The following is a 72089-nucleotide window of genomic DNA, read 5'->3' on the forward strand; positions in this document are numbered from 1 at the left end:
AAAAGAATTCGGTCTTGGAGTTTTAATTTAAGGAAGCAAGCTCTGGTGTTGTGAAAAAAAAACCTAGCTTCTAAATGAAAAGAAAAGTGAAAAGAAGCCAAAGAGCTCAAACGTTTTGAATAGTAAGAGAAAGAGGCTAGGGAATGCGAAAGAAAGTGAAAAAGAGCTAATGAAAGTGTAGACTCCAAGACCTGAGCATGAGAAAAGAAAATGAGTCCCCTAGTTAGGCGATAACGAGAGTAAAAAGAGAGGTTCTTGAGAGTGTGAACATGTGAGGAAACTTTGAATTGAGTGTGGGGTGGGATGAGTCTTTGCCTTTGTATGCATAGGTTGCTTTTTACCTTTAGCATTCTGCCGAAGTTTGATCATTCATAGAGAGATCCCATTTCTGTATTAAACCCTCTTGAACACTGATGAGATCATTTTAATCTCATAGCATCTCCCTAGCCAAGCCAGCTTGTTTAAACATTGCATCATTCGATTCACCTGATAAAAGCTTAATAAATGTGAAAGAGTTGAGAGAGAGGAGAACTTGTGGAAATTCCTTGTTGAGTTGATATATATCTGAGTATGGATTTGCATTGCATAATTGAGCATGAACTTGAATTCTCATTGTGATCACTTCTCTTTAAAAAGGAATTATGAAATCCAAATGCATTCAACCTCTCTCTCTCATTTGTTCTTTTTGCTTGAGGACAAGCAAAGGATAAGTGTGGGGGAGTTGATATATTCATAAATTTCATCATTTAGTGTACATAATCTCGTCCAAATCATATCTCATTTGCATACATTTTAGGTCTTTAGGCGTTGTTTTAGGACTTAGGAGATTGCATTAGGTCCAAGAGAGTTTTGCATGTTTTGGAGTGTTATTCAGGTGCTTTTGGAGCTTATTTGGAGTGGAGAATGTGATTCAGATGAAGAAATGGAGTTTAAATCATCAAAAATGGTGTATAGGAGGTTCTCGGCAAAATGCTGTACTGATGGTCGAAAATTCTCGGATAAATTCCTTCCTGCGGATAGATCTCTCGGCCAAAAACACGTACCGGCGGTTAAGTTTCTCGGCCAAAAATCTCGAGTGCAGATACATCTCAGAAATCACGTTACCGGAAGGTCTTGCCGTCCGAGTCAGTTGTCGGGGTCTTCATGAAAGTTGGAGATAATTGAGTCAAGAACCCAGAAAAGTTCTAATCATTGAATTTGGAGTACTAGGCAGAATGATATGGCCACCGGAAGACGAACATATCTCGCACTCATTCCGGAGAGACCCGATACGTCTCAAAGACGTCGTTACTGGCAAGCCTTCCCTTCCGATCTGGCTTACAGGGTATTCATAGAAATTTTAGATAAATGAATCTAGTTTCCATAACGCTTAGAATCATTGGATTTGAAGTAGTGAGAAGAGAGTTAAGCTCACCGGAAGACACACCTGTCTCGTTGGTATTTTTAGACCGACCCAATGAGCTCCAAAGATTGCGAGGGACGATGCACTTACAGACTGATTCAGTTTACAAGGCCTTCATCACGATTCAGTATATTTGAGTCTTCTTTCTATAACGTTTAATATCATTGAATGTGGAGCTATGAGCAGGAAGATAACGTTTCTGGAATGAACACATGTCTAGAAGCCTCTTTCTGATCGTGTCAATGCACCGCAAAGATGAGCCCTCCGGGGAACCTTCCACTTCCCAAGCGCCGATAGTTTCTTTACCAAATTTTGATCTGGATGAGTGATATTTCTCATGAAAATTGTTTCAGATCATTTGGAGTTACGAGCTGAAAGTTACACTGAACGGAAGAGAAGCTGGTCAATTCGGATTTTTAGAGATGCGACTGAAAGCTAAGTGTTGTGCCCTACCTGGGAGTGAATACCTCGGTTTGTTAAGACGAGGAGGCATGTTTACGAAGCTTTTAGATTATACCTCGAGCTAGCACCTCGGTCTTTCAACACCAAGGCTCCCTTGACCACCAAAATGATCCCAAAACGACTAAGTGTTGAAGCTGACCTTGGTGTGAACCCCTCGGCTTTACATGTCGGACTCCTATGTAACACAAAACTCGACTACCAAGCCCCTCGGCGTGTTATGCTGAGGTCCTCATCTCTCCAACCCAGATCACAAACAAATCCACTTCACGTTTCAAAGCTTTAACCGGATCAAAGGCCAAGTCTCATGCATGTTCTTCAAGTGTTCATCAAAGTTTCAACCCAGCACATGACCCCCTGGTGTATGACCCTCGGTGTGAAACTTCTTCAGACGTCGAGGGGTGGCTCCAGCAACCCAGAAAGGCCGGGTCAGTACCCAGTACCCATGCGTTCCCTATAAATAGTTTTTAGAAAGAAAACCCTAATTATCTAATCTTATCTTGTCTTATCTTTATGTTAGCTTATCTTTTATCTTATTTTATCTTATTTTTAGTGTAAACCGAGTTTGATTAAGAGATATCTAAGGGATTTGATCATTCCAAAGATGTTTCTTGTCATCTCATCATCTCATTTCTGCTTCTAATCATGATTAACATCATCTCTTGCAAAAGATTAGATGTGTTCTTCATGATTAGTGAGTAGTCATCTTTTAAGTTTTCAGGTGTGTAGATTACGGTGCTTAGGTGTTTGATTTATGATGTTTAGGTTCTAGATTCTCATTTCCTTTCCTTAGTTAGCTGCTCTTAATGCTAGATCTTTGCACATCACTCTGATCTAGACCTTAAGCATTTCTCTACCCACAAGGTGTTTGATGAAATGTCTGAAAGAGCTAACTTAAGGGTTCAAGCGTTTTTTCATCATGGGAATGATTGTTAGATGCATGAATGACATTAGAACTGTTTCTTAATGCTCAGTGATTCATATTTCACAAATGATGATTTGGTTTGAAAATTGATTAGTGTAGAGGTTAATGCCTTCATGAGAGGATTAATCTAGTTTAGAGTTCTAAGTTAATTGGTTTTGAGATCATGTGAATACTTGTTGCTTCTTTCTGTGTAAGATTCAGTCCTCTCTTTAGTAGAAACCGTTTGGTCATAATTAGACTTGATACTCTATGCTTGTTGATTGCTTGATCTTGCTTAAGGTGAATTAATCTTGATTAAGTGGTTTACAAAAGGATTATTGTCATGGGAATGAATTAATCTATCTTTGAAGTCTAGACTAAAGAGTAACAAGCATTGTATTTTGTTCTTAGCATCATGAATCAATATCTAAAGCACCCTAATCAATGATCACATCTAGAAGTTTAGCTTTCATCATCTTTATTATCATCATCATCTTGTTTAGCTTGCTTTGTTTACTTCTTTATCATTGTTTGTTTGTTTCTTGTTTATGCTTTCATTAGTTACTTGTCACCAAGCCTTTCTTGTCTCACTTGACTTAAGAACTTATCTTATAAACTAGTGCCTAACTACCACACATATGGATTGACACCCTTTATACTACTTTGACAAGGGGATTGATAACCCTTTCTAAGAGCCTTAAAACTCTTAGCTATCAATTGGTTCAAATGTTTTGCGGTAAGCTAATTAAAATTATGCATTATATTATTACTTTTTATCTTTTAAAATAATTACTAACTCTTTTTTTGTAGCAAAACTGGAATTGGGAAACTTCCGCACACGAAAGTGTGAAGACGGCCTTCAGAGAGAAGGTCAAGTTCCTGCTCAACAACACTGTTTCCGACCGGAAGCAGAAGTGGGAGGTCGACGGTGACAACGCAAAGCCGGCTCCAATGGCCGATCACGTCCGGGAGGGTCTGGTGCGCCATTGGTCGACCCCACACAACCAGACCTAGTTTGTTTAATTTGTATTCTACATCCAAGTTTGTTTAATTTGTAAATTAAATTAATATGTGTCTATAATATAATAATTTGAAGTACAAAACTAATAAATTCTTCAATTTCAGGAATGCTGTAGACGATGCGGAAAATCCAAAGAACGTCCCGCAAACTTCCGGCCAGGTTCCTTTCGCCGAGAGACGTCTTATGATGGTAAGTTTTAAATAACAAGTTTTGTTTTTCAGTTAATCTGTAATTTGTTTTATTAATAATTTTGAATTGATTTTGTAGGTCGAAGAAAATGGGGGAGAACTTCCTCCGATGACAAAGGTCTTCGCCGAGACCCACAAGAAGAAGAACGGCGAATTCACGGATCCTCGGGCGGAGGCGATCTACAACGCAGCTTGTGATAGGATCAATGAGCGGCAGATGCAGCTCACGCAGCAGGCACCTCCGACGTCTCCCGGAGGTAGCTCGGTCCAATCTACACCGACCTTGACGCTGGCAGAGATGGACAGATCTTCGAAGATGTAGGCTAATTACTTTATTTTTTCCTACTTAGTTTTTAACTATATAGGTTTTACTTATGTTTTCAATATTTTTCCAGGTTGCTCCTCGGAAGAAGGGCAGAGTTTTTAGAGATGGGATCCATCCGTGATACCCCGATTGCTACGGCAACTGGTCATGTCCGGGCAAAGGATCCAGTCGTTATCCGCCAAGAACTCCACCAGATGCGGACACAATACGAGACGAAGATCGACCAGTTGTACGGTCTCTTCGACATTATCCACAACCCGTTGCTCCAGGCACAGTTGGACAGGTTGCGGGCAATTGGAGTGGTCGGCGCATCTTCTTCATTCTCTAGGAGGCAACCACCGGAGCAGACGGACAAGGAGATGTTCCAGTCTCTCGGGGTTGATCCTCCTAGAGCTGGGGATCAGGCGCCGGAAATCTCCAACCGAAGAGCCGGCAAGGAACATGTCCAAGACGGGAATCCGGAGCAGCACGATGCGAGGATAGACGACATTAGTGTAGATTTAGTTCTTTGATAGGTTTTTTTTTGTAAATAATATAATTTTATTATTTTGAATTTTAATTAAAATTTCAATATTAATTTTTTTTCAATTAAATTTTTAATTCGTATTAAATTTTTTTAAAAAAAAAATTTTCATTTTAACAAATCAACGTATAATCGGCATAATATATTTATTATTTATTTAATAAGTCGTCGTAAATTCGTCGTAAAACAATACAACCCATTTCAAAGATATATATATATATATTCGTTCGTATATTATACGACGAAGATACATCAGTTTTTACGACGGTTTTACGTCGAAAAGAATGAAAAAAAATACGACTGAATTACAACGATATTTTCATCGTATATTCATCGTATATTATACGACGAACCTACGTCGGTTATTTACGAAGATTTTACGACGTTTACGCTGAAAGCCAAAACAAGGCAAATCGATGTAAAGTCGTCGTAATTGTTATGATGCCTTTACGACGTCTTTCTTACGACGATTTTACGACAATTTTAAACCGTCCTAGATTTTATGATGATTTTATGATGAAATATCTTTTACGACAATGCATTTACAACGGTTTAGAAACCGTCGCAAGTTCGTCGTAATAGCGGTTTTACAACGAACTTACGACGGTTTCGGCAGTTGTAAAAAGGTGTTTTTTTGTAGTGTATGAATTATTTGATTAAATTTATATACCCAAAAATATTAAATATATTATGGAATTTCAGGTATCACGGGTATAATTTTATAGTTCTAAAAAGGATTTTGAGTAAATATTATTGGTATATTTTCTTTATTTTTTTCAGTTGTAAGATATATTTTTGGATTTTGGATATATTTTTGACATTTCAAGTATAATTTAAGCATTTTGGGTATTTGGTTAAAATAAATACCAGTCTTGAGGATACTATTTGGGATCCGGTATTCAATCCGGAATCCGCTGCAATTCGATCCAAAACAAGATATCCAAGTAGTTCGGATACACATCCAGATAGTAAAATAATGTATCTGATGGAGCCGAATACAGATTCAGATAATAGTAAAATAATGTATCCGGGATCCGGTATCTGATAACACCATATTTATACATATTTTCACCATGGATTTCAAATACTTAAAGATTTTAATCAGTTTTAGGAAATTTTATTATGATTTCTATGTATTTGTGGTTTCAAGGCTTTTTTCAGGAAACTTAAGAAAAATGATGGCAAAATGGAAGAAATCCACATTTTTAGCTCAGAGTCAGACCGTCAGAATTTCAGCCTCAAATGAAGACTTTCTCACCGTCTGATCCAGCTCAAATTTGGAGAAAATCAAGAGGAGAGAACCAGCTTTCCATAACATTTTATATAACAAAGATCCAACGGTGCAATCAAAAGATACATGGAGAACAAGTTGACCCAGTTTACTGGTCCCGGGAGACTCTCACCCGCGGCAAAAGCATGTTTTAACTGCCCTGGAAAACTCTCACCCCCGGTGGACCTTAGGACAAGCCACAAGGCCCAACATCAAAGCCCACTTCGCCATTCCTCTTCAGAGAAACCCTAAATGAGACCTAGAAAACCTTAAGACCTATAAATACATTGTTTAGCAGTCCTAAACGGGTGTGTGCTCTTGTAATGAGATTTTGAGCCACCAAATCTGTTTTTCTAGGGTTAGGCAATGGAGATGGGGATTCTTCCCCAAATCCATTGTTCTTTGTCCTTTATATTCTACTAACTTTTCTGTTTCATTCTTTTTGCATTTTTCTATGTCTTGTATCATTTCTTGCATCATGTAGATCTGTCCTAGAGAGTCAAGTTGTTTTAAGAGTCATAGATGAGCATATATATTGATTAGGATTTCTAAGTTTCTAGACCATATTCTGGATCTCATCTCTTCTAAGTTATTCATAATGCATGAGAGTAGATTCATGACCTATTATTTGAGCCTAGGATCAATCAGAGCCACGAAAGTGTTGTATCAGATCATCCATACCTAGCTTCAGAAGAACATAGCCGCTATAGGAGTCGAAAGATACCTATAGAGAATATGTGAGCAGACGAATTCAATGTCTAATGCATGATCTTATTTCTGGCATGAGAGCGAGAGTTAATTGTCAGATCTAAGTGATTAGTTGATTAGGATGACGAGAGTTGGTTAATCATACATATGTCTATTCTAGTTCCATGCAGATTCCCAGAAACATATGAAGATAAATCGCCTGGAAGCTAATTGGAAATGCCACCATACATCGATTAGAGTAAACCGGAGAATTCTAAATCGCCACCTATGAGTTTTAGATCTATAGTTTGAGTCGATATGCTTGAGATATTCTTTTAACAATTCATCCTGCATTGCATTTTATTTCTTGTGAATATTAGATTTGGTTTAGTTTAGGATTCTTAACCAAAAACCCCAAAACTTTTATTGGTTTATGACTTTCCTTACTTCCCAGTTTGTTGTTTCTTGCAGATTAGACATCTTTCCTGTGGATCGACACCCTAAGTTCTACAATGTACATCTGTGCACTTTCAGATTTTAGTGTTTTATAAATTTAAAACTTTCTTTATGGACCAATGGGCTTGTATGAAAAACAACCCTAGGCCTGTAGCACATCAAAGTTTTTGGCGCCGTTGCCGGTGAGGTTCTTAGTCGCTGGAGGTCTAAACCTAGGAGGTTGAAGCCGCAGAAGACTATATATATGTCAAGTTTCTTCCAAAACATCATAGGAAGTAACCTAAACTCATAAACACCCTAACTTTTTATTTTTCTGCTTATTATTTCTTCTGTTTGCCCTAGTTTCAGAAATCTTTGAAGCATGGATCATCCAAGAAGAAACCCTACCCCTGAGCGAAGGTTTTGCAACCTGTGTGAAGCTCCCTGTGCATGTGAATCACCTTCCAGGCGTGATTCCAATCATCTAGTTTGGCCAGATCATCCGAACCACAACCATGGAGACTCGCGACCTCCACACCATCGAGATGAGCCTTATTCGCCTCACTTGGCGAACCGTCGACCATCTCATCCTCTTCCTCATCAGATTCAGCACCAGGAAACTGAAGCTGATCTATTTAGGCTCCAACTAGATGGATTAGACACTACACTGAATGATTTTCTTGATCTACAAGTCATTGCTGAATCTAACATTTGTTTGAAACTGGAATCGATGTCCTCTGATTTTAACAGGAAGCTCGAGTCTCTCTCTAATCGTTTGGAGACTCTGGAGGAACAAAAGCTCAAGGATAATGTAATTATATAGCAGAGACTTAAAGATGTTTAAGAAGGAGAGGCAAAGAGTGCAATTGCTCTCCATCGTGCACTTAAGGAACGAAGAGGCTGCAATGTCTTGATCAAAGACTTGGAGGGAGATTTCAAAGACAGCAAGTGGTACTCTGGTGGAGACAAGATAGAGATGAGTGAAGAGATGGAAAAGATCACAAACAAGACAGAAGAGCTTGATGCTACTTTAGACAAAGTTGTCTATGCTTTAGATAAAGTAGAAGATAAAGTTGAAAAACTTTCTAAAGATCATAAGGAGTATGATCTGAACTCTGGAATCAATGACTTGGATACCCAAGACGTGCCTGGCAACCACTGGAAGCAAAAAAACAAAAATGGAGAAGAAGAGATTGAAGAAGCAAGCATGGAGAGCCGGAGGAAGCTGACCGCGGCTGCGAGCACTTCACCCGCGGCCAGAGTCACTTCCACCACAGTGGAGCATGATTTCTAAGATTAGGAGAACTTCTAACCTCTTTCTGAAGCTTGTTCATCAGAAATCCGACCACTTGTGACGAGACCTAGGTTGTTTGATCAAGCTGTCTTCTCAATCAGTGCACAAGCATCAAAAGAAAAGGAGGAATCCAACACTTATGCATCTTGCAACATGGTTTACACTTGTGACAATGAGCTTCAAGAGCAATTCTCAGAAGATGAAGAGTATGGTTTGTTTATTGAAGATCCAAACCCAAGGGACAATTCATCTGATGACAACTCAGAACCAATAACCAAGAGCATATCCAGAGAGAGACTGATTGAATTCAACAATTTTGTGAAGTCCATTCCTCTCTACCATGGGTTCGATGACATCTGGAAGCAAGGCTGCCTTCAAGTTTTCTTCAGATACAACAAGGAGACTAAGGAGAACATCTACACTTATTTCAGAAGAGCCAGGTATCTATATTTTCCTAGATCATCACCTGATGCAACTGTTTACAGGATCCATCTCAAAGATCCCCAAGAAGCTAGTGACTACACAACCAATATCAGCAAAGAAGCACTTGAAGAGTTCAATCAAGTAGTTCAGAGCCTGCCAGAAACAATTTCATTTGCCAAAGCATGTAGAGATTACATGATCGGCCACTTCTTTTGTGACAGCAAAGAGTCTATCCAAGAGATGAAAGACTTGTTCACACACGCCCAATAAGGTAGACCAGTTCGAATTCTGCACAAAGTTCAAGACAAAGGTCAATTTCTTATCTCTTGTGACATTAGAGGTGAAAGATTCCTCAATATTCTTTGTGATTCTTGAGCTTGCATAAACATGATGCCCAAAGCTACTGCTTTGAGACTTGGCATTGAGCACAATTCAAGTACCAGGAAAAAGATTAGCTTAGCAGATGACTCAAGTGCAACACCAAGAGGGATAGCCCGAGACATTCCTCTAAGGATTTGAGATTGCATAACACATGTTGATTTATACATAGTGAAGACCAAAGATGACTCATATCCAGTTATCCTTGGATGACCTTTCTTAGCAACTGCTGGAGCCATCATGGATTGGCCCAACATGAGAGTTTCTTTTGCCAATATTGACAAGGACATCTTCTATGAAGCTACACCACTAAAGAGCAAAGGAGGAGAGCATAAAGCCCATGCATTTGAACCAGAAGAACTCTGGAGTGATGAAGAACTTGCAAGACAGACCATGAGGATTTCGAAAGGACTTGTCTTAGGAAAAGATCTTATTTGAACTAAGCCTTTTCTTTGCAAAGTCTAGCTAAGGACTATAAACCAAAGCGTTTGATAGGAGGCAACCTATCTAGGTATGTACTTATTTGTTTCTGTTAAATTTTCTTTTTTATTAAAGTTTTGTGTTTTCTTATTTTAGATAGGCCTTAGTATACCATAAAAAAAAAAGAAGAAAGAAGAAAGAGCTGACCGCGGCCAAAGGAGGTTCAGCCGCGGCCACAAAGCTTTGAACCGCGACCAGCACATGTCCTACCAAGGCCAGGACGTCTTGATCTGCGGCCAGCACCATTCGGCCACCCTTGGCCACTTCCACCTCTACCTTGATTCAAATCAATCCAAGTTTGATCAAGAACCACCTCACAATCTATCACCAACACCAGGTAAGTTTTCTTTTCCTTAATCTATTTAAATTCTTCACATACTCTATTTCTCATCATTGCCTAATTTATTTCACACTGGGGGCGCAGTGTGATTTAAGTCTGGGGGAGGATTTTATCCCTTTCTAACCACCTTTTCTTGCATGAGCTTTTGCATTCTGCATTTTTCTTTAAATTTTTTTCAATTTTTTTTTAGGTTTTTCTTAAAACTTTTCACAAGTCTTTTGAGTTTGAAAAAGTGTTTTCAAAATTCAAATAAAATTTGAGGGAATAATGACAAAATCAATGATGATAACCAACATTTTTGTTTTTACACCAATCATTCATAAAAAGCTCTTTCAAGGTTTAGTATTCCCTCCGTTTTTTATTAATTGTCGTTTTAGAGAAATTTTGTTTGTTTTAAATTAGTTGTCGTTTTCAGTTTTCAATGCAACATTTATTAGGATTTTATTTTTTAAGATTATTTTTACTATGCAATTTGTTTTATTATTGGTTGAATTGTGTTTAAATAGATAATTAATAATGTTTTTATATTGAAAAACTAATACAATTAATATTTTCTTAATCTGTGTGCATAACCTTAAAACGACAACTAAAAATAAATCCGGAGGGAGTACTAGACTAGGCGGTAGCTAGAGTACTTACACTACGAAATCCCACCAGAGGACTTCTATTCATGAAGATCTTTTCTGACAGGAAATACTAGCTCATTTTACTTGGACTTAATCTTGACATCTAATTTTCTCATCAATGGTTTTAAAAGGCATCATGATATACATCTAGGACATCTTTACACTATTGTTACCACTCTTTGTTGTCCTAGATGGCCAGTTCATCTTTAGCTGGTACCACACCCTTAACCCAGACCCTCATGTTCTAACCTCCTGCATTCTTTTAAATCTAATTTGACAGATATGTGAAAAAATGTCGGTGAGCGAGGAACAACATAGTTTTCAGTCACTCAAGAGAAAGACTGAAAGAGACCAGAAGGGAGCGTGCCAGAAATCTTATGATGCCTCAGAAAAGCTCATTCTTATAGGTAAATTTCATGCGCCCTAAGACTCTAAGTCAAAAGGCGGTTTCTTCTTTTCGAAAAAAAACAAAAAAAGGGAAAAAGAAAGAAAGGAAAGGAAACAAAGAGCCTAAAGAGTCTTAGAAGCCGAAATCATTTGAGCCAAGGCAATAGGTATTCACCTAAGGAATTATGGATTCACAACCTGGACAAAAATCCAAGTCTGGAAGAGTTATAAGGAAAACCTGAAGAAAGGAGATCAGAAATCTTAAATCAAGGAGAATGTGACTGAAAACTGTGGAGGCATTTACAGTTCCATCCTCTCTTACTGTTTTGCATAATGTCCTGTCTCTCCAGAAAAAGGTAATCCTAAACACATCAAGCCTTACCATTAAAAAGCCTTTTGATACCTGACCTTGAATGCCTTTTTTAATATCCTTTTGATGAGAATCACTGAAACCTTTAATGAATGTTAAGAGCTAGTTGACTGGAAGTTAGTTCTAAGTGTGTGGATTTTCGCATGACGGATTAACGGACAAGTTATGTTTGTATTTTGGTGAGAATTTTCTAGACTTGATCTGATTGATCCATTGCCCATATTAAGTTCTAGAAGTATGGTTGCTGATATTTTTGAATTCCCTCTCATTTTTGTTGAATGATATTTTTCTAGATTTGATCTTGTTTTGTTTGAGGACAAACAAAGTCTTAAGTCTGGGGGAGTTGATAACACCGTATTTGTACCCATTTTCACCATTGATTTCAAATACTTTTTCAAAGGTTTTAATCAGTTTTAGGAACTTTTATTATGATTTCTATGTATTTGTGGTTTTAAGGCTCTTTTCAGGAAACTTAGGAAAAATGATGGCAAAATGGAAGAAATCCACATTTTTAGCTCAGAGTCAGACCGTCAGAAGTTACGCCTCAAATGAAGACTTTTTTCACACTCCGATCCAGCTCAAATTTGGAGACAATCAAGAGGAGACAACCAGGTTTCCATATCACTTTACATCACAAAGATCCAACGGTCCAATCAAAAGATACATAAAGAACAATTTGACACAGTTTACCGGTCCCGGAAGACTCTCACCTGCGGCAAAAACATGTTTTACCTGTCCTGGTAGACTCTCACCCCCGGTGGACCTTAGGACGAGCCACAAGGCCCAACATCAAAGCCCACTTTGCCATTCCTCTTCAGAGAAGCCCTAAATGAGACCTGGAAGACCTTAGGACCTATAAATACATTGTTTAGCAGTCCTAAACGAGTGTGTGCTCCTGTAATGAGATTTTGAGCCACCAAACTCTGTTTTTCTAGGGTTAGGCGATGGAGATGGGGATTCTTTCCCAGATCCATTGTTCTTTCTCCTTTCTATTCTACTAACTTTTCTGTTTTATTCTTTTTGCATTTTTCTATGTTTTTTATTATTCCTTGCATCATGTAGATCTGTCCCATAGAGTCAAGTTGTTTTAACAGTCATCGATGAGCATATATATTGATTAGGATTTCTAAGTTTCTAGACCATATTCTGGATCTCATCTCTTCTAAGTTATTCATAATGCATGAGTGTAGATTCATGACCTATTCTCTGAGCCTAGGATCGATCAGAGCCACAAGAGTGTTGTATCAGATCATCCATACCTAGCTTCAGAATAGCATAGTTGCTATAGGAGTCGATAGCTACCTATAGAAAGATGTGAGCAGACGAATTCAATGTGTAATGCATGATCTTATTTCTGGCATGAGAGCGAGAGTTAATTGTCAGATCTAAGTGATTAGTTGATTAAGATGACGAGAGTTGGTTAATCATACATATGTCTATTCTAGTTGCATGCAGATTCCCAGAAACATATGAAGATAAATCGCCCGGAAGCTAATTGGAAATGCCACCATACATCGATTAGAGTAAACCGGAGAAGTCTAAATCACCACCTATGAGTTTAGATCTATAGTTTGAGTCGATATGCTTGAGATGTTTTTTTAACAATTCATCCTGCATTGCATTTTATTTCCTGTGAATATTAGATTAGGTTTAGTTTAGGATTCTTAACCAAAAAACCCCAAAACGTTTATTGGTTTATGACTTTGCTTACTTCCCAGTTTGTTGTTTCTTGCAGATTAGACATCTTCCCTGTGGATTGACACCCTAAGTTCTACAATGTACATCTGTGCACTTTCAGATTTTAGTGTTTTATAAATTTAAAACTTTCTTTATGGACCATTGGGCTTGTATGAAAAACAACCCTAGACCCGTACCCATCAGTATTCGATTCGTAATCCGCTCTGATTCGATCCAAAAATGGATATCCAAGTGGTTTGGATACACATCCGGATAATGAAATAATGTATTCGATGGATTCGGATAAATAAAAATTTTAAAAACGGATATTGGATATCCGTTTGTGAAATTAAATATCTAATATAGGCCATGTTGGATAATAAATAAGCTCATGATTAATTGTTAAAATTAATAATGTTTTGAAAAAAAAACATAGCCCATCACTATCACTTCATCTCTCCTTCCGATAAGCTTATCGACGAGATGGCTATAACCGAATCTAGCTCCACTAGTCACTATAATCCTCAATCTTTGCCATCCGATACTGACGGGCACCCGACCGGTTTTACCTTCGCCAAAATTAAAAGAAATCTGGAAGGCGAAAAATTGTCCACGACATTTGTGGAAACAAATCAGGTGATGAGAGAGTTAGATTCGGCAACACCTAAACGGGAGAGAGAAGGCTGGAGGATGAAGAAAGTGGATCCGATCAAGAGAGAGCTTTATTGCCATTAAAATAAGATCTCAGAATTGCCAGGAGAAGGTTTGGATCTGGACATTCAACCGTTTGAAAAGAAGAAGAAGAAGAAGAAGAAAAAGAAGATAATGAGAAAATAAGAGCGATGAATTCGTGATTTTTTTCATTTTTAGTTAAATATGCCGGATTGGATTTGGATATCCGTGAATATTTAAGTTTTTTAATGGATATTAGAACCTAGACAGCCAGAACCGAACTGCATATCCGAATGCCCATGGCTAATAAAGAACCCATAAATATACATTAGTTTGATGAAAAACAATTTTGATAAAAAATTGTTGCATAATCTAACATTAGACCATCTCCGACCACTGTTCATCTAAGCACTAAATTTAGTGTTGTGAATAGTGTCAATTTTGGTGTTTGGGTAAATAGTATTTTTTTTCATCTCCAACCACAACACCAAATCTCACACTAAAAAAATATTATTTTATTAATTATATTATTAAATTTAATATTTTAATTTTTAATAGTTTTGATAAATAGTAATTGTTTTTATAATAAAAACCTATAAATTATATATAAAATAGTTACAATTGATAAAATGAAAATAGCAGAAAATAAAAAACATTATACTAATTCTCAGAATTAGCATATCCAGATCACAAAAATATCATTAATACATTTCGATGTTCAATATGAACTTCCCAATCTTTAATTTGCCTATGCCAAACATAATTATTTTGTGTATTCATGTTAATTATAATTAAATTATCATATTAATTACACGGAAAAATTTCATAAGAGATAGTTATAAAATTTAATCAATTGGTAAATAATATAATATTTATATTATAATAAAAAGGTCATAGTAAAATATTATTATTTAAGAGTTTTGTGAATAGTGTCACATCAGACGTTGCACTATTTACAAAACTCTACAAAAAAATTTGGCGTTGGAAATGGAGTCCCATTAGAGATGTGAGAACTGCATAATTGAAGATATGAAGTCCAATTGGAGTTGCTCTCAGAATAGCATAAAAGAGATTGTATTAAATATGGTAAGTAATTTTATCTAACATAAGATCATATGAATAAACAAAAACAAATAAAGAGAGGAAAAAATTTACCTGAAATTGGCAAGAAATAAGAAGAATCCGATTGATGAGAAAAAACGGTAGAGAGATAAGAAAAAAGGCGGCGTAGAAATTTTGAAAGAAAGAAAACCTAATGGTAAACCTTGAATCAAGTAATGGGCCTAAAATTTAGAATTTATATCCATTGGTTGGTTTTTGTTTAACTTTCTTTTGGTGTAGCAACTAAATGAACAAATTGCAATCTTATATATGCTACCTTATTGGTCATACTCTTTCTTTTATTTTCTTCAGTTTATAAATCTTCTGTAATTAACGGATGTGAAAAAGATGAGTGAGTGCATATGCAATTCGTTGTCATCAATGGTGGTCCTTCGACAAAGGTGTCTTTGCTGTAGTTTAGCGGTAACTGTAATCCTTCATCATTGTCTTTCGTTAAAAAAATTATTTGCATTTGTCAGGTGGTGGCTTTTCCTTTCAATCTTCATCGTTCATAACGTGTAAAGTCGCCTTCAGATATATCATTGGTCTAACCGAAAAGTAATTTCCTACAAATATTGTTCACTAGTTTTTTGTCCATCCTAACTTCTATAGTTAATTTTGGGGGTAGTTTTCTGTGGTCATCCTGATCATATGGTGTACAAATCATAACGGATTTATTGTGGAAACGATGACTCCAATGGTAACCACTATGGAACCAATACACTGAGGATGGCTTCACTACCAAAAGATGTGATACGTTGATAAAAAATGGAAGAAAATCAAAGTCTAAATATTTGAAAATAACTCTGATATGGAAGAGTTGATATCAGGGTTTAGACGTTTTGTTGAAAATCAAAATCTATTGTTGGAAGCATCGGGTTTTGACGTTTTGTTATATGGTGTGGTTTAGCCAAGAGTTGCTACCTGTGCTCATAATTCACATCAGATTAAGATTGAATGAAGTAGATAACATATTCGATCGATTAAGACAGAAAGCATCGTCATAATCACTTATTTTGTTATATTTTTTTCACTATATGTTGCATATATCTGTTTATGTAATAAATTATTTTCCAAAAATTCTGTATGACTTTGTAATCCTTATTTGAAAAAAGCAGTGAAATTTTTTGTCGTAAAAAAATATGCATTTACTATACTATGTATATAAAGGTATGTAAATAAATTTGCAAGTAAATGTAATTGCAACATTATACATGCATTAACTATATTATGTAAATAAAGGTATATAAATAAATTAGCAAGTAAATGAACATATAACAATTTTAAATATGTACTGACTGTACTATATTAATAAAGGTATGTAAATAAATTAGCAAGTAAATGAAAAAATTGCAATCTTATATATGCATTGACTAGACTATGTTGATTATGGTATGTAAATAATGGTTTTGTTAAAATTATTATTTTATATTTTACCAAGTTGTGTTATATTTTAAACCAGAAAATTATATTAATTATCAAGTAGTAATTTATATATATTTTACGTTAGTACGTTAATATAAATTATAAATTTATACAACTAGGATTAAGTCAGTGATTTGCGCAGATTTTAATTTATGTTTGTGTTTTAATATGTTTTAATAAGTTTTAATATGTCTTTTTTTCTTCTTTCTTTTTCTTGATTTTTTTTCCTTCTTCATCTTTATATGCTCATAGTTTGTTATCTTCAGCTTCTGTTCTTTTTTCTTATTTTTAACGTCTTTGTCTTCGTATTTTTCAAATTCATCTTTGACATCTTGAGGGTACACATCAGCACTCCTTGCTAAATTGGCTGCGGTCATTTTCTTCGCGTGTGGGATATGTATAATTGAAAACAAATTGAACCTTTCCTTACTCTTTAAATATTCTTTCAAGTGTAAAGTAAAAGCTGGGCGTTCGTCGGGTGTTGACACCATCTTTACCAACTCCGAAAAGTCTGTTGCGAAAGCCACCTCCGTCTAATGGTTTTCTATCATACATAGCACTTCACATATAAGGGCTTCCGGCTCGGCAGGTAAATAGGAAAGATTTTCTCGTACTTTCCTCGCTCCCAATACTTTTTCTTCGATACCTTCTTTGACATAATACAATCCCAATCCTGACGACCGATCTGTTTCTTTACAAGATCCATCAATATAACACCACCAGCCGTCATATGGTGATAATACCGAGTACCTTATAGGGTTCTGACTATTTTGTAAGTTTAACTCAGGCTCCGATTTTTATGTCTCATCCCATATTTCAGCCACGGTTTCTGCAACATTTAGTATAATTTGTTGATCTCTGTCCTCATTCGAGAATATTTTTTCATTCCTTACTTTCCAAATATACCATACAATCCAAAGGAATTCTGAATTTTAAGTCTCCTTGGGAATTCTTCAAAAAAAGTAATCAAAATTTGAAAAGACCGATGACATCGAGAAGATCCCTGGGGGTGTTGGTATCCGAGATAGTGTCTAGTTTTGCAGGGCTGGTGGACATTCAAAGAAGACATGGTTTATTGTTTCTTCCTCCGCTCCATATTTTGCACACTGAATATCACATTGAATCCCCCAGACTCGTAACCTAGCCGATACTGATTAACACCCATATATTGCTTGCCAGATAAAATGTCTTAATTTCGGTGAGCATTTCAACTTCCACGTATACACTTGCAATGCTTTAATATCTGGACCACGGAAAGTTTCTATATCACTTTCTGCAGAATGTTGTTCTAGCTGATACCCTGACCAAACCGTATATTTTCCAGATTTGGTAAAGTGCCATCCAAATGAGTCGGGTCTAAATGTGCTACTGATAGGTATTCCCCGAATTATTTTTACATCAGCTGGGTCAATAATTGCAATTATGAACCCCATATTCCATGAATTTGTTGTTGGGTTAACTAGGTGATTAACAATAAGATTTGGATAATAATTAAAACCCTTACAAGTGGCTGATCTCGGCCGAGAGGATGATATCCATAGATCATTCTATACTGAGATAGAACAACCCAAACCAACTCTTTTAATTAGTTCTTTTTTAACCAGAGATCTAGTCGAGGTAATGCTCCTCTAACCATATGACGGGGAGTAAGAGCGTATGGATTCCAAAGGATGAGCATCCCGGTAATATCTTCCTTTGAACACCCTCGTAAATAATGAATTTGGGTGATTGATCAGCCTCCAAAATTGTTTCGCTAATAATGCTGTATTAAAATCTTCCATATTCCGGAAACCAATACCGCTGTCAGCCTTACCTCTACACATTTTCGCCCATGCTATCCAGTCCATACCTTTTTGTTGGCCAACTCCACCAGTACCGTGCCGCTGCACTGGTTAGTTTTACGGTTATTGATTTGGGTAATTGAAAGAATGACATCACATATTTAGGCATCGTGGATGCCACTGATTTAAGTAAGACCTCTTTTCCACCCTTCAACAGTAACCTCAATGTCCAACTGTTAATCCAATCATATTGTTTGTCTTCTACAAATTTAAATATCTTGTTTGTTGCTCTTCCCAAACTCTCTGGGATTCCAAGATAAGATTCCATCCCTCCGTTTCTAGATAGTCCTAAAAGTTGTTTCAATTGGCCTTGTACTTCCTCTAGGACTGTGTGACCGAATTGTAAAGAGGATTTGTCGAAATTTATTTGTTTCCCTAATACATTCTCATACTGATTTAATATATGTAAACTTTTCTCACTTCTTATTTTTTTTTGCAGAAAAATAAACTATCATCCGCAAACAATAAATGTGAAACCACAAGACTTGCTTTCGCAATTTTTAGTCTTGTCAATAAATGATCTTGTTCTGCTTTTCGTATATTGGCAATTAAAACCTCCCTACATAATATAAATAAATATGGTGATAGAGGATCTCTCTGACGAAGCCCTCTCCCTAGATGTGTCAGGTCCCATAGCTTTTTCCGGGTACATCATAAATAAAGCCTTATGGACCTCCTCCTCCATAGCCATTGCCATGAGCATTTCATTATTGTTTCCTGTAATCAATGGACTTATTTCTCTCATTGCTTCCTCAAATTCCGATGGAGGAGTTGACTTAAATAATCCTCGAAGTATTTAACTACCACATGTTCCACCTCTTTTTTGGATGTGATCCATGTCCTTACCGCATTATGTAAACCAATTATCCGATTCTTTGCTCTTTGTTTAACTTGTGCATGAAAAAAACTTTGTATTTTTATCTCTCACCGTAGCCCATTGAGTGCAGCTTTTTTGCTCCAGAATAACTCTTCATCTCGATATGCTTCGACTTCTACTTCTTCTTTTTCTTCTTTTTTCTGTTTTTCTTCGTCTTCTTCTTTTGATATTGTTTTGTTCTCATCTGCGTATTTTTTTTATATTTAAGTTTTTCTTCTTCCTCACATTTTTTAATTCTTTTTCACTTTTTTTGACATTTTTTTAATTATCATAGTTTTCTCTGACTTTATTTATTTTCATTTTAATAATATATCATTTTTAATAATATATATTTTTATCCAGTTAGTATTACAATTTTTTAATTATTAATATCTAACTGCCACTTATCTTTTTATTTATACTAAAATTTGTTTTATTTTATTTAATTTGTATTAAATATACTAATCATAAATATAAATATGTATGTATTAAATATATATTTTAATGTTAAAATTTATGGATTTGCTGATGTGTACACTCTATATGAAGAAAAAAACTCTCTCATTATATTATAGATTTTTATTATCTGTAACATCCATTAGTCCATTATTTTAGATATGAATCAAAACAAGTACAGAAATTCATAAACATACTGGAGATCCTGAATCTACTAACATACAATAGAAAATCTCAAATCAATGTTTTTTTTTTGTTTTTATGATTATCACACCATCAGCATTTGTAAACACAATTTAAGTCAGTACCCTAACCTGATGATACTCTTTTCATTTCACACCGATGTTTCAAGTGGACATGAGGTTGACCAGAAATCCTACAAAGTTTAAACTTAAACACAATATTACCTTTAACTTCTCTCTCTTTCCAATAATCATTAACCCAATACAACCCATCATAGACATACACCTTCTTTCCACTCTGTTTCAATCTCTTCTCTCCACGTATCAGTCTCACTGGAGTCTTTTCCTTCATGCTATTAGCTAGAGCCTCGTTGCCATTAACCAGCTGCTGATCTTTAACTACTTCATGATCCTTGGTCATCATGTAACCTCCTTCTCCGGTGTAAATGATCACATCAGACACGAATCTGTCATTGTAACCATTATCTTCCGATGATACAATGCTCGTAGCTAGTTTCAAGTTTCCTCTGCACATGTAATCAATCCCTCCCATGAGGTCGAAATGGAGACCGATCAAGCTGAGTACTGATTTGTATTCAAACTCATCACCAACTTCGATTCCAGGGACTGGTCCAATCATCTTTTGACTGTTCACTTGCTCCCCTTCTTTTATGAGAATAGCCCTTGTCTTTAAATCTATCTGACTCCTTGCAATCTTTGGTTCTCCACTCCGCTCTGCCTTCTCCCGATCCAGCTCATTAAACACAAGTTGATATCTATGCAACACCTCGAGAACTTTCTCTCGTGGGCTAAGAACTTTGTTAATCCTGTTTTGTTGCATGGCTTGGTTGAGTCCAGTGAGTTTGTTTGGCTGTCTGTCTTGAGTTTGTTTATGAGTCTTTGCTCTGAATGCATCTCCATTACTCAGAATCTTCTTCTTCTTATTTTTCTTCAGAGAGTTTTTCTGTTTCTGCAAAGGCTTTCTCTGATTGCTACGAGAAGTATATGAAACTTGTCCTCTTGTCCTCTGAGAATCAATTAGCTCAATACTTTCCTCCATACTTAAAAGTTTAACCTTACTTCCACGACAAGAAGAAAACTTCCTCTTTGCTGAAACAAAACTTCTGCTCCCGACACTGCCATTACTTACTACACTGAATCCTGCTTTCTTCATATCAACCGATTCAACTTCCTTATGATGGTTATTCTGATAAGCAACACCAACAACTTCAGAAACATTCAAATTTTCTCTTTTCTCAATTGTGACCGCAACAGCTTCACTACCGACCCCACATCTCTGATTCTTAACAGAATATTGAGTACCACAACCATGTGGAAAGTCTCTTATCACCGAGACCTTTTGTTTTTTGTTAAGAGGACACTCCAGTTGAATCATTTTCCTGCATACATAACAAAATTTAACTTATTAGTAACCATTAAGCATCATACATTTCAATGAGACATTATCGCAAAATCCAAGCAAAAAACAGAACAAGGGAATGCGTGAGTCTTTGAAAATTGAAAAAATTACTTTCAGACGAACAGATATGCGAAAAATGTATGAAGAACAAATGAGCAATTGTAGAGGGTCAAAAACATTGAGAACGGTAATAAAATGCAACAACAAAAGCAAAACAATTACTGACCCAGAGAAAATCTTAACGATGATCTTCTTCTTCTTCGTATACCTCTTGTTTCTAGTTACTGAACAATTAGAAAGTCCGTTTGTTTCATTGTTAGTTTTATTTTATGATTTTATTAACTGCTTTATCGTGGAGCCACTAAGTACACTAATGGTAATGGATTTTCGGTTATAAAAATTTATAATTAAGCGAATTATTAGCAAATCATTACATAGGTTTAACTGTAATTATTATGTAAAGCGTTACTGCGTTATTATAATTGCGTTGTGGTGATGTAAATTACGTGTAGGGCCTGCTTGGTAAAGATTTTTATGGCTTTAATTTATTTTAAAAATCTTTAAAGTCTTAAATTATCCAAACAAACTTTTAATGTTTAAAGTCTTAAATTAACTCCTAACATTTTTCAAAGCCCAACTTCCATCTTTTGTTCATGAGAAAGTTTTTTTTTTCTCTAAAAGCCAGAAAATTGTGGGTCTGTTTGGTAAAAACTGTTATTTTTAGCTTTTATTGGCTTTTATTTTAAAATATTTTACTGTTAAAATTTAACTTTTACTTTTAAAAACATGATATACAAACAGAAAAAAAAATTTAAAAATAAAAATGAAGAAATAGATCTCAAAAAAAGAAGAAAAAAATAAGATTTAATTAACTAAAATTAGTAATTACTTATATATATAAATATCTATAAATTCTTTTGAATGATTCAGGGGAGAAAGAAATAAAAAAGGAAATAAAATGTATTTATTTTCCTAAATTTTTGGTTAAAAGCTCCTCCAACGTAGCTTTTAAAAATCATGACAAAAAACAAAAAATTTTACTTTTAAGATTTTAAAACTAATAAAATAGAAAGAGTGTGTTTGGCTAAAAATAGGCTTTAAAAACTGTAAAAGACTTAAAAGCCTCTACAGTCTAACGCCAAGCAACCCTTGTAGCTTTTTTTTTGTTTTTATAAAATTACAGTGTATTTTTAAAAGCCAAAATTTTTTAGAGTTTTTATTCTAACGTAACAGCAACAAATCACAATTCCAATCAAGAAACCCCTACATATTTTTTTGTTTCTTCCTTCTCATTTACTTTGTCACTAAAAGTACTAAGAACAAACTCAGAAGGCTGACTTAAAAACAAAAACAAAAACAAAAACTTACAAATCTTTAAAATTTCATGTTTTTTATTGACATCTCTATCCCAGCTTTCCTAAAGAAACCTAAAACTTGAGCATGTTAGGTTGACAAACTAAATCGTTTAAGTCAATTTGCCCAGTTTAGTTCCCTAGTAAAGGGCACATAATCGTCAGGAAAATGCCTAGGTCACAACGAGCAATATAAAAAATTTCTGACCATCCTAACATGAACATAATAAAAGAAAAAGGAAGGGTGAGTAATGAAAATTACTCAGTTATGAGCCTTATAGAGACTCACTGCTCACTTTCTGACATGATGTGAATTACTATCATGAAAGTCTAATCATAAAACAAGATCAATGGGATCGATACAGTATATTCCCATTGATCTCCTATTTATTTCTCAAACCCATTGCTCCGTTCTATTTGGTCCAGAAAGAGCCCTTAGCTCCATCACTCATCAAAGTATTACACCTGATACCGCCTTTCCAAAAAAATAACTAATTGGCCTGCTAACACCTATGTGTCAAACAGGCTTTCTAGAGATTCGCTATAATCTCATGGGTTTACGAATTGATGGTCTCGAAAGTGCTACACATTAGCCCTAGCAAACAATATCCATACCACAAAGGTCCCATCGCCATGTGACTGACTCCTAAGAGTTCTGAATCTTGTAAGCAATGTTGGTTTACATACTATATATTATTAGACACTCTAGGTTCAAGAGTCACCAGCACGACTTATAACAAGTTGTACCAATAGGTTGATAAACAAGTTCATAATTAATTCACCAGGTTTTAGAATCCATAATTCTTAAGCCAACAAGCACTATAACAATAATTTAACCCTAGAACAGATCTAGAAGATATTAAGAGAGTGATATGTAGATATTATAGTCAAACTGGCAATCAGCACAGAATACTAAGCGAATCATATAGCTTGCTTAGAGAAGATACTATTTAAAAATAAAAGACTAGCAAGTGAAAACGAATTCTGAGAGAATGTGAGGGGCAATGAGTCCTCACCTTGGCTAATGAGGAGGCAGCAGTAGAGGAGGAGAATAAGGAGGAGAAGGGTATTCTTCTTTGGGCTGCTTCTCAACAGCTGTTGGATACTCTGAATCCAACAGAGGAACACCGAGAGCATCTGCGGTCATCTGGTTCAGCACTTGGGAAGATGGGAACCTCTGGGAAAGAGCAGTAGAGATCACAGAGGTGATGAGAGGCACGTCTTCTTTGATACCGATGAGATTTTGTAGCCTAGAATTCATTATTCAAAACCGGAACTTTTCTTTTCTTTGGATTTTTTTTGCAAGAAATGATTTGTGTTTTTTTTTTCTTATGCATAGGCTTAACTTACATGATTGCTTGAAGGTTAGGAAGTTATACATTTTTGGTTTGACTAGTTGAATGATTTCACATTGATATAGAGTTCTGAATTCGGAATGTTTCATTTTATATGCTTAATTTCATAAATAAAGGTAATTTTAGTTAGGTTTCTCTATGTTCCGTAGGTAGAAAAATTTTATACCATATAAAAAGATATAGAGTTACAGTTCAAGTCGGGTCTTGTTGGATTTTATAAATTAAACATAAGATTGGGTAACACTAAGAACACTGGTAAATACCAATTGGCCAGATAGATAATTAGTTATCTGTTATGTTCATAACAGTATCAGTACGGTTATGCAGAAAACTTAACTGTCCCTGCCCGTTTTGGTTTTGACGTAACTGTACCTGATCGACTATGACCAAACAGATAACTAATTTTCTATCTATCGAATATTTTTTAGTTAGGTTTCTCTATGTTTCGTACGTAGAGAAATTTTATACCATATAAAAAGAGATATAGTTTCAGTTCAAGTCGGGTCTTGTTGGATTTTATAAATTAAACATAAGATTGGGTAACACTAAGAATACTGGTAATACCAATCAGCCAAATAGATAATTAATTATCTGTTATGGTCATAACCGTATCAGTACGATTTTGCATAAAACATAACTGTGCCAGCCCGCTTTTGGTTTGACATAACTGTACCTGGACGACTATGACCAAAACAGATAACTAATTTTCAATCTATCGAATATTTTTTAGTTAGGTTTCTCTATGTTCCGTACGTAGAGAAATTTTATACCATATAAAAAGAGATAGAGTTTCAGTTCAAGTCGGGTCTTGTTGGATTTTATAAATTAAACATAAGATTGGGTAACACTAAGAATACTGGTAATACCAATCAGCCAAATAGATACTTAGTTATGTTTATAACAGTATCAGTACGGGTATGCAGAATATCTAAACTGTACTGTCCCTTTTTGGTTTTGACGTAACTGTACTTGATCGACTATGACCAAAACAGATAACTAATTTTCTATCTATCGAATATTTTTTAGTTAGATTTCTCTATGTTCCGTAGGTAGAGAAATTTTATGCCATATAAAAAGAGAAATGTTCAATTCGGGTCTTGTTAAATTTTATAAATTAAACATAAGATTGGGTAACACTAAGAATACTAGTAATACCAATCGGCCAAATAGATAATTAGTTATCTGTTATGGTCATAACCGTATCAGTACAATTGTGCAGAAAATTTAATTGTACCTGCCCGTTTTGGTTTTGACGTAACTGTACTTGGTTGACTATGACCAAAACAGATAACTAATTTTCAATCTATCGAATATTTATTAGTTAGGTTTCTCTATGTTCCGTAGGTAGAGAAATTTTATACCATATAACAAGAGAAATGTTCAAGTCGAGTCTTGTTGGATTTTATAAATTAAACATAAGATTGGGTAACACTAAGAATACTGGTAATACCAATCGGCCAAATAAATAATTAGTTATCTGTTATGGTCATAACTGTATCAGTACGATTTTGCAGAAAAGTTAACTGTACCTGATCGACTATGACCAAACAGATAACTAATTTTCTATCTATCGAATATTTTTTAGTTAGGTTTCTCTATGTTCCGTACGTAGAGAAATTTTATACCATATAAAAAGAGATATAGTTTCAGTTCAAGTCGGGTCTTGTTGGATTTTATAAATTAAACATAAGATTGGGTAACACTAAGAATACTGGTAATACCAATCGGCCAAATAGATAATTAATTATCTGTTATGGTCATTGATATATCATGGTTTTTATGGTTTTTGACCATGGTATAGGTCTTATTTATAAAGTCTTTCTAGTTTTTTTCGAGTCTTTTGGAGTCTTTTCAGGTCATAGGTACGTTTGGAGCTTAACTGGAGACTTTGGAGCACTTTGGAGCTTAATCAGGATCAAATTCGTCAAGTATGGATTTTGTGCTTTAGTGACGCTCGACTCCATGGAGAGTGACGCTCGACACTTGTCAGAGAAATAAGGAAAAGGCGATTTTGTTTCCTATTTGAAGAAGGAGTTGGGCCTAAACGTTTCCAAGGAAGCCCAAGACGTGTTTCGAGCGACACCACTTGTGGTGAGCGACACCTTTCTTTTTATAACCTAATTTACTTATTTCGTTTTCTCTCTTTGTTTTTGGTGTTTCAGGTTTATGCATATTCGTGGAACCAGAAGCAACAAGGACATCCCGCTAGTGAATTTGAGCAACGAGGAGCTAGCTGAGTTAGAGCGAACGAACAGGAAAGCAAAGGATCCGGCAATGATGGAAAACGCCAATGGACTTGTTCGTGATGATGCTGGAATCTGGAGAGACCGAGAGGGTCATGTGTGCAATGCGAGAGGCCAAAGGCTTGATGGAGATGGTAACATCATTCCACCAGCGCCTTTACCAGTCGATGTTGTTGACCAGAATCCACCACTTGCACCGCGTGGGAATGCTGTGATCGTTCCAAATCAGAGGAACGCTCCAGAGGATCGGAATATGAGGGAACCTGCACCTACAGCTGGTCGTGGACGAACACTTGGAGACTACAACAGGCCTGAGCAGTTCTATGCAAATCGTTCTGCAATTCGCGCCCATGCGTTTCAAAGAAACGATTTTGAGCTGAAACCTGTGTACTACACTCTTGTGGGTCAGCATCCTTTCCATGGCCACTCTCATGAGCACCCTATGGATCACATCAAGAGATTTGAGGACTTGGTCACCAGCATCAAATACAATGGAGTGTCCAATGATTTCCTCCTCTGTAAGCTGTTTCCTTACTCCCTTGCTGGAGAAGCAGCTAACTGGTTGAAGCAGTTGGAGCCAGGATCACTCACTACTTGGGAAGAGACCAGAAATGCTTTCCTGCACAACTTCTTCGATGATGCTAGATCTGAGGAGTTGAGGACGAAAATTTCAACTTTCTCTCAGGAACCAACTGAAGCGTTCAAAGCTTCTTGGGTGCGATTCAAATCGTACCAACGAGACTGCCCTCATCATGGCTTCAGCGATGTGCAGTTGCTGGGTATCTTCTTCAGAGGTATCGACTGGAGGTATCAGATGGCACTTGATGCAGCAAGCAATGGCAACTTCAACACCAGATACCCAGAAGAAGCTGTTGAACTCATCAAAAATTTGGCATCCAGCAATAGCACCAAGAATGCAGATCTTGAGCGAAAGAAGCAAGCTGGGAACATGGATAGATCGCAGATCGCTGAGGTGAAAGCTAAACTTGACTCTGTGCACAGCCTTTTAGTGGGTAAGAAGTCTGTCATATTCGCACAGGAGGTGGAGAGTTTCGAACCTGAGGATGCAGCTGAGGAAGAGGATGTCAACTTTGTCAGTGGATCAGGATTTCAGGGTCAGAGGTTTGGTAATCAGCAAGGTAACAGAAGCTACAGTGGAAATTACAGTGGAAACAATCAGAGGAGTACCTTCAACAGTAATCAGAACTTCTCTGGTTATACGCCTAAGCCTCAGTACCAGAAGCCATTTTCCAACAACAGTTTCTCCAGAAATTACAGCACTCCTTCATCTCAACCTCAAAATCCTGACAATGAGATGAAGTCTATGCTGGAACAAATTCTGGAAGGTCAGCAGAAGCTCACCGTGGACTTTAATGGGAAGATGGATGCTCTCTACCTTGATCTGAATGGAAAAATCGAAGCTCTAAACACCCGTGTCAAGCAGCTCGATACCCAGGTTGCTCAAAAACTGCAGGTTCTGTAAAAAGGCAAGAAGGTTTTCTTCCTGGGAAGACTGACACCAATCCAAGGCATCACTGCAGTGCTATCACGTTGAGGAGTGGTAAACATCTGAGTTCTGAGCCCAAGAAGACGCCTCCTGCACCTGAAGTCGTGGATTTAGAAGATTCTGAAGCAATTCATGAGATTGCAGAGCCGGTGACGAGCGACACCACCACTAGTGTCGCGTGTCACCAATTGCAGAGCGAAGCTGTTGATGCTCCGAATCCGAAATCTGCAGAGGAGAAGGCCTACAAACCTAAAGTTCCTTACCCAAGGAGCCCTAGGAAGTCCAAGCAAGAGCTTGATGATGCACGATGCAAAGCTTTGATGAAAAAGCTTGTGATTGAGATTTCCTTGGTTGATGCTGTAAAGATCACTCCTGTTATCAGACGTTATGTGAAGCGAATGGTGACTAATAATCTCAGCCATGAACACGGAGTGATGATGATTTCTGAGCAAGTCAGTGCAGTGATTCAGAACCGAATCCCAAAGAAGCTGTCTGATCCAGGAAGCTTTGTCTTGGATTGCTCTATCTTCACAGAGAGATTCAAGAGATCGCTGTGTGATCTGGGTTCAAGTGTTAACCTCATGCCTTATTCGGTAGCTGTCAATCTCGGCATGACTGATTTCAAGCCAACAAGGATCTCCCTCATCCTAGCTGATCGTTCGACAAGGATACCTGAAGGGGTGCTAGAGGATGTTCCAATCAAGGTTGGAGACTGCATGATACCGACTGACTTTGTGGTTCTGGAGTATGGAGAGGAGCCTAAGGATCCTCTTATCCTTGGGAGACCTTTTCTAGCTACAGCAGGTGCTATCATCGATGTCAGGAAAGGCAGAATCGCTCTGAATGTTGGAGATCTGGTGATGAACTTTGACATGGACAAGCTGATGAAGAAACCCACCATCGATGGTCAGACCTTCTATGTCGACACTCTCACAGAGTTCGCTGAGGAGATTTTCCATGAGATGCTGCCTACAGACCCACTTGAGAGGGCTCTGACCACGTCTGCATCTGAAGCTGAACACTTGGACGAAATTTCAGCATCTTACTCGAAGATGTTGGACTCCAGCGAGCATGTGATGCAGCTAGCATCGCAGATTGAACAGCTTGAGACTCCTGCGAAGGTGAAGCAGCTATCCGACTGGAGTGAGGAGAAAGCGCCCAAGATTGAGTTCAAACAACTCCCTGCAGGACTAAGGTACGCATTCTTGGGCTCTAACTCTACTTATCCAGTCATTATCAACTCTTCCTTGAACAATGCTGAGGTTACTTTACTACTGAGCAAGCTGCGCAAGCATCGCAAAGCTTTTGGCTATTCTCTTGATGATATTTCAGGTATCTCACCAGACTTGTTAATGCATCGAATTCACCTGGAGGATGAGTCGAAGTCATCGATCGAACACCAGCGCAGGCTGAACCCTAACCTGAAAGATGTCGTCAAAAAGGAGATCATGAAGCTGCTGGAAGCTGGAATCATCTATCCAATTTCAGATAGTGCTTGGGTGAGTCCTGTGAACGTGGTTCCTAAGAAAGGAGGGGTTACAGTTGTGAAGAATGACAAAGATGAGCTGATTCCGACGCGCACAGTGACTGGACACAGGATGTGCATCGATTACAGGAAGCTGAATGCAGCGACCAGGAAAGATCACTTCCCATTGCCCTTTATTGATCAGATGCTGGAGAGACTTGCAAGCCATCCCTACTACTGCTTCCTCGATGGGTACTCAGGATTTTTCCAGATCCCTATCCACCCAGATGATCAGGAGAAGACCACCTTTACATGTCCATACGGCACTTTCGCATATCGCAGGATGTCCTTTGGACTTTGTAATGCTCCTGCGACATTTCAGAGATGTATGATGTCCATCTTCACTGACATGATTGAGGATTTCATGGAGGTCTTTATGGATGATTTCTCAGTTTACGGATCATCTTTTAAGGACTGTCTGGATAATCTCTGCAAGGTTCTGGCTCGTTGTGAAGAGAAGCACTTGGTCCTTAACTGGGAAAAGTGTCACTTTATGGTCAGAGATGGGATTGTGCTTGGGCACAAGGTTTCTGCAGCTGGCATAGAAGTGGATCGTGCGAAGATTGACGTCATGACGAGCTTACCACCACCTGATTCTGCGAAATCGGTTAGAAGCTTTCTGGGTCATGCAGGGTTCTATCGTCGCTTCATCAAGGACTTCAGCAAGATTGCACGTCCTCTCACTGCTTTACTATGCAAGCATGCTAAGTTTGAGTTTACAGATGAGTGTCTTGCTGCGTTCGAACAGATCAAACATGCTCTGATAAGCGCCCCTATCGTGCAGCCTCCTGACTGGAATTTACCTTTTGAGGTGATGTGTGATGCTAGTGATTTTGCTGTAGGTGCTGTTCTAGGACAGAAGAAGGACAAAAAGCTTGATGCAGTCTACTATGCCAGTCGAACTCTGGATGATGCTCAAAGGAATTACGCTACCACTGAGAAGGAGCTGTTGGCTGTGGTCTTTGCCTTTGAAAAATTTCGACCTTACCTTGTGGGATCGAAGGTGATTGTGCATACAGATCATTCTGCACTCAAATACTTGATGCAGAAGAAGGATGCAAAGCCGAGATTACTGCGATGGGTGTTACTTCTTCAGGAGTTCGATATTGAGGTCAAAGACAAGAAGGGTGTTAAGAATGGTGTAGCAGATCATCTCTCACGCATCAGGGTTGAAGACGACGTACCCATAGACGATTTCCTGCCAGAAGAGAACGTATACTATGTGGAAACCGAGTTCCAGAGCAGGTTTGACGAAGAATTGCAGGTTCTTCGAATTGGAGAAACGTCAGTGTCGAGCGACACCACCACTAGTGTCGCGCGTCACCTTGCTCAACCGAACACAGAGACCTCTCCAATTCGAAGCAGACTTCCTGAGATCAGTTCAGCTGCTGTATCTGCCACCCAACGTCCTTAGTATGCTGATATTGCCAATTATCTCGCTGCAGAGGCTGAGCCTGATAACTTTAAAGGGTATGCGAATAACAAGTTCCTGAGAGAGCTACGAAGATATCATTGGGATGAGCCATACCTGTACAAGCACTGTTCTGATGAGATTTACAGAAGATGCATTGCAGAGTCAGAAGTCCCAGAGGTGCTGTTTCACTGTCATGGGTCGGAATATGCTGGACACTTTGCGACATCCAAAACAGTGTCTAAGGTTCTTCAAGCAGGCTTTTGGTGGCCTACCATGTTTCGCGACGCGCATGCTTTCATCTCGCAATGCGATGCTTGTCAGAGGAGAGGAAAGATCAGCAAAAGACATGAGATGCCACAGAATTTCATCCTTGAGGTTGAGGTATTCGATTGCTGGGGTATCGATTTCATGGGTCCTTTTCCCTCTTCGTATGGGAACAAGTACATCCTGGTTGCTGTTGATTATGTTTCAAAGTGGGTCAAAGCCATTGCTAGTCCCACCAACGATTCCTCAGTGGTTCTTAAGATGTTCAAGACCATCATCTTTCCTCGATTTGGAGTGCCTCGAATTGTTATAAGTGATGGTGGTTCTCACTTCATTAACAACATTTTCGAAAAACTCCTCAGGAAACATGGAGTTCATCATCGAGTTGCAACTCCTTATCACCCTCAGACGAGTGGACAAGTCGAAGTCTCGAATCGTCAGATTAAGGAGATCCTGGAGAAAACAGTGGGCAAAACTCGAAAGGATTGGGCTGCGAAGTTGGACGATGCACTCTGGACGTACAGGACAGCGTTCAAAACACCTCTAGGCACCACACCTTTCCACCTGCTATATGGAAAGCCTTGTCACCTCCCAGTGGAGATTGAACACAAGGCAGACTGGGCGATAAAGCTGATGAATTTCGACATCAAGTCTGCTGCAGAGAGGAGACTGATACAGCTGAATGAGTTGGACGAAATCAGGCACCACGCCTATGAGAATTCGAAGTTGTACAAAGAGAGGACCAAGGCGTATCACGATTCAAAAATCCTCTCCAGGAAATTCGAACCGAATGATCAGGTACTTCTGTATAACTCTCGTTTGCAATTGTTTCCTGGTAAACTTCGTTCTCGATGGTCAGGTCCTTTCATAGTCAAAGAGGTTCGCTCCTATGGTGCCATTGTCCTCCTCACACCAGATGGCAGCAGGGAATTCACAGTGAATGGACAAAGGGTGAAGCATTACTGGGCCAAAGCTGAGATTCCGGATGGACATATTGTTCCTCTGGATGGTGTCCCTCCTGCCTGAATCATCATCAAGTCAAGCTAATGACTTTAAACAAGCGCTTGGTGGAAGGCAATCCACTGGTGAGTCTGTAAATAAGTCTTTTGTTTCAGTAATTTTCGTTTTTCTTTTCGTGTTTTAGGTGAAACAGGGCTGGTGTCGAGTGACACCATACTCGGTGTCGCCTGTCACTTGATTTCCCTTTAAAAAAAAAAAAAAAAAATTAGGAACTAGCTTAACCGGATTTTCAGAACCGGAGTGGAATCGGGAGCGGATCGGGCACGAGGAAATACCATTCCCACTTTGCAAGTGTCGCGCGTCACTACCCTTGGTGTCGCTCGCCACTCATATATAGGTACACACTTCGCGCGTCACTACCCTTGGCAAACAAGGTACACACTTCGAATCTCCATTTTTTTCGATTTCGGTACCTCAGGTATGTTTGTCGAAATTACTCTTTGTGGGTTGATGCTTTGCTCGATTTTACCTATGGCGATCCATTTAGGGCAGATTTCGACCACCCCCATGCGCTTTACACGGTTCATTTGGCTAGATTTGAGAAATTCATTCTTCATGCCAACTTTACTTCGAAAAATTTAAGGGTGTGAAATTTGTTTAGGAAATAGGGAGATTTCTGAATGCATGTGTAGCTGGAATCATTGCTGTTGCTCCTTAGGCTTGCTGGAGTAAATCGATTGTGCTATACATATTTGCTGAATTAAGATTCTGTTCTTTTGTTGGTTTGCTCTGTTTCTTCTTTTGCAGATGCCTCCACGCAAGCGACAATGCAGGGACGCCGCCTCCAGTTCACAACCTCCAGTCGAAGTAACCTTCCAACTCGGGGACCACGTCGAAGTTTTGGATGTTGACTTGTGGCAACGTGCAACCGTCAGCGCTGTACTCGCACGATCTCGCTACATGGTCAAATTCCTTGACTCCCAGGAGTTGCAGGTGTTCCCGACATCCCATCTTCGCCCTGCTGCACCGCCACGAACCTCCGCCTCACCACCACCATCGCCTATTGCAATCCCTGATTCACCAGACGAGAGGATTAGGCGCCCTTGGCCTAAACGGGAGAATTTGCGCATTCCAACACGCAGGATCTGGGACAAGCCACCTCGAGCTGTTGCTGAGAGCGTTGAGTGTCTACACAGGCCGATTTCAGATGACTGGGATGATTACGACACTTTCTTCTACAACGCCTGGCTGAATGTGAAGCTACTCCCCACCAGGTTTTTGGACATTCTGGATATGCGGCGTTTGGGTTTGGATTCTGACCTCCTGCGTTTGTTGACAAAGATTGGATTGGGATCTATGGCTACCAGACCCTACGATCTGTTTCCTGACATTGTTTGTCAGTTCCTAGCCTCTGTTCGCATCTACTACACCAACGAACATGCTCCGAACGCCCAGGAAGGCACTCTGACCTTCATGATCCGCGGAGTTCGTTACAGGCTTCCTTTTCGCGACCTGTGTGCCATATATGGGTTTCGCAAGGACCTCCCGAGAGTCAGCCTTCCTACTCAGATGTTCGATGTGCAGGACTTCTTGTACCATTTTGGGAATGGACGCTATGATTCGAAGACTACGTCCCAAACCGACGTGCGCCACCCTGTTCTGCGATGCCTCCTCCGTGTCCTAGGCAACACCATTCAGTGCAAGTCGACTCCGGGTAAGATGCGTCTCTCTGAGTTGGCTCTTCTCTATGTATGCATTGGTGATTTGACAGATAGTGAGCATTACCGGAGTTCCGCGCACGCTACTGACGTCAACATGGGAGCCATTTTCGCTCATCACTTGGTTTCCTTGCAAGCCAAGCCTTTTTCTGGAGCAGGTACGACGCAGCGGACTGAGTCTGTTGGTAGCTTGCTGACCCCTATCTTCCAGCATTTTAAGATCAGCACGGAGAACAGCAACATTGTCACGACTCGCCGAGCTATTGATTTGGATCACCTGCGCCACGCCTCTTGGATCAACCACAACCATCAGTGGTCTTTTCGCACTGCAGCTGGCTCCTTCCGGATTCAGCTCCCTGATCGTGCACGCACTGACATAGGCACCGAATGCGCTGCGCTTCGTTTCATGCCGGAGAGGAGAGTCTTGATTACTGTGTCTCGCGGTTCTTCTTCCAGAGCTCGTGCTTCCACTTCCGAGGATGACCAGACACCTCGCTCCGCAGGAACCCCAGTAACTCTCCCAGATCTTCCCACTGAGCCAGAGGTTCCCATGGAGGCTGCTGCTTTCCAGCGGTATGTCATTCAGAGTTTTCAGAGCATCTGGAGTGCCATCGCTACTCTCTCTTGCTGCGGATGTGTTCGCCCTACTCACCCGCGATCTCGCTCACCCACACCATCTGATGATGCTACTACTAGCGATGAGGACTAGTTCCTTTGTCATTCCGGTTCTCTTTTCTTTTCTTTTGTTTTTCTTATCTTTTCTTTTCGTTTGTTTGAGTCTGTTGTGTCAGCTACACCTGTTGTGCGATTTTGTTGGATTTATGCTTCTATGGGTTGTATTGTTACTACTAACTTCTCTCCGAGTGATCTGACAGTGCTAACATAGATGATTCTCTATCCTGTTTGGTGGACTCACGTGTCTCTGATCGCGACGATTGCTCTCTGCACTATGGTGTCGCGCGACACCATCGTTGGTATCGCTCGTCACCATCCTTGCACTTTCGACCTAAGCTTATTTTCATCTGAATCTGAGCAGTGTGTTGGTCGACCTAACTGAGTAGTAAGATATTCTAACCCATTGCATTCACCCTTCTGACTTTCTCTTTTGTAACCAACTTCGGATTTGATTACACTTGGGACAGTGTTATTCAAGTCTGGGGGAGGTCGTTGCTGACATTGTGTTTTGTTTTTCTTAGAGTCAGTTGTGTCAAATTGTTTTTGAGTCAAAACTTGTTGGAGATTATGATGCTTTTCCTGGAATTATTGTGCTGACTTTTCATCTAAGTGACCACTGCTGCAGATTCAGTCTAGATCCGACTAATGAAAATTCCAAAGGCTGACCAGCTGACTAGAGGCGTCCATGTTTCCAACAGAATCCACTAACCTGAGCTAAGTTCTGAACTTCACTTTTAACTCGTTGATGTGACTAATGCCTTAAAGCTTGATTCCTCGTTCGTACTTGATCAATGAAAGCCTGTGTGAAATTTAATGTTGGTGTTTCTCTCCCTGTGACGAGCTAAGAAAAGAAGAAAGAAAGAAATAGGGCAAAAAGATTGAGATGATTTTCGCTTAGAAGTGAAGGGCTAGGAATGTTTCCAATGATCTCATTATTTCACTTCTAAGTTGGAATGATCACACAAAGGAAGGAAGTGAGGGGTAGGAAAGTTTCCCATGACCCCATTATTCGCTGAAAACCTTTGATACAAAGTAAGGGGACAACTCGGGGACTCGATGGCAAACACCATCAGTGCTCGCAGCTTTACCTTTATCGAGTATATGCCATAAAAAGGAGAAAAGAAAAAGATGATGAATGTGCGAAAAGAATAAGTCTGGGGGAAAGATAAAAAATACCAAAGTTTGTATGGCTGATTTGTTTGAGTATAGAATGGAAAAGAGTCTAGAAGGTTCTGGGCATTGGAATCATCAGTGAGATCCAGCGATGAGGGTTTATGAACAATGTTGTGGAATTTTGGACTTAATCTAGAAAGCTGTGAATGTCTGCGGAGAAGTACATGGTGGTTCGATTTGGAGTGATGAAGCAGTAGTTGAGTTGCAGGGTGACTAGTCAAAAAGCGATGCTCCAATGAAAGGTTGAGTCTCTGTGTTTTCAAAACTCTTTCTCTTATTTGGTGTTCTGTTTGCTTGAGGGCAAGCAAATGCTAAGTCTGGGGGAGTTGATATATCATGGTTTTAATGGTTTTTGACCATGGTATAGGTCTTATTTATAAAGTCTTTTTAGTGTTTTTCGAGTCTTTTGGAGTCTTTTCAGGTCATAGGTACGTTTGGAGCTTAACTGGAGACTTTGGAGCACTTTGGAGCTTAATCAGGATCAAATTCGTCAAGTATGGATTTTGTGCTTTAGTGACGCTCGACACCATGGAGAGTGACGCTCGACACTTGTCAGAGAAATAAGGAAAAGGCGATTTTGTTTCCTATTTGAAGAAGGAATTGGGCCTAAACGTTTCCAAGGAAGCCCAAGACGTGTCTTAGAGATATATTTAGGATTTTTATTCCCTTTTTACAAAAAACCTTAGATTTTTGAGAGAGAGATACTTTGAGTTTTCGGCTTTTGCGATTTCTGAGCTTGGGGAGACAAGTCTGAACTCTGTTCGTTTAGAGAGAAGATTTCGAACCCCTTTATCTATTTCGATTTAATCTATTGCTTTCTATTCATCATGTTTGTTGTTTCAATAACCATGTCTGAGTAGATCACCTGTTAGGTTTAGGGTTAATTAGGGGTTTCTTTGAATGTTTGATTAACTTGCTAGCTAGGGTTCATATCTATTTGTTCTTCACCTTAGGTTGTTCTTAAAGCTAATTCTAGACTGATCACCTAGAACTTCGATCTTAGGTTGCTTGATTGACACGGAAGCGTAATTGAATAACTGGAAAGAACCTGAGTTGAGCAAAGTAACTATTCGCAAAGGAATTTGGTTTAGGAGCTTTGTGAACATATCGAACTTGTGCAATTAAGGCTGGTTTAAATCTGTAGGATTTGCAAAGGAATTTTGAATTTTTGGATTTTAACTTAGATAATTCTCACAACGGAAGTTGGTTAATTATAGTTCTGTATTTCGAGTTCAAGAACCGTGCTTAATATCTGAACCCTGACTTGTTAAGTTGATCTGCATTCATTGATCTCCTGAAAACGCCCTAGACCTAATCCTTACCACATCGAACTTACAAACCGTTTTCCTTGCTGTTTTATTTATCTCTGTCACATTGCTATTTGTTTCGCATATTTTGGCTTAGCGTAACTCCATCTACATAAGGTTTATTGAGTGATCTCTTGTCTCTGTGGTTCGACCCCTAGATACTACAACTGCATATCTGTGCTCTTGCAGAGTAGCTTAGGGATTAAACTTTGAGCAGATCAGTCATAACCGTATCAGTACGATTTTGCAGAAAACATAACTGTGCCAGCCCGTTTTTGTTTTGACATAACTGTATCTGGACGACTATGACCAAAACAGATAACTAATTTTCAATCTATCGAATATTTTTTAGTTAGGTTTCTCTATGTTCCGTACGTAGAGAAATTTTATACCATATAAAAAGAGATAGAGTTCCAGTTCAAGTCGGGTCTTGTTGGATTTTAAAAATTAAACATAAGATTGGGTAACACTAAGAATACTGGTAATACCAATCAGCCAAATAGATACTTAGTTATGTTTATAACTGTATCAGTACAGGTATGCAGTATATCTAAACTGTACTGGCCCTTTTTGGTTTTGACGTAACTGCACTTGATCGACTATGACCAAAACAGATAACTAATTTTCTATCTATCGAATATTTTTTAGTTAGGATATAGAAATTTTATGCCATATAAAAAGAGAAATGTTCAATTCGGCTCTTGTTGGATTTTATAAATTAAACATAAGATTGGGTAACACTAAGAATACTGGTAATACCAATCGGCCAAATAGATAATTAGTTATCTGTTATGGTCATAACCGTATCAGTACAATTGTGCAGAAAATTTAACTGTACCTGCCCGTTTTGGTTTTGACGTAACTGTACTTGGTTGACTATGACCAAAACAGATAACTAATTTTCAATCTATCGAATATTTATTAGTTAGGTTTCTCTATGTTCCGTAGGTAGAGAAATTTTATACCATATAACAAGAGAAATGTTCAAGTCGAGTCTTGTTGGATTTTATAAATTAAACATAAGATTGGGTAACACTAAGAATACTGGTAATACCAATCGGCCAAATAAATAATTAGTTATCTGTTATGGTCATAACTGTATCAGTACGATTTTGCAGAAAAGTTAACTGTACCTGCCAGTTTTGGTTTTGACGTAACTATACCTGATCGACTATGACCAAACAGATAACTAATTTTCTATCTATCGAATATTTTTTAGTTAGGTTTCGGTATGTTCCGTACGTAGAGAAATTTTATACCATATAAAAAGAGATAGAGTTCCATTTCAAGTCGGGTCTTGTTGGATTTTAAAAATTAAACATAAGATTGGGTAACACTAAGAATACTGGTAATACCAATCAGCCAAATAGATACTTAGTTATGTTTATAGCAGTATCAGTACAGGCATGCAATATATCTAAACTGTACTGGCCCTTTTTGGTTTTGACGTAACTGCACTTGATTGAATATGACCAAAACAGATAACTAATTTTCTATCTATCGAATATTTTTTAGTTAGATTTCTCTATGTTCCGTAGGTAGAGAAATTTTATGCCATAAAAAAAGAGAAATGTTCAATTCGGGTCTTGTTGGATTTTATAAATTAAACATAAGATTGGGTAACACTAAGAATACTGGTAATACCAATCGGCCAAATAGATAATTAGTTATATGTTATGGTCATAACCGTATTAGTACAATTGTGCAGAAAATTTAACTGTACCTGCCCGTTTTGGTTTTGACGTAACTGTACTTGGTTGACTATGACCAAAACAGATAACTAATTTTCTATCTATCGAATATTATTAGTTAGGTTTCTCTATGTTCCGTAGGTAGAGAAATTTTATACCATATAACAAGAGAAATGTTCAAGTCGAGTCTTGTTGGATTTTATAAATTAAACATAAGATTGGGTAACACTAAGAATACTGGTAATACCAATCGGCCAAATAAATAATTAGTTATCTGTTATGGTCATAACTGTATCAGTACGATTTTGCAGACAAGTTAACTGTACCTGCCAGTTTTGGTTTTGACGTAACTGTACCGGATCGACTATGACCAAACAGATAACTAATTTTCTATCAATCGATTTTTTTTTTAGTTAGGTTTCTCTATGTTTCGTACGTAGAGAAATTTTATACCATATAAAAAGAGATAGAGTTTCAGTTCAAGTCGGGTCTTGTTGGATTTTATAAATTAAACATAAGATTGGGTAACATTAAGAATAATGGTAATACCAATCGGCCAAATAGATAATTAATTATCTGTTATGGTCATAACCGTATCAGTACGATTTTGCAGAAAACATAACTGTGCCAGCCCGTTTTTGTTTTGACATAACTGTACCTGGACGACTATGACCAAAACAGATAACTAATTTTCAATCTATCGAATATTTTTTAGTTAGGTTTCTCTATGTTTCGTACGTAGAGAAATTTTATACCATATAAAAAGAGATAGAGTTCCAGTTCAAGTCGGGTCTTGTTGGATTTTATAAATTAAACATAAGATTGGGTAACACTAAGGATACTGGTAATACCAATCAGCCAAATAGATACTTAGTTATTTATAACAGTATCAGTACAGGTATACAGAATATCTAAACTGTACTGGCCCTTTTTGGTTTTGACGTAACTGCACTTGATCGACTATGACCAAAACAGATAACTAATTTTCTATCTATCGAATATTTTTTAGTTAGATTTCTCTATGTTCCGTAGGTAGAGAAATTTTATGCCATATAAAAAGAGAAATGTTCAATTCGGGTCTTGTTGGATTTTATAAATTAAACATAAGATTGGGTAACACTAAGAATACTGGTAATACCAATCGGCCAAATAGATAATTAGTTATCTGTTATGGTTATAACCGTATCAGTACAATTGTGCAGAAAATTTAACTGTACCTGCCCGTTTTGGTTTTGACATAACTGTATTTGGTTGACTATGACCAAAATAGATAACTAATTTTCAATCTATCGAATATTTTTAGTTAGGTTTCTCTATGTGCCGTATGTAGAGAAATTTTATACCATATAACAAGAGAAATGTTCAAGTCGAGTCTTGTCGGATTTTATAAATTAAACATAAGATTGGGTAACACTAAGAATACTGGTAATACCAATCGGCCAAATAAATAATTAGTTATCTGTTATGGTCATAACTGTATCAGTACGATTTTGCAGAAAAGTTAACTGTACCTGCCAGTTTTGGTTTTGACGTAACTATACCTGATCGACTATGACCAAACAGATAACTAATTTTCTATCTATCGAATATTTTTTAGTTAGGTTTCGGTATGTTCCGTACGTAGAGAAATTTTATACCATATAAAAAGAGATAGAGTTCCATTTCAAGTCGGGTCTTGTTGGATTTTAAAAATTAAACATAAGATTGGGTAACACTAAGAATACTGGTAATACCAATCAGCCAAATAGATACTTAGTTATGTTTATAGCAGTATCAGTACAGGCATGCAATATATCTAAACTGTACTGGCCCTTTTTGGTTTTGACGTAACTGCACTTGATTGAATATGACCAAAACAGATAACTAATTTTCTATCTATCGAATATTTTTTAGTTAGATTTCTCTATGTTCCGTAGGTAGAGAAATTTTATGCCATAAAAAAAGAGAAATGTTCAATTCGGGTCTTGTTGGATTTTATAAATTAAACATAAGATTGGGTAACACTAAGAATACTGGTAATACCAATCGGCCAAATAGATAATTAGTTATATGTTATGGTCATAACCGTATTAGTACAATTGTGCAGAAAATTTAACTGTACCTGCCCGTTTTGGTTTTGACGTAACTGTACTTGGTTGACTATGACCAAAACAGATAACTAATTTTCTATCTATCGAATATTATTAGTTAGGTTTCTCTATGTTCCGTAGGTAGAGAAATTTTATACCATATAACAAGAGAAATGTTCAAGTCGAGTCTTGTTGGATTTTATAAATTAAACATAAGATTGGGTAACACTAAGAATACTGGTAATACCGATCGGCCAAATAAATAATTAGTTATCTGTTATGGTCATAACTGTATCAGTACGATTTTGCAGACAAGTTAACTGTACCTGCCAGTTTTGGTTTTGACGTAACTGTACCGGATCGACTATGACCAAACAGATAACTAATTTTCTATCAATCGATTTTTTTTTTAGTTAGGTTTCTCTATGTTTCGTACGTAGAGAAATTTTATACCATATAAAAAGAGATAGAGTTTCAGTTCAAGTCGGGTCTTGTTGGATTTTATAAATTAAACATAAGATTGGGTAACATTAAGAATAATGGTAATACCAATCGGCCAAATAGATAATTAATTATCTGTTATGGTCATAACCGTATCAGTACGATTTTGCAGAAAACATAACTGTGCCAGCCCGTTTTTGTTTTGACATAACTGTACCTGGACGACTATGACCAAAACAGATAACTAATTTTCAATCTATCGAATATTTTTTAGTTAGGTTTCTCTATGTTTCGTACGTAGAGAAATTTTATACCATATAAAAAGAGATAGAGTTCCAGTTCAAGTCGGGTCTTGTTGGATTTTATAAATTAAACATAAGATTGGGTAACACTAAGGATACTGGTAATACCAATCAGCCAAATAGATACTTAGTTATTTATAACAGTATCAGTACAGGTATACAGAATATCTAAACTGTACTGGCCCTTTTTGGTTTTGACGTAACTGCACTTGATCGACTATGACCAAAACAGATAACTAATTTTCTATCTATCGAATATTTTTTAGTTAGATTTCTCTATGTTCCGTAGGTAGAGAAATTTTATGCCATATAAAAAGAGAAATGTTCAATTCGGGTCTTGTTGGATTTTATAAATTAAACATAAGATTGGGTAACACTAAGAATACTGGTAATACCAATCGGCCAAATAGATAATTAGTTATCTGTTATGGTTATAACCGTATCAGTACAATTGTGCAGAAAATTTAACTGTACCTGCCCGTTTTGGTTTTGACATAACTGTATTTGGTTGACTATGACCAAAATAGATAACTAATTTTCAATCTATCGAATATTTTTAGTTAGGTTTCTCTATGTGCCGTATGTAGAGAAATTTTATACCATATAACAAGAGAAATGTTCAAGTCGAGTCTTGTCGGATTTTATAAATTAAACATAAGATTGGGTAACACTAAGAATACTGGTAATACCAATCGGCCAAATAAATAATTAGTTATCTGTTATGGTCATAACTGTATCAGTACGATTTTGCAGAAAAGTTAACTGTACCTGCCAGTTTTGGTTTTGACGTCACTGTACTTGGTCTACTATGACCAAAACAGATAACTAATTTTCTATCTATCGAATATTTTTTAGTTAGGTTTCTCTATGTTCTGTAGTTAGAGATATTTTATACCATATAAAAAGAGAAATGTTCAATTCGGGTCTTGTTGGATTTTATAAATTAAACATAAGATTGGGTAACACTAAGAATACTGGTAATACCAATCGGCCAAATTGATAATTAGTTATCTGTTATGGTCATAACCGTATCAGTACAATTGTGCAGAAAATTTAACTGTACCTGCCCGTTTTGGTTTTGACGTAACTGTACTTGGTTGACTATGACCAAAACGGATAACTAATTTTCTATCTATCGAATATTTATTAGTTAGGTTTCTCTATATTCCGTAGGTAGAGAAATTTTATACCATATAACAAGAGAAATGTTCAAGTCGAGTCTTGTCGGATTTTATAAATTAAACATAAGATTGGGTAACACTAAGAATACTGGTAATACCAATCGGTGATATATTCATAAATTGCATCATTTAATGTACATACTCTAGTCCAAATCATGTCTCATTTACATGCATTTTAGGTCTTTAGGCATTGTTTTAGGACTTAGGAGATTGCATTAGGTCCAAGAGAGTTTTGCATGTTTTGGAGTGTTAAACAGGTGCTTTTGGAGTTTATTTGGAGTGGAGGATGTGATTCAGATGAAGAAATGGAGTTGAACTTATCAAAAATGGTGAAAAGGAGCAATTTTGGGTTTCTCGGCAAAATGATATACTGATAGACGAAGATTCTCGGCCAAAATCCTTCCCGCGGGTAGCTTTCTCGGCCAAAAACACGTACCGCGGTCAAGTCTCTCGGCCAAAAATCCCGGGTGCAGATACATTTCCAAAATCGCGTCACAGGAAGCTCTTGCCGGCGATTCAGCTTACAGGGTCTTCAGCAAAGTTGGAGATACTTGAGTCAAGAACCCAGGACAGGTTGAATCAGGGCATTTGGAGCACTGAGCTGAAAGATACGGTCACCGGAAGACAGACCTCTCTCGCATCCATTCCGGAGCAATCCGATACCCCTGAATGATCGCCTGTCCGGGGAACCTTCCGGTCCGATTCAGTTGTCGGGTACTTCATCAAAGTTTGATAGGATTGGATCACGGTTCCATAGCAAGTGAAATAATGGAATTCGGACGCGTGAGCAGAATGTTAAGCTCGTCGGAAGAAACTCCTGTCTCGCTGCCATTTTGGACCGAGCCGATGAGCTCCGAAGAATGCGAAGTAAGGTGCACTTCCAGGCCGATTCAGTTTCCGGGGCCTTCATGAGAATCAGAGAAATTTGAGTACTCTTTCAAGAACGTCCGAGATCATTCAATTCGGAGCTATGAGCAGGAAGATACGGTCTCCGGAATGGACACATGTCTAGACGCCTCTCTCTGATCGTGTAAATGCACTGCAAAGATGAGCCCTCCAGGAAGCCTTCCACTTCCCCAGAACCGAAGCTTCCTTCACCAAAGTTGGAGATATATGAGTCCTCTGTTCTCTGCAACCGGAGTCACTCAATTCGGACAAGTATCTTAGACGTTACACTCTCCGGAATGCGAAGTGGTCCAAGCTGCTCTGAATGCTGCGAGAAAGCTTTGCGACTTGGTTAACTCGCAGCCTGAAGACGAATGCCTGGAAATTAATGCTGCGAGTTGAGAAGTGCGGGTAAGCTATCTGGATGAGGTCTGAGGCTCCCGAGCAAGAAAATTGCTAAGTCCACAATACTGCGACTTGGGCACGCTACCTGGGAGCACTGGAACCAAGCCGCATGATCACTCGCAATTTACTCCGACTTGAGCCTGCTACCTGGGACTAGGGATGACCAAGTCGCACATGTACATTCCCCAAAAAGCGCCTTGGTCCTGCCAGTTGAAGAAGAAGAAGATTAAGCCGCACAAAGACTCGCAAAACACTCCTACTTGGGCGTGCGGCTAAGACAAAGCGATTTAAGTCTCACAAGATAAGTTCTTCATCTACTGCGACTTGGGCATGCTACCTGGGAGACACTGGACCAACCCGCAGTAATTCCACTTTACCCACTAAAGCCGGGTCAGGACCCGGTTTGTTCCGGGCTGACCCGGTTCATTAGCACTTAGTATATATAGCTTTTTGGAGAAAAACCCTAGACATGTTATCTTCTCTCTTAGTTTCTCTCTAGTTTTCTTTCCTTTTTAGTGTAAAAACGTTTTTGATTAAGAGATATCTCAAGGATTTAATCAATCTAAGTCTGTTTCTTATCATCTCATCATCTCATTTCTACTTCTAATCATGATTAACATCATCTCTTGCAAAAGATTAGATGTGTTCTTCATGATTAGTGAGTAGTCATCTTTTTATACTTCTAGGTGTGTAGATTAGGGTGCTTAGATGTTTGATTTGTGATGTTCAGGGTTTAGATTCTCATTTCATTTCCTTAGTTTGCTGCTCCTAATGCTAGATTTCCTTGGGAAAGTGAAATCTGGGTTCATAGGCATTTCATGCACCAAAAGTGTTTGATGAAATGCCTGAAAGAGCTAACTTAAGGGTTTATGTTTTAAATGCCATGGGAATGTTTGTTTGAAGCATAAATGACATATTAGGACTGTTACTTAATGCTCATTAGTTCATATTTCACAAATAAGAATTTGGTTTGAAAGTGGATTAGTGTAGAGATTAATGCCTTCATGAGAGGATTAGTCTAGATTAGAGTTCTAAGTTGAAATGTTTGAGATCATGTGATTGCTTGTTATGTCTTTCTGTATAAGACTCAGTCTTCTTGGTTGAGAGATTGTTTGGTCACTTATTAGGCTTGATGCATTATGCTTGTTAATTGCTTGATTATATCTAATGGTTGTTAGACTTGATTAAGTGATTAGCAAAGGGATTATTGTCATGGAAATGAATTAATCTGATTAAGAAGCCTAGACTAAAGAGTAGCAAGTGTTGCATTATGTTCTTAGCATCATGAATCAATATCTAAAGCACCCTAATCAATGATCACATCTAGAGTTTTATCTTTTATCATTTGCTTAATCATCATCACTTTGTTTTGTTTGCTTGCTTTGTTTAGTTCATTCATAATAGCTTGATTGTTTCTTGTTTTATGTTTTCTTGTTGCTGGTTTCACCAAACTCATCTTTTATTCAGCTTGACTTAAGAACTTGTCACATAAACTAGTGTCTAGCAAACACACATTTGGATTGATACCCTTTGTACTACAAGTGACATAAGGGATTGATAACCCATCTAAGACCAAAAAAATCTTAGTTATCAATTGGCGCCGTTGCCATATTGTGTGGGGATTGTTAGCATTAGTTTCTGATTTAGTTTTTGAGATCAAGTTTCTTTTGTTTTACTGATCACCTTTCAAGTTCTGTCTTTGTTCTCAGGTTTATGATCACAAGAAGCCAAGCCAGAAGACAAAGAGAAAGAGCTGTTCACTTGGAGAGGTTAGGAAAGAATCAGCAAGTTGGGAATGAGCATCAGGCTCAAGAAGCTGATCAGGGTCAAAGAGCTGGTAATGGGATTGGAATTCAGGATCAACAGGCTCAGGTCCATCAAGGACACGCTCATGGTAACCAGAACCAAGACCTACCTCAAGTTAACCAGCCACAGCCCCACCCAAACCCACCCATACGTCATCAGTCTCCACCAGTCTTTGTTGGTGAGAATGACCGAGCTTATGCACACCAGTATGGAGCAGGAATCAGGCCACCTCCTGTCCAAAACAACAACTTTGAGGTGAAGGACTCTTTAATCAATATGGTTCAGAATCAGAAGTTCCATGGCTTACCTATGGAGGATCCCTTGGAGCATCTGGATCAGTTTGACAGAGTTTGTGATCTCACTAAGATCAATGGGGTATCTGAAAACAGCTTCAAACTGAGATTGTTTCCATTCAGCCTTGGAGATAAGGCACATCAGTGGGAAAAGAACCTCCCAAGAGGATCCATCCACACATGGGAGCAATGCAAGATTGCCTTTCTATCCAAGTTCTTCTCAAGCTCAAGGACTGCAAAGCTAAGGAACCAGATTTCCAGCTTCACTCAACATTCTAATGAGACCTTTGGAGAAGCTTTGGACAGGTTTAAAAGCTACACAAGTAAGTGTCCACATCATGGCTTTTCAAAAGCCTCCCTCCTTAGCACTTTGTATAGAGGAGCTGTTCCTAAGATCAGGATTCAGTTGGACACAGCATCAAATGGAAATTTCTTGGCAAAAGAAATCAATGCAGCTATGGAACTTGTTGAGAACTTAGCCATGAGCCAAGACACTTATGGGGAAGATTATGATAGAAGCTATAGAGGAGAAGATTCTGGTAGACACCAAGAGCTGGAAGAGAAGATCAAAGTGCTGAATATCAAGCTTGACAAAGCCCTAGCTGCCACTCAAAAGCCTATAAACTATGTGAGTGAGGAAAAGAGATGCTTCACAAATACAAATGAAGAGGGTCTCACTCAAGAGGAGTTGCACTTCATTGGGAATCAAAACAAGTTCAATGGTTACAACAACTTCACTAAATACCAGAACTTGTCCTATAGGAGCAACAATGTGGCTAACCCCCAAGACCAAATATACCCTCCTCAAGACTTTGTTCAACAGAATCAGTACCAAGGTATTTCCCAAGGTCAACAGGGTTTTCAGCAACCAAAGGTTCAGAATCAAGGGAATAGCTTCACAAATCAAGTCAGCCTACAACAAAGGCCACCACCTCCTGGTTTTGCCCCACCACCTGTTCAACAAAGTCCTGATTTCAATGTTCTTCTCCAACAGCTCTTACTAGGACAACAAAAGATGGTATCTGACCTGGAGACACTGGGCGCTGAACTAAAGTCTATTAAAAAGAACAAGGGCATCTGCACTTCTGAACCACAAGTCTCTCTTCCTGGTAAAGCTCTTCAAAACTCAAAAGATTATTGCAATGCCATCTACTCCAATGATGACCATTCAGCTGCTGTGCAAGAGATTGAAGACCTCCTTTATGGTCAAGTTTGTACTGAGAATGCACACACTCAAGTGGATGAGGACACCATTATAGATGATTTCATGGGCTTCTTACATGAACTCAATGAGGACATTGAGAGCAAAAGTGTGGGGGCAGCCGGTTCAGTTCTTTCTGTTCAGCAAGGGAATGATTCAGTGTCTATTGAAACAAAGGAGCTGCCAACTGGTCAAGCAAAGCTAACAGATTGTGCCTCCACCTCTGAATCAACTCAGATGAAGCCCACCTCCCTCCCAAAGCTAGGCAACCCAGGGAAGTTCACCATCTCTTGCACTCTTGGAAACTTTAGAGTTGAGAATGCTTTGTGTGATTCAGGCTCAAGTGTGAGTATAATGTCTAAAGATATGATGGAGAAGCTAAAGGTCAAGTCTATAACGTCCTACCCCTCTTCTATCACCTTTGGTGATTCCTACTCCAAGAAACCATATGGATTTTTAGAAGACTATCCACTTCAAGTTGGTGAATGCATAATTCCCACTTATTTTGTCATCATGAAGATGAAGAAGACCAAAGAGCTCCCCCTATTGCTTGGAACTGCATTTCTCAACACCACTGGTGCAATGATTGACTTTGATACTCAAAGAGTGGTGCTTACAAAGGTGGATAAGGATGCCTTTTACCCTGTTCAACCACCTTTAGCTGAATTTTGTGGATCAGTTGTTCAAGAGATAGAACCCCCTAAGGTACTTGAGATGAAGTATGTAGGAAGTGCTGGGATTTTAGGTGGATCCCAATCTCTCTCAGCTGTGGAAATGGAAAAAGAACCTCACACCAACCCTGTTTACAAGGATGGGACTGAGCAGCCATTGATCAGAGAAGAAGACATCTTGCTCTCATGGTCTCCTACACTTAGTGACCTAAGGATGATTAACACCAAAAGTGATGGCTCAGCATCAGAAGACAAGAGTATTAAACCGGATCTTTCTTCTCAAGACTTTGATCTCACTCCTTGGGTTGATGATGATGGTTCTCTGAAGTATAAGCTGGATTGCAATGGGAAGCCAGGTCTGTTTGCTGAAGTGAGGGCATGTCTCACAAGGGCCATCTTTGATAAAGACCCAGATGGTATTCAAGAGCTGGTGGACAAAGGTCTCAAGGTGGGATCTCAAGGACAAGGGTCTAATGGTTCCCAAAGGCAGCAAACCAACTCAGCTTTCTTGCTCAGGACCATTGAAGTGCTGAAGAGCATCAGTGCTCAAACTCACCCCAGCTAAAAACAGGTTTTTCAAAGTCAAACTTAGTGACTTTAAACAAAGTGCTCTTGGGAGACACCCCAAGCTTATCTTTGTATATAATCTTTTTATTCTTTTCTCTCATTTCTCTTTATGTTTTAGGATCTTTTGATGGGTTTTGTGAGTTGGTCTCAGGTTCTAGGTGATTTTTTTGGAGGACATAGCTCAGTGATGAATGGAATGGAGCATGTGAAGGGCTTAGAGAAGTGTTTAAGGTTTGAAAAGCTTGGAGGGCGCCTGAGTACTACCTAGATGTGCGGCTTGGTGCAAGAAGAGCCCAGGTCGCAGCCCAACTCGCAATTTACTCCGAGTTGGGCGTGCTGGCTGGAAAAAGAGAAACCAGGCCGCACCAAAAAAGAAAAGTGGCCGAGGTGTTTAAGTCCAAAAACTTGCGACCTGGTGCTGCTACCTGAAACCCAAGGAAGCTAACCCGCACGTTGATCCGCAAATTACTCCGAGTTGGGCGTGCTACCTGGGAAGCATGGAGGCTAGGCCGCAGCATGGGAAGAAAGGCCGAGGTATCTATGTCCCAAAGTCTGCGAGTTGGTCCAAGACAAGTCCATGCCGTACAAGGGAGTTCAGGCCAAGCCAAATCCATCTCCAGTGGTGTCTGGCCTCATCTGGTGCAGATACTCACTCCCCTTTTGCACAAGAACCACACCAGGTATCACTCCAAACACTTGTAAATGAGCATTTAGCATTTTTCTTTATCTTTTGCATTTCATGTTTGATTTTTTCTCTTTCTCATGCTTTTATAACACAAGGGACTGTGTTATCTAAGTGTGGGGGAGGGGTTTTGTGTTTACTAATCATGTTTATTCTGCTCTTATTTTCCTTTTCACTTTGAGTCTCATTTTGCATTCATCTAAGTGCATATAAAAACCAAAAAAAATGGAAAAATCTGAAAAATTTTCACAAAAAAATGCTCATGTAGTTGCATTCACATTTTAGGATTGAGTCTAGTTTGCATTTTCATATAGGTTGCATCATATGCAAATGGGAGTAATGATAGGTTCTTTCTTTGAGAGTACATCACTTTGAGAATTTGGATTAAATATGCTTGTGAAATGACTTCTGTGCTTGCAAGGCTTGAAATGGTTTGAATCTGAGAAGCAAGTTTGAATTGAACTCAACTCTAATAAGTGAAAACCTTGAACTTGACTTGAAATTATCTTGTGATGCATTGTTTAAATAAGTTTGTGGATACCTATATACATATTTGAGCTAGAATCCTGTTTTTACCACCCTCTTCCTTAGCTCAAATAGCTGAGTCCACATCTGGATCAGTTTTCCTCACCCTGAACCCATCCTTCTTTCAAGCCAAATGTTTGTGTGTGATTGAAAGGCCACCTTGGATCAAACTTAGCAGAAAGTGTTAGGTTTAGAGCGACAAGGGCAAGTCTCATTGTGTGTTAAGTTCCATCATCAAGGACCTGAGAGATTTGGTGAGAACTAAGTGTGGGGGAATACTTGTTGGTGAGTGGAAAGGAGAGATGAGTGGAAATAAAAGGAGAATGGTGAGAACTAGGGGATAGAAAAAGAAAAGAAATCAGTCTTGGAGTTTTGAGTCAAAGAAAGTGAGCTCTAGTGTTTTGAAAAGAAAAAGTCTAGCCTCTAAGTGAAAAGAAAAGAAAATAAGCCCAAGAGCTCAAATGTTTTAAAAAGAAAGAAAAAGAGGCTAGAAGTTACAAAAGAAAGTGAAAAGGAGCTATGTAAAGTTTGAACTCCAAGACTTGAGTGTGAAAATGATGAGTGAGTCTCCTAGTGAGAGGAAAATGAGTGTGGAAAGTGAGGTTCTTGAGAGGTTGAGCAAGTGAGAAAGATTTGAGTAGAGTGTGGGGTGGGATGAGTCCTTGCCCTTGTATGCATAGGTTGCTTTTTACCTTTAGCATTCTGCCAAAGTTTGATCATTCATAGAGAGATCCCCTTGCTGCATTGAACCCACTCAGGCGCTGATGAGACCATTTTAGTCTCATTACCTTACCCTAGCCAAACTTTGCTTGTTTGAACATTGCATCATTTGATCCACTTGGTAAAGAGCTTAATGAATGTCAAAGAGTTGAGGAATAAGAGAACTTGTGGAGATTACTGTTGAGTTGATACATCAGAGTATGGTCTTGCATTGCATATTGAGCATGAACTTGAATTCTCTTAGTGGTCACTTTTTTCTTTCAAAGGAAAAATGAGCTCCCAATGCTTTCAACCTCTCTCTCTCATTTGTTCTTTTTGCTTGAGGACACGCAAAGGATAAGTGTGGGGGAGTTGATATATTCATAAATTTCATCATATAATGTACATACTCTAGTCCAAATCATGTCTCATTTACATGCATTTTAGGTCTTTAGGCATTGTTTTAGGACTTAGGAGATTGCATTAGGTCCAAGAGAGTTTTGCATGTTTTGGAGTGTTAAACAGGTGCTTTTGGAGTTTATTTGGAGTGGAGGATGTGATTCAGATGAAGAAATGGAGTTGAACTTATCAAAAATGGTGAAAAGGAGCAATTTTGGGTTTCTCGGCAAAATGATGTACTGATGGCCGAAGATTCTCGGCCAAATCCTTCCAGCGGGTAGCTTTCTCGGCCAAAAACACGTACCGTGGTCAAGTCTCTCGGCCAAAAATCCCGGGTGCAGATATATTTCCAAAATCGCGTCACCGGAAGCTCTTGCCGGCCGATTCAGCTTACAGGTTCTTCAGCAAAGTTGGAGATACTTGTGTCAAGAACCCATGAGAGGTTGAATCAGGGCATTTCGAGCACTGAGCTGAAAGCTACGGTCACCGGAAGACAGACCTCTCTCGCATCCATTCCGGAGCAATCCGATACCCCTGAATGATCGCCTGTCCGAGGAACCTTCAGGTCCGATTCAGTTGTCGGGTGCTTCATCAAAGTTTGAGAGGATTGTATCACGGTTCCATAGCAAGTGAAATCATGGAATTCGGACGCGTGAGCAGAATATTAAGCTCGTCGGAAGAAACTCCTGTCTCGCTGCCGTTTTGGACCGAGCCGATGAGCTCCGAAGAATGCGAAGGAAGATGCCCTTCTAGGCCGATTCAGTTTCCGGAGCCTTCATCAGAATCAGAGACATTTGAGTACTCTTTTAATAACGTCCAAGATCATTCAATTCGGAGCTATGAACAGGAAGATACGGTCTCCGGAATGGACACATGTCTAGACGCCTCTCTCTGATCGTGTAAATGCACTGCAAAGATGAGCCTTCCAGGAAGCCTTCCACTTCCCAAGAACCGAAGCTTCCTTCACCAAAGTTGGAGATATATGAGTCCTCTGTTCTCTGCAACCGGAATCACTCAATTCGGACAAGTATCATAGAAGTTACACTCTCCGGAATGCGAAGTGGTCCAAGCTGCTCTGAATGCTGCGAGAAAGCCTTGCGACCTGGTTAACTCGCAGCCTGAAGACGAATGCCTGGAAATTGATGCTGCGAGTTGAGAATTGCGGGTAAGCTATCAATGGATGAGGTCTGAGGCTCCCGAGCAAGAAAATTGCTAAGTCCACAATACTGCGACTTGGGCACGCTACCTGGGAGACACTGGAACCAAGCCGCATGATCACTCGCAATTTACTCCAACTTGAGCCTGCTACTTGGGACTAGGGATGACCAAGTCGCACATGTACATTCCCCAGAAACCGCCTTGGTCCTGCAAGTTGAAGAAGAAGAAGATTAAGCCGCACAAAGACTCGCAAAACACTCCTACTTGGGCGTGCGGCTAAGACAAAGCGATTTAAGTCTCACAAGATAAGTTCTTCATCTACTGCGACTTGGGCATGCTACCTGGGAGACACTGGACCAACCCGCAGTAATTTCACTTTACCCACTAAAGTCGGGTCAGGACCCGGTTTGTTCCGGGCTGACCCGGTTCATTAGCACTTAGTATATATAGCTTTTTGGAGAAAAACCCTAGACATGTCTTGTTGGATTTTATATATTAAACATAAGATTGGGTAACACTAAGAATACTGGTAATACCAATCAGCCAAATAGATATTTAGTTATGTTTATAACAGTATCAGTACAGGCATGCAATATATCTAAATTGTACTGGCCCTTTTTGGTTTTGACGTAACTGCACTTGATCGACTATGACCAAAACAGATAACTAATTTTCTATCTATCGAATATTTTTTAGTTAGATTTCTCTATGTTCCGTAGGTAGAGAAATTTTATGCCATATAAAAAGGGAAATGTTCAATTCGGGTCTTGTTGGATTTTATAAATTAAACATAAAATTGGGTAACACTAAGAATACTGGTAATACCAATCGGCCAAATAGATAATTAATTATCTGTTATGGTCATAACCGTATCAATACAATTGTGCAGAAAATTTAACTGTGCCTGCCCGTTTTGGTTTTGACGTAACTGTACTTGGTTGACTATGACCAAAACAGATAACTAATTTTCAATCTATCGAATATTTTTTAGTTAGGTTTCTCTATGTTCCGTACGTAGAGAAATTTTATACCATATAACAAGAGAAATGTTCTAGTCGAGTCTTGTTGGATTTTATAAATTAAACAAAAGATTGGGTAACACTAAGAATACTGGTAATACCAATCGGCCAAAAACATAATTAGTTATCTGTTATGGTCATAACTGTATCAGTCGATTTTGCAGAAAAGTTAACTGTACCTGCCAGTTTTGGTTTTGACGTCACTGTACTTGGTCTACTATGACCAAAACAGATAACTAATTTTCTATCTATCGAATATTTTTTAGTTAGGTTTCTCTATGTTCTGTAGTTAGAGAAATTTTATACCATATAAAAAGAGAAATGTTCGAGTCGGGTCTTGTTGGGTTGTATAAATTAAACATAAGATTGGGTAACACTAAGAATACTGGTAATACCAATCGGCCAAATATGTAATTAGTTATCTGTTATGGTCATAACCGTATCAGTACAATTGTGCAGAAAATTAACTGTACCTGCCCGTTTTGGTTTTGACGTAACTGTACTTGGTTGACTATGACCAAAACGGATAACTAATTTTCTATCTATCGAATATATATTAGTTAGGTTTCTCTATATTCCGTAGGTAGAGAAATTTTATACCATATAACAAGAGGAATGTTCAAGTCGAGTCTTTTTGGATTTTATAAATTAAACATAAGATTGGGTAACACTAAGAATACTGGTAATACCAATCGGCCAAATAAATAATTAGTTATCTGTTATGGTCGTAACTGTATCAGTACGATTTTGCAGAAAAGTTAACTGTACCTGCCAGTTTTGGTTTTGACGTCACTGTACTTGGTCTACTATGACCAAAACAGATAACTAATTTTCTATCTATCGAATATTTTTTAGTTAGGTTTCTCTATGTTCTGTAGTTAGAGAAATTTTATACCATATAAAAAGAGAAATGTTCAAGTCAGGTCTTGTTGGATTGTATAAATTAAACATAAGATTGGGTAACACTAAGAATACTGGTAATACCAATCGGCCAAATATGTAATTAGTTATCTGTTATGGTCATAACCGTAGCAGTACGATTTTGCAGAAAAATTTACTGTTCCTGCCCGTTTTGGTTTTGACGTAACGGTACTTGGTTGACTATGACCAAAACAGATAACTAATTTTCTATCTATCAAATATTTTTTAGTTAGGTTTCTCTATGTTCCGTAGATAGAGAAATTTTATACCATATAAAAAGAGATAGACTTTCAGTTCAAGTTGGGTCTTGTTGGATTTTATAAATTTAACATAAGACTGGGTACAACCAGATTACTGGTATTACCAAACGGCCAAATACTTGCTTTTTAGTTTTGATTTTTCGTTTATTAGAAGTACTTATTTATAATTTTGATAATTTAAACATCATAGCACTTTAACTAAGATTAGGTACAACCGGAAACACTGGTAATTCTGGTTTTGAATTAGCTGATACTATATAATACAATTACTCTTATTCGCAACTTATAGATTTGGCTTTTGTCTGATATTGACGACTATGTCGACGACACTGTGTTTGCTCAAGTTCCCGAATGTTATGTGTTGATGTCTGTGTCGTCGACATTGTTGCTCGCTAAATTTCTGAAGATTTAATATCACCGACTGTTTCGGCGACACAGCGGATTGCTCTAGTGGTTTCTTGTTGACAACTGTGTCGTCGATACAATGGATTGCTTTAGCTTCTGAATTTTGTGTGTTGGCGGTTGTGTCGCCGACACAATTACTTGCTTAAGTTCCTGAAGGTTACATGTTGACGATTGTATTGTCGACACGATGTATTTCTGTAGTTTCTGAAGTTTCATGTTGACGACTGTGTCGACGATATGATGGTCAACTGTTTTTTATTCTTATTACAACTTCTAAATATCAAATTAATCAAACTAGAAAAAAAAGAAAACGAAACCTGGTGGGAGGAGATAGATTTTAAGAAAAGGTGAATTCATTGGAGAGTTTTGCTTGTAAGATTTGGGAGAAGAATCTCTGCTACACTTGAGAATAATTCTGAACCCTCTTGATACCTCTGAGTTTATTTATGAATTTCTTTTCATCGTGTGCTTTTGTTCTTTTCGCCATGTCTGAGTAGATCTCTTAGCTAGATTAAGGTGTTCAAAGGATTTCAATGAGTTAGTGATTAAATGCAAATAGGGCTTAATTAGAATTATCTTCACCATAGTTGTTCTTAATTCTTAGGTTGAAATGATCACTCAATCTACGAACTTAGGTTAACTTATTCATCAAAAGTGTAATAGGTTGCTAGAACAAACTTTGGTGAGCGATTTGTCCTTAGCAAACGACAGTTGATGTTAAGGCAAATCGTGAACTTATCAAACCCGCTTGTTAATACTTGTCTGCGTATTCTACATTTAACCGATAGTATAGAATATAGGTCATTAGAGAAAGTTGTCGATACCACGACAGTGGATCGGTATGCATTCATGTTTGAGTTCGAGACTTGCATTTATCTGTGTCCTGAATAGTCGTTTGATTTCTATCTCTGAAATTCCTGCGAATTGCATTAGTCTAGTGCTTTGTTTCATTGGATTTTAAATCGTTAATTACATTCACTTGCGTGTTACATTACAACCCCAACAACCATTTCCGTTTTAGCTTTGTTTCAACCCTCGTAGAGTCATAGAATAACACTGGTCCTCTGGATTTCAAATCTTTTGTACTACAATCTCAGGTTGTTCTATTGCAGTAGAAACTAAGAGATAACTTCCAATGAATCAAACACCAGAAAGTTAACAAAAGTTTTCTATCATTATTATTCGCTGAATTGTATTTCTTTGTTTATGTAATTGTTTAATAACAATCATTTACACCCAATGTAGTGAGTATAAACAGATAGTAACTCAATAAGGCACAAAAACTGGAACAAAAAACCAGAACCAACCCGAATTAACCGATTATTTTGGTACCTATATGGAACCTACCCAAAATACCCAGAACCGAACTGAATACCCGAATGTCCATGGCTAATTAAGAGGTCATATATATACATCAATTTAATATAAAAAATATCACATCAGAATAATACAAAATAGTTTGTATGAAATATGATATGCAATTTTATCTAACATAAGATTATATGAAATCGATATAAAGAAATAAAGAGAGAAAAAAAATTATCTGAAATTGGCAGGAAATGAGAAGAATTCGATTGATGAGAAAAATAGTAGAGAGATAAAAAGAGAGGCGGTGTAGAAAGATTGAAGAAAAATACCCTAATGACTTATACGCGGGTCTAAAGTTTACAATATATATTCATTGGTTGGTTTTTATTTCAATATCTTTTGGTTTAGCAACTAAATTAACAAATTGCAGCCTTATATATGCTACCTTATTGGTCGTACTCTTTCTTTTATTTTCTTAATCTTCTGGAATAAACGGATGTGAGAGACATGGATGGGTGCATATGCAACTCATCATCATTAATCGTGTTCCTTCGACGGCTTATCCTTTCAACATCATTGTTCTTAACGAGTGAAGTCACCTTCAGATGTATCATTGATCTAACCAAAGTGTAAATTCTGGCAAAGATACCGGTGGTGGTCTGCTGTTGTTTGCTAGTTTTTTGTCCATCCTAACTTCTATAGTTAGTTTTGAGGTAGTTTCCATGGTCATCATGGTCGTACGGTGATCTATTAATATTGTTACATTGTATAAATCTTAACGGATTTATCATGGAACCAATACGCTGAGGATGGCTTCACAACCAAAAAGATGTGATAAGTTGATTTCAAATGGAAGAAAATCAAAGTATATATATTTCAAAATAACTCTGATACAAAAGCGTTGGTATCAGATTGTCAGAATTCCAGATCTATTTTTGGAAGCATCAGGTTTTGTTATTACGGTGTACAATTCAAAGGTTTAGCCAAAAGATGCTACTTACGCACATAATTCATACCAGATTAAGATTAAATACAGAGAAGAAAATAACGGATTTCGACCTGTTAGCAAGTAAGACTTCTCTACATAAAGCATCGTTATAACCACTATTTTTTATTGTATTTTTTACACTAAATGGTGCATATGTTTGTTTATGTAATAAATTGTAATAAATTGGTGATTAATCAGTGATTAGTTTTTTTATTAAATAAATATTAATTTTATTTTTAATTATTTATATTAGTTTTTTTGATGAGTTTGGAGCTTAAATTTGCTTATGTTTGATTTTGATTTGATTTCATCATAATTTAGTTGAATTGAAAATCAGTAATTAGAGATTAAGTCGTTGAAATCGTTAATTGGTTAAGGGTTGACTGTATCGTCGTTTTCAATTGGGAAAAAAATTGACTGGGCTGATCTCGGGCCGATTTAAAAAAAAAAATATGGAAATTTTATTAATAAAGTTGGACCGATTTCAAATTTTATGAGACTTTTGAGCTGATTTTCAAAAATTAGGTGGCAGTTTTTTTTTTTTTTAATTTGGTCCTAGCTAGGCGGTTCTAGACGGATTTAGGTGGTCTTAGGCGGTGAAAATTTGGAAAACCGCCTAGAAACACTGTCTAGCACCTAGTCACGGCGGTCACTCATCGTCTAGCGCCTAGTCGGCCACCTAGGCGGCTAGACGGCCAATTTTTTGAACATGTAAATAAGAGAAGGAAACAAATTATGCAAGTAAATGAAATTGTAACGTTATATATGAATTGACTATATTATGTAAATAAAGGTATATGTAAATAAACTAGCAAGTAAATGAACAAATTGTAATCTTATATATGTTAATAAAAGTATGTAAATAATGGTTTTGATAAAATTATTATTTTATTATTTTATCAAGTTATATTAAATTTTTAATCAAAATTTTTTTTATGAGTTATCAAGTATTAATTTATAGAGTTTTTATGTAAATATAATTCATAAATCTACACAATTTTGTTATCTATAACATCCATTAGTCCATTAATTTAGATTGGAATCAAAACAAGTACAGAAAGTTAGAACACATTCTGGAGATCCTAAAGCTCCACTAACATACAATAGAAAATCTGAAATCTATGGATTTTGTTTGTTTGATTATTACACCATCAGCATTTGTAAACACAATTTGAGTTCAGTACCCTAACCTGATGATACTCTCTTCATCTCACACTAATGTTTCAAGTGGACATGAGGTTGACCAGGAATCCTACAAAGTTTAAACTTGAACACAATATAACCTTGAGCTCCTCTCTCTTTCCAATAATCCTTAACCCAATACAACCTATCATAAACATACACCTTCTTTCCTCTCTGTTTCAATTTCTTCTCTCCACGTATCACTCTCACTGGAGTCTTTTCCTTCATGCTATTTGCTAGAGCCTCATTGCCATTAACCAGCTGCTGATCTTTAACTACTTTATGATCCTTGCTCATCATGTAACCTCCTTCTCCGGTGTAAATGATCACATCAGACACGAATCTGTCGTTGTAACCATTATCTTCCGATGATACAATGCTCGTAGCTAGTTTCAAGTTTCTTCTATGCATGTAATCAATCACTCCCATGATGTCGAAATGGAGAACGATCAAGCTGAACACTGATTTGTATTGAAACTCATCACCAACGTCGTCCAGGGACTGGTCCGATCATCTTTTGACTGTTCACGTGCTCCCCTTCTTTCATGAGAATAGCCCTTGTCTTTAAATCTATCTGACTTCTTGCAATCTTTGGTTCTCCACGCCTCTCTGCCTTCTCCCGATCCAACTCTTTAAACACAAGTAGAAAAGTACGCAACACCTCGAGAACTTTCTCTCGTAGGCTAAGAACTTTGTTAATCCTATTTTGTTGCATAGCTTGGATGAGTCCAGTTAGTTGGTTTGGCCGTCTGTGTTGAGTTTTTTTATGAGTCTTTGGTCTGAATGCATCTCCATTAGTCAACATCTTCTTCTTCTTATTCTTCTCCGGAGAGTTTCTCTGTTTCTGCAAAGGCCTTCTCTGCATGCTACGAGAAGTATATGAAACTTGACTCCTTGTCCTCTGAGAAGCAATTAGCTTAATACTTTCCTCCATACTTAAATGTTTAACCTTACTTCCACAAGAAGAAGAGCCAAGATGGTGGGTTTTGGTCACAGATGATATGATCCCTAGCAATGTCGAAGAGAAAAGCGTAATCGATAATCGATAACGAATATTACATTGTTGTGAATGAGGAACATGTGGTGGATGCTGCTGCACACTTTTTAGCAAAATGCATCATGTCAAATCCCAACGCTAAGGTATACTTGTCTCCTAGTTTCTTTCTTTGAGCATATGTTTCTGAGCCTAGTATTCACTTTGTTTACTTACCTTCAAATTCCAGATTCTCAAACCTAAAGAGCTTCAAAAGGGTAAGTTTTTACACAATTTAGTTGATACCTCGTAGAGTGTGATATGTAATTTCTAATTCGTAATCTTATGTATGTTGCTTCTTGGGTTTACTTCATTCTTTATAGTTTGTCCAAGTAGTGCTCTGAGCAAGGTAGGGAAGATAGTGGATATATGGCATGCTGGGAAAATGTTCTATACATTCTCCACCTGGGGACTCGCTTTTGGAGGGTTTGTTTAATTTTCTAGTAATGATCTTGAGATGTTGAAACATGAATATTTCAACTGATATTTGGTGGTTTTCGTTCTTCTTCAGATTGTAGATAGCTGCTAATTAAGGGTGTTCATGTGACCAGAAAAATTGTTCTTAGGGCTCTGTGAGGTCTAATTCGATGAAAGCAGAGATGATTCTCCAATATCATAAGGTTTTTGTATCTGTGTGAGGGAATGACCTTTTTTCTTTTCTCAAGTACTAGCATTGCTTTGTGTAAAAAGAGTTTGATCGAAATTGTATTAAAATTGATTTCAATATATTTGTTCTTTAATTGCTTGTGCAAATAGTGCAAAAAGTGTTTGAACAAAGTTTCTTCTCTAGCACAAAAAAAAAGATTTTAGGTATCAGACAGATGAAGCATAATCAAATTTAAACCGACCAAAAACAGACTTGCAAATATCAAAGACATATATAGCCCATGTTAAATAATGATACCCTTTACGGAGGAGATGCGGTCAGATTTAACTATTATGAAGAGCCCATCCTGATTCAGTAATCCGATAACAGACCGATCCTGATCTTGTACTCCGATAACAGAAGATACATATAAAAGTCTGATACATCCTTGGCATCCTTTGGCTGATACAGATAAAAGTCTCGCAATCCATCACACATCCTTGGCATCGATCCCACTATTCCCCACTTATTGGCTCTCAAGTCTTAGCCATAAACCACTCGGTTATCTGTAAGATTAGTCATCGTCCTCACCACTAAACACTTGCCGTCGTACGCGTCCACGTCCCAGGATAACGTAATACCTTCGTTTACCGCTTTGTTCCTGATCAGTCTTGTGAGAGTCCATTTGGAATTGGTGTGGATACTTTCAAGGTTTAAAGCGTAAATCATCTCCATGGTTGCCGATATCAATGTCAGGCGGTTATCGCCGACACCGAACAAGAGTTTGCTCGGAATGATATGCCGTGCTTGCTCGATTCTGGGATTGAAAGCTATGATACTTCCGTCGTTTCTCAACCTGTGAAGTGTGCCGTCCAAGTAAACAGGTTTCATTTCCGTCATGAGGTCACTTAAGAGGCACATGATTGTGGTTCTTGACAATCTCCAAGAATCTACGGTGTAGATCTCGAATAGATACACATTTTTAATCGATTTGAAGTGTGGTGTGCGATTATACGTATGATTTGGAATTCCTGAGTGGTTTGATCGATTTTATCTACCATGAACCCAATGCATTTTGCTCTTCTCCACTCAGAGTGATTCAGGAATTGAAACCTTTTTGTGAGGGGGTTGGTGACGCAGAAACATCCATCAATCAAGAGTAGGAGAAGGCCGGAACAGTAACCAAGGATATGGCACGACCTATCTAAGACATCGTTGTTTAGGAATAGCCTAGAATCACCCAAAGGGTGGAAGCACACCAAGGTGGAGCCACCTCTGGAGATGCGAAGCAGACTGGACTTGAGCCGAAAAAGATATTCAGATTTTGAATTTTGGATCTTCGGATATATGAGATTTCATAAATTTACAGGTGCATTGCATCTTTGCCAAAGATTTGGGATTTAATCTGAAGAGACAGGCAAAGATAAGATATTCATGGTTGGAGATAGTAAGATTTTTTTTTTGTTTAGTTTTTTTTTTCTGTTTATTTGTTACTTGAGTTGTGTGGTTATTGTATCTTATCTTATTATATAAGGCTTAACAAGGTTCACTTGTAATACAATGAATGAATTATAACTCAACATGATTGTGACACGTTTCTGATAACTAAGAGTTTTTAGGCTTTTAAGAGGGGTTATCAATCCCCTTGTCAAAGTAGTATAAGGGGTGTCAATCCATATGTGTGGTAGTTAGGCACTAGTTTATAAGATAAGTTCTTAAGTCAAGCTAATCAAAGACAGGTTTTTGATAACAAGTAACTAAAAGAAGCATAAAACAATAAACAAGCAAGCAATGATGATTAAACTAAACAGGCAAGCTAAAAACGATGATGGTGATTAAGGAAATGATAAAAGATAAACCTCTAGATGTGATCATTGATTAGGGTGCTTTCAATGCCTAATTCATGATGCTAAGAACATAATGCAACACTTGTAACTCTTTAGTCTAGACTTCAAAAGCAGATTAATTCATTCCCATGACAATAATCTCTTTGTAAACCACTAAATCAAGATTAATTCACCTTAAGCAAGATCAAGCAATCAACAAGCATAAAGTTTCAAGTCTAATGATGACCAAACGGTTTCTACTTAAGAAGACCAAATCTTACACAGAAAGAAGCAACAAGTATTCACATGATCTCAAAACCAATTAACTTAGAACTCTAAACTAGATTAATCCTCTCATGAAGGCATTGACCTATACACCAATCCATTTTCAAACCAAATCATCATTAGTGAAATATGAATCAGTGAGCATTAAGAAACAGTTCTAATATGTCATTCATGCATTTAACAAATCATTCCCATGATGAAAAACGCTTGAACCCTTAGCTTAACTCATTCAGACATTTCATCAAACACCTTGTGGGGGGAGAAATGACCAAGGTCTAGATCAGAGTGATGTGCAAAGATCTAGGATTAAGAGCATCTAACTAAGGAAAGGAAATGAGAAACTAGAATCTAAACATCATAAACCGATCATCTAAGCACCCTAATCTACACACCTAGAAGCTTAAAGGATGACTACTCACTAATAATGAAGAACACACCATTTCCTTTGCAAGAGGTGATGTTAATCATGATTAGAAGCAGAGATGAGATGATGAGATGATAAGAAACAGCCTTAAGATGATTAAATCTGCTGGATATCTCTTGATAAAACTCGTTTTTACACAAAGAAGGAGAGAGGAAACAAAGAGACAACAGATTAGAAGATAAGATAATGGATAACTAGGGTTTTAGTCCCCCAAAATTATTTATATAAAAGGCATTGGGCCGGGTCAGCCCAGGACAAACTGGGTACTGACCCGTCCTTTCTGGGTTGCTGGAGCCACCCCTCGACATCTGAAGAAGTCTCACACCGAGGGTCATACACCAGGGGGTCATGTGCTGGGTTGAAACTTTGATAAACACTTGAAGAACATGCATGAGACTTGGCCTTTGATCTGGTTAAAGCTTTGAAGCGTGAAGAGAACTTGTTTTTCATCTGGGTTGGAGAGATGAGGACCTCGGGGCTTGGTAGCCGAGGTTTGTGTTACATAGTATTCCGACATGTAAAGCCGAGGGGTTCACACCAAGGTCAGCTTCAACACTTAGTCGTTTTGGGATCATTTTGGTGATCAAGGGAGCCTTGGTGTTGAAAGACCGAGGTGCTAGCTCGAGGTATAGTCTAAAATCTTTGTAAACATGCCTCCTCGTCATAACAAACCGAGGTATACACGCCGAGGTAGGGCACAACACTTAGCTTACAGTCGCATCTCTTAAAACCCGAATTGACCAGCTTCTCTTCCGTTCAGTGTAACCTTCAGCTCGTAACTCCAAATGACCTGAAACAAGTTCCATAAGAAAGATCACTCATCCAGCACGAACTTTGGTGAAGATACTATCGGCGCTTGCGAAGTGGAAGGTTCCCCGGAGGGCTCATCTTTTTGATGCATTGACATGATCAGAAAGAGGCTTCTAGACATGTGTCTTCAGCTCGTAACTCCAAATGACCTGAAACAAGTTCCATAAGAAAGATCACTCATCCAGCACGAACTTTGGTGAAGATACTATCTGCACTTGCGAAGTGGAAGGTTCTCCGGAGGGCTCATCTTTTCGATGCATTGACATGATCAGAAAGAGGCTTCTAGACATGTGTCCATTTCGGAAACGTTATCTTCTTGATAATAGCTCCAAATCGAATAATATCAAACGTTCTCGAAATAGGACTCAAATATCTCGAATCTTGATGAAGGCCCTGTAAACTGAATCGGTCTGCATGTGCATCGTCCCTCGAAATCTTTGGAGCTCATCGAGTCGGTCTAAAAGTAGCGACGAGACAGGTGTGTCTTCCGGTGAGCTTAAATCTCTGCTCACTACTTCAAATCCAATGATTCCAAGCTTTCTTGAAACTAAACTAATTTCTCTAAAACTTCTATGAAGACTCTGTAAGCCAGATCGGAAGGGAAGGCTTTGCAGTAACGACGTCTTTGAGGCATATCAGGTTTCTCCGGAAAACGTGCGAGATATGTTCGTCTTCCGGTGGCCATATCTTTCAGGTCAGTTCTTCAAATACCCTGATTCGAACTGTTCTGGGTTCTTGACTCAATTATCTACAACTTTCTTGCAGACCTTGATAACTGAATCGGACGGCAAGACCTTCCGGTAACGTGATTTCTGAGATGTGTCTGCACTCGAGATTTTTGGCCGAGAAACTTAACCGCTGGTACGTGATTTTGGCCTAGAGATCTACCCGCAGGAAGGATTTTAGCCGAGAATTTTCGACCATCAGTACAGCATTTCGCCGAGAACCTCAGAATTGCTTTTCTACACCATTTTTTATGATTTCAACTCCATTTCTTCATTGAATCACATTCTCCACTCCAAATAAGCTCCAAAAGCACCTGAATAACACTCCAAAACATGCAAAACTCTCTTTGACCTAATGCAATCTCCTAAGTCCTAAAACAATGCCTAAAGACCAAAAATATATGCAAATAAGACATGATTTGGACTAGAATATGTACACTAAATGATGCAATTTATGAATATATCAACTCACCCACACTTATCGTTGCTTGTCCTCAAGCAAAAAGAACAAATAAGAGAGAGAGGTTGAATGCATTGGGAATTCATATTTGCTTTTAGAGAGAAGTGATCACAATGAGAATTCAAGTTCATGCTCAATTATGCAATGCAAAGCCATACTCAGATACATATCAACTCAACAAGGAATCTCCACAAGTTCTCCTCTCTCTCAACTCTTTCACATTCATTAGGCTTTTATCAGGTGAAATCGAATGATGCAATGTTTAAACAAGCTGGCTTGGCTAGGGAGAGGCTATGAGATTAAAATGATCTCATCAGTGTTCAAGCGGGTTTAATGCAGCAAAGGGATCTCTCGATGAATGATCAAACTTCGGCAGAATGCTAAAGGTAAAAAGCAACCTATGCATACAAGGGCAAAGACTCATCCCACCCCACACTCAATTCAAAGTTTCCTCACTTGCTAACACTCTCAAGAACCTCTCTTTTTACTCTCATTATCGTCTAACTAGGGGATTCATTTTCTTTTCTCATGCTCAGGTCTTGAAGTCTACACTTTCATTAGCCCTTTTTTCACTTTCTTTCGCAATCCCTAGCCTCTTTCTCTTTCTTTTCAAAACGTTTGAGCTCTTTGGCTTTTTTTCACTTCTTTTTTCATTTAGAGGCTAGGTTTTCTTTTTCACAACACCAGAGCTTGCTTCCTTAACTTAAAACTCCAAGACCGAATTCTTTTTCTTTCATTCTCCTAGCTATTTCCACTTTCTCTTTTCCACTCATCTCACCTTTTTACACTCACCAACAAGTCTTTTCCCCCACACTTATTCCTCGCCAACACTCTCAGTTCCTTGATGTTGGAACACAGCACTCAATGAGACCTGCCCTTGTCGCTCTAAACCTAACACTTTCTGCTAAGTTTGATCCAAGGTGGCCTTTCGATTCACACACAAAAATTGGCTTGAAAGAAGGATGGGTTCAAGGTGAGGGAACTGATCCATGATGCGGATTCAGCTACTTGAGCTAAGGAAAAAGGGCGGTAAAAACAATGGTTCTAGCTCAAGTATGTATGTCGGTATCCACAAGCTTATTCAAACAATGCACCAAAAGATATTTTCAAGTCAAGTTCAAGGCTCTCACTTAATTAGAGTTGAGTTCAATTCAAACTTGCTTCTCAGATTCAGATCGTTTCAGACTTTCCAACCACAGAAAAAGATTCACAAACATATTCAGTTCAAGTTCTCAAAGTGATGTACTCTCTAGGAAAAGATCTATCATTACTCCCATGAATTGATGCAACCTATATGATGCAGCTTCACTCAATCCTTAAAATGTGAATGCAACTAGAATGAACATTTTTTGTTAAAATTTTCTGATTTTTCGATTTTTTGGTTTTTATATGCACTTAGATGCAACTACATGAGACTCAAAATGCAAAAGAGAAAATAAGAACAGAGAAAACATGATTAGTAAACACTAAACCCCTCCCCCACACTTAAATAACACAGTCCCTGTGTTATAAAAGCATAAGAGAGAAGTGAAAGGCAAAAGCAAGAAAAATGGAAAATGAAAAATTGAGAACTAGATGCATATGTACAAAGAGTTTGGAGTATTACCAGCCTTGTTTTTTTTTGATGGAATGGAGGCGTTTACCATAGAGGAGAATGCTGGTGCTTGGAATCCTCTGCTTTGACTCAAGCCTCTCAAATGGTCCTTTTTGTTCGTGCTCGTTCATGACCCCTCTGCTTAGCTATGACGAGGCTTCTACACCAAGGTGGACAAGTTTCTGGGTAAGTTGTAAGTGCACCTCGGTATAAGCTCAAGAACACCTCGGCTTGGACTCTCCCGAGGCATCTCTCAGCACTTAGTCTCTGAAAGGATCAGCTCATGGCCTCGGTATGAGTTAGAGCGAGGTGTCTGCCCGAGGCCATGTTCACTGCTCCTTTGAATCACAAGGCCGCCTGCTTTGAACTCTCTTCTGCACTTGTTCCTTCAAGCTACACAGCTAGAACACTTCTTGAAACCTGAGATCACTTAGCAAACCCATCAAAACGTTCTGAAAACACTAAAGAAGAGATTAAAAATATCTATATACAAGGATAAGCTTGGGGTGTCTCCCAAGAGCACTTTGTTTAAAGTCACTAAGTTTGACTTTGCAAAACCTTTCTTAGGTTGGATGAGGATGAGCACTGATGCTCTTGAGCACTTCAATTGTCTTGAGCATGAATGCCGAGATCTGTTTCCTTTGAGTACCCTTAGACCCTTGTTCTTTAAGATCTACCTTGAGACCCTTTTGCATCAGCTCTTGAATACCATCAGGATCCTTGTCAAAGATCGCTTTTGTGAGACCTGTCCTGAGTTCAGCAAATAACCCTGATTTTCCATTGCAATCCAGCTTGTACTTTGGGGATCCATCATCACATTCCCAAGGAGTGAGAGTAAAATCTTGAGAAGGAGATTCAAGTTCAAAGCTCTTTTCTTGTGATGCTGAACTTTCACCTTTGCTGTTGATCATCTTTAGCTCACTAAGTGTTGGAGACCATGTGAGGAAGATATCTTCTAATCTGATCAAAGGCTCTCCATTCTCATCTTTATGACTATAGTTGATGTGGGCTTGTTCTCCTTTCTCCACAGCTGAAAGGGATTTATATCCTCCTAAAACTCCAACACTTCCCACATATTTCATCTCAAACACCTTTGGCTCATCTATCTCTTGAGCAGCTGATCCACAAAATTTGGCTAAGGGAGGCTTGACAGGGTAAGAGACGTCCTTATCCACCTTTGTAAGCACCACTCTTTGAGTATCAAAGTCAATCCTTGCACCAGTTGTGTTAAGGAATGAAGTACCAAGAAAAAGTGGAAGCTCCTTTGTCTTTTTCATCTTCATGACTATGAAATCAGTTGGAACTATGCACTCACCAACCTTCAAAGGATAGTTCTCTATCAGCCCATGAGGATTCTTTGAGTAAGAATCTCCAAAAGTGATGAAGAAGGATACTCCTTTAAGTTCTTAATCCCAAGTCTCTCCATCATGCTAAGAGACATCACATTTACACTTGACCCTGAATCACACAAGGCATTCTCAACTCTGAACTTCCCAAGGGTGCAAGAGATAGTAAATTTCCCTGGATTACCCAGCTTTGGGAGTGATGTAGGCTTCACATTTGGTGAATCTTGGCTGGAGATAGCATCCTTTGGCTGAACTTGAGCAAACGGCTGGTCTTTTGCTTCAGCATCCCCTGAATTGTTCCATTTCTCAACAAAATCATTCCAATGCTGCAAGTAACAAACTGAACAGGCTGCCCCTCCACCTTCTTTCTCAATGTCCTCATTGAGATCAAGTAACAAGCTCATAAAGTCCTCTATAATGGCGTCCTCTTCCTCATTGTTAGGGCTGGACCCATCAGAGACTTAACCATAAAAAAGGTACTCAATCTCTTGAACAGCAGCTGAGTGATCATCACTTGAGTAGATGGAATTGCAATAATCTTTGGGGTTTTGAACAGCTTTACCAGGAGGAGAGACCTGAGTTTCTGAAGTGCAGATTCCCTTGTTCTTTCTAAGAATCTTAAGTTCAGAGCCTAGTGTCTCCATCTTAGAAGTCAGGTCAAGACACTTGGAATCAAGCTTTTGTTGTCCTTGTAAGAGCTGTTAGAGAACAATACCAATATCAGGACCTTGCTGTGGCATAGAACCCTGCTGAAACTGTGGCTGACCGAATCCAAGAGATGGAGGCCTTTGTTGCTGAAATCTGACTTGGTTTGTGAAGCTGTTCCCTTGTGCCTGAACCGCTGGTGGCTGATAAGATTGTTTACTTTGGAAGTTGCCTTGGTACTGATTCTTTTGAGCAAAGCCTTAAGGAGGGTACCCTTGAAACTTATTCTGGTTCCCAATGAAGTGCAGCTCCTCTTGAACAAGACCAGCTTCATTGACATTAGTAAAGCAACTCTTCTCTTCAGCCGCATAGTTCATAAATTGTGGGGTGGCTATTACAAGCTTTGCAAACTTAACTTTCAACTCCTCTAGATCCTTTTTCAGCTCTTGTTATTTACCAGAACCTTCTCCTCTATAGCACCGGGCATAGTCTTCCCCATAAGTGTCTTGGCTCATGGCTAGGTTCTCAACAAGTTCCATAGCTGCATTGATTTCTTTTGCTAAGAAATTCCCATTTGATGCTGTGTCCAGCTGAGTCCTGATCTTGGAAACAGCTCCTCTATACAAAGTGCTAAGGAGAGAGTCTTCTGAAAAGCCATGATGTGAGCACTGAGTGGTATAGCTCCTAAACCTGTCCCAAGCTTCTCCAAAAGCCTCATTAGAATGCTGAGTGAAGCTTGAAATCTTGTTCCTTAGCTTGGCTGTTCTAGAAGTTAAGAAGAACTTAGATAAGAATGCTAACTTGCATTGTTCCCAAGTCTGTATTGAACCGCTAAGTAGGTTCTTCTCCCATTGGTGTGCCTTGTCTCCTAAACTGAATGGGAACAACCTGAGCTTGAAACTGTCTTCAGGGACACCACTGATATTTGTGAGATCACAAACTCTATCAAAATGATCCAAGTGCTCCAAAGGATCCTCATTTGGCAGCCCATGGAACTTAGAGTTCTGCACCATGTTGAGCATAGAGGCTTTCACTTCAAAATTGGTGTTCTGAACTGGAGGAGCTTGAATGCCGGCCCTGTAGTGGTGTGTATTGGCTCGGTCATTATCTCCTACATAGACCAGTGGAGACTCCTGACGCCAGGGTGGGTTTGGGTGGGTTTGGGTGGGGTTGCGGTTGATTAACCTGAGGCCGGTCTTGGTTCTGATTACCCTGAGCTTGTCCTTGATGGACCTGATCCTGTGGAACCTGATTTTTGTTCCCATTAGCTCCAATACCAGCTCCTTGACCGTGAGCAGCTTCTTGAGCCTGGTGCTCAATCCCAACTTGCTGATCCATTCCCAATCTCTCCAAATGAGCATCTCTTTCTCTTTGTCTTCTAAGTTGAACTCTTGTGATCATACACCTTAAAAGAAAGACAGAACTTGAAAGGGAATCAGTAAAACAAACTAAACTTGATCTCAAAAACTATATCAGAAACTAATGCTAACTATCCCCACACAATATGGCAACGCGCCAATTGATAACTAAGAGTTTTTAGGCTCTTAAGAGGGGTTATCAATCCCCTTGTCAAAGTAGTAAACGGGGTGTCAATCCATATGTGTGGTAGTTAGGCACTAGTTTATAAGATAAGTTCTTAAGTCAAGCTAATCAAAGACAGGTTTTTGATAACAAGTAACTAAAAGAAGCATAAAACGATAAACAAGCAAGCAATGATGATTAAACTAAACAGGCAAGCTAAAAACAATGATGGTGATTAAGGAAATGATAAAAGATAAACCTCTAGATGTGATCATTGATTAGGGTGCTTTCAATGCCTAATTCATGATGCTAAGAACATAATGCAACACTTGTAACTCTTTAGTCTAGACTTCAAAAGCAGATTAATTCATTCCCATGACAATAATCACTTTGTAAACCACTTAATCAAGATTAATTCACCTTAAGCAAGATCAAGCAATCAACAAGCATAAAGTTTCAAGTCTAATGATGACCAAACGGTTTCTACTTAAGAAGACCAAATCTTACACAGAAAGAAGCAACAAGTATTCACATGATCTCAAAACCAATTAACTTAGAACTCTAAACTAGATTTATCCTCTCATGAAGGCATTAACCTCTACACTAATCCATTTTCAAACCAAATCATCATTTGTGAAATATGAATCAGTGAGCATTAAGAAACAGTTCTAATATGTCATTCATGCATTTAACAAATCATTCCCATGATGAAAAACGCTTGAACCCTTAGCTTAGCTCATTCAAACACCTTGTGGGTGGAGAAATGACCAAGGTCTAGATCAGAGTGATGTGCAAAGATCTAGCATTAAGAGCAGCTAACTAAGGAAAGGAAATGAGAATTTAGAATCTAAACATCATAAACCGATCATCTAAGCACCCTAATCTACACACCTAGAAGCTTAAAGGATGACTACTCACTAATCATGAAGAACACACCATTTCCTTTGCAAGAGGTGATGTTAATCATGATTAGAAGCAGAGATGAGATGATGAGATGATGAGATGATAAGAAACAGCCTTAAGATGATTAAATCTGCTGGATATCTCTTGATCAAACTCGTTTTTACACAAAGAAGGAGAGAGAAAACAAAGAGACAACAGATTAGAAGATAAGATAATGGATAACTAGGGTTTTACACCCTAAAAACTATTTATATAAAAGGCATTGGGCCGGGTCAGCCCAGGACAAACTGGGTACTGACCCGCCCTTTCTGGGTTGCTGGAGCCACCCCTCGACATCTGAAGAAGTCTCACACCAAGGGTCATACACCAGGGGGTCATGTGTGGGTTGAAACTTTGATGAACACTTGAAGAACATGCATGAGACTTGGCCTTTGATCTGGTTAAAGCTTTGAAACGTGAAGAGAACCTGTTTGTGATCAGGGTTGGAAAGATAAGGACCTCGGCATAACACACCGAGGGGCTTGGTAGCCGAGGTTTGTGTTACATAGGAGTCCGACATGTAAAGCCCAGGTTCACACCAAGGTCAGCTTCAACACTTAGTCGTTTTGGAATCATTTTGGTGATCAAGGGAGCCTTGGTGTTGAAAGACCGAGGTGCTAGCTCGCGGTATATTCTAAAGTCTTCGTATACGTGCCTCCTCGTCATAACAAACCGAGGTATTCACGCCGAGGTAGGGCACAACACTTAGCTTACAGTCGCATTTCTTAAAACCCGGATTGACCAGCTTCTCTTCCGTTCAGTGTAACCTTCAGCTCGTAACTCCAAATGACCTGAAACCAGTTTCATGAGAAAGATCACTCCTCCAGCTCGAACGTTGGTGAAGATACTATCGCGCTTGGTAAGTGGAAGGTTCCCCGGAGGGCTCATCTTTTCGATGCATTGACACGATCAGAAAGAGGCTTCTAGACATGTGTCCATTCCGAAAACGTTATCTTCTTGATCATAACTCCAAATCGAATGATATCAAACGTTATGGAAAGAGAACCCAAATATCTCAAATCTTGATGAAGGCCCTGTAAACTGAATCTGTCTGGAAGTGCATCGTCCCTCGTAATCTTTGGAGCTCATCGAGTCGGTCTAAAAGTACCGACGAGACAGGTGTGTCTTCCGGTGAGCTTAACTCCCTGCTCACTACTCCAAATCCAATGAATCCAAGCGTTCTGGAAACAAGACGCATTGCTATAAAACTTTTATGAAGACCCCGTAAGTCATATCGGAAGGGAAAGCTTCCCAGTAACGCCGTTTTTGAGGCGTATCGGGTTTCTCCGGAATGAGTGCGAGATATGTTCGTCTTCCGGTGGCCATATCTTTCAGGTCAGTGCTTAAAATGCCCTGAATCGAACTGTTCTGGGTTCTTGACTCAATTATCTCCAACTTACATGAAGACCCCAATAGCTGAATCGGACGGAAAGACCTTCCGGTAACGTGATTTCGGAGATGCGTCTGCACTCGAGATTTTTGGCTGAGAAACTTAACCGCCGGTACGTGATTTTGGCGGAGAGATCTACCCGCAGGAAGGATTTTAGCCGAGAATTTTCGACCATCAGACAGCATTTCGCCGAAAAACCTCAGAATTTCTCCTCTACACCATTTTTGATGATTTCAACTCATTCTCCACTCCAAATAAGCTCCAAAAGCACCTGAATAACACTCCAAAACATGCAAAACTCTCTTGGACCTAATGCAATCTCCTAAGACCTAAAACAATGCCTAAAGACCTAAAATATATGCAAATAAGACATGATTTGGACGAATATGTACACTAAATGATGCGATTTATGAATATTCAGTTTCAATATTTAATTCGATAATAGTACGTGTCAAATTATAATTAACAAAGTATATAAGTTAATGCACTATTAATTATGGAAATTTTATGCAAAAGCAGATGAAAATCGTTAAATGTGGATACCATTGAGCATTAAGAAAATAACTAAAACTAGAGGCGGAGCTAGCAGTAAATTTTATTGGGGTCATAATAAAGAAGTTTGATATATATTACCATAATTTGAAAGTAAATAAGTTTATGTATTAAATTAATTAAGTAATGAAAGTTCATGCCAAAAAAAATGGTGAAAAATGAATATTGTTGAAGATTAACCAAAATAACTAAAACTAATGGCGGAGTTAACAATAATTTTTATATGGGATGTAATAAACAAATTTGATATATATTAC

General features: G+C 38.3%; 2 protein-coding genes, 3 non-coding genes and 1 pseudogene across 5 annotated transcripts; 1 reads left to right on the top strand and 5 right to left on the bottom strand.

Annotated features, from left to right (window-relative positions):
• Nucleotides 1-7618: 7618 nt before the first annotated feature.
• LOC18010510 (YDG domain-containing protein At5g47160) lies at nucleotides 7619-21118 on the bottom strand. The gene is made up of 2 exons (XM_006393391.2): nucleotides 19855-21118; nucleotides 7619-7845 (listed from the first exon to the last, which is right to left on the bottom strand). Exons 1-2 carry the CDS (start codon nucleotides 21116-21118, stop codon nucleotides 7619-7621), a joined length of 1491 nt encoding a protein of 496 aa, XP_006393453.2.
• A 5626-nt stretch (nucleotides 21119-26744) lies between these two features.
• LOC112083260 lies at nucleotides 26745-26851 on the bottom strand. Its single transcript, XR_002897549.1, has one exon. It is a non-coding gene; the product is annotated as a small nucleolar RNA R71 (small nucleolar RNA).
• A 19095-nt stretch (nucleotides 26852-45946) lies between these two features.
• LOC112083189 lies at nucleotides 45947-46053 on the bottom strand. Its single transcript, XR_002897488.1, has one exon. It is a non-coding gene; the product is annotated as a small nucleolar RNA R71 (small nucleolar RNA).
• An 11673-nt stretch (nucleotides 46054-57726) lies between these two features.
• LOC18010386 lies at nucleotides 57727-58627 on the bottom strand (annotated as a pseudogene).
• Nucleotides 58628-59855: 1228 nt separating this feature from the next.
• Nucleotides 59856-60203, bottom strand: LOC18010384 (putative F-box/kelch-repeat protein At1g20790). Its single transcript, XM_024150710.1, has one exon. It carries the CDS (start codon nucleotides 60201-60203, stop codon nucleotides 59856-59858), a length of 348 nt encoding a protein of 115 aa, XP_024006478.1.
• A 7875-nt stretch (nucleotides 60204-68078) lies between these two features.
• On the top strand, nucleotides 68079-68185 carry LOC112083176. The gene has a single exon (XR_002897475.1). It is a non-coding gene; the product is annotated as a small nucleolar RNA R71 (small nucleolar RNA).
• The last annotated feature ends 3904 nt before the right edge of the window (nucleotides 68186-72089 follow it).

This window comes from Eutrema salsugineum, unplaced genomic scaffold (genome assembly GCF_000478725.1).
Source record: "Eutrema salsugineum unplaced genomic scaffold, Eutsalg1_0 scaffold_7, whole genome shotgun sequence".
NCBI lineage: Eukaryota > Viridiplantae > Streptophyta > Magnoliopsida > Brassicales > Brassicaceae > Eutrema > Eutrema salsugineum.

What these genes read in the sequence shown, in the direction of transcription:
- LOC18010510 (XM_006393391.2), bottom strand. Translation starts at nt 21,118, where the DNA reads ATGATTCAACTGGAGTGTCCTCTTAACAAAAAACAAAAGGTCTCGGTG. An exon ending in AATGAAAAGAGTATCATCAG is followed by an intron (nt 7,846 to 19,854) that starts GTTAGGGTACTG and finishes GAGCCTAAATAG; the next exon opens with ATCAGCTTCAGTTTCCTGGT.
- LOC18010384 (XM_024150710.1), bottom strand. Translation starts at nt 60,203, where the DNA reads ATGAAACCTGTTTACTTGGACGGCACACTTCACAGGTTGAGAAACGAC.